The sequence below is a fragment of the Chamaea fasciata genome, unplaced genomic scaffold (genome assembly GCF_029207755.1).
Source record: "Chamaea fasciata isolate MVZ Bird 193981 ecotype frontalis unplaced genomic scaffold, bChaFas1.0.hap1 SCAF_54, whole genome shotgun sequence".
Lineage (NCBI taxonomy): Eukaryota > Metazoa > Chordata > Aves > Passeriformes > Sylviidae > Chamaea > Chamaea fasciata.
This window is the reverse complement of record NW_027094139.1, coordinates 813182-884404: the sequence shown is the minus strand read 5'-3', so window position 1 is coordinate 884404 and position 71223 is coordinate 813182. Positions and strand designations below refer to the sequence as shown.

At 49.3% G+C, this 71223-nt stretch overlaps 1 pseudogene; it reads right to left on the bottom strand.

The window, feature by feature from the left end:
• Positions 1–30979: 30979 nt before the first annotated feature.
• On the bottom strand, positions 30980–46386 carry LOC136304159 (inhibitor of nuclear factor kappa-B kinase subunit beta-like; annotated as a pseudogene).
• Positions 46387–71223: the final 24837 nt, after the last annotated feature.

Below are 71223 nucleotides of genomic sequence, written 5' to 3'. Positions count from 1 at the left end.
CCAGTGACAGCTGGAAAATGGGCTTTGAGCTGCCGTGTTTAGGCCCCAGCATGCTGGGGTTCTGATAGGGGCCAGCCTGGAGCAGGAAGGTTCCCTGTCTGCAGAGGAGGGAGCATGTCAAAGGCACTGTGCTCAGCCTTGGTGGATACGTAGGGGACGCTGTGGTCTGGGGACACCTGTCCCTCTCCACAGACGTGCCAAGTACCCACAGGCACCAAAAGTCTTGATCTGAGAACACAAGCTCTTTGGGGTGGTTTGTCCCCGTGAGCTTCTTGGCTGTGCTTACCCGGGAGCATTTCAGAGACACACTGGGGACGTGGAGTTGCTGTTTGAAGACAGGGATTTTGGTGCCTTTGTTGCCAGGTTGTTCTTTTGCCTCTTCAGGCAGAGCAGTCAGTAGCAGAGCTGGCAGGCACTCGGAGTCCACCTGTCTTTTGGCTTTTAATAAGCTGCTAAGAGATGATGTGTTGTCCGTGAATCTTTGGGGGGCCACTCTTCTCTTGTGTGGCAAAAGACACGTTCCCTGTCAGCTTCCAAAGAGGCTGTTGGAGCTTCAGCCCCAGATGGAGGCTGATTGTACTGCTAGTGTCACAGTGGGACAGAGTGAAGGGCAGGGAGAGGGGAATTCAATGGAGCTCTTGGGACTGAGGAGGCCAGGAGTCCCCCAGGCACTGAAAGCACAGAGCCTTGTCATCTGCAGAGATCAGCACTGGGACAGGAGGGTTACAATGGAAGCAGAGGTGGGCAGGGAAGCAGAAAGAAGTGGCTGAATGAATATGATTTGTACGCTGAAAAAGGAAAAAGCTGAGCCTGATGGCATCTCCCAGTCACTTGCTCTGCATTTGTGTGTACAGAACGTGGAGGCAGAGGCACAAGCAGAGCCGCCCAAACCTCCGAGTGACACGATGGCAGCGAGGAGGAAGAGCAGGGAAGACATCAGAAGAACTGAGGATCAATGGAAACTCCATCAGGAGAGGGGCAATCAACAAAACCATGTAAGCGGAGGAGTAGTAGCCACTCCCCTGCTGGAAGGTTCTGTCTCCTGTTCTTTACGGAACTTTGGAGACAAGCTGGAGGCAGAGCTGCAGAAAACTCGGGCTAGGATCAAGGCACGGGAGAAGAGGCTGGAGGAAGAAATGGAGATTCTAGCAGAAGACCGAGCGAAAATTTGTCTCCTCCTTGAGAAGCGAGAGGCTCTACAGAAACAAGTGAGTGAATGAGCAATAGCCACTGCAGTCACCAACCTGGTGCTTTCTGCCCTTCTTGCCTTTCCCCTGCAGAGCAGCAGGGGGGTGGGGTGATGCCTCTGAGTGCCATCCTGCTCCAGTGTGTGTCACAGGCACTCTGAAGGACACTCCCTGCTCTGCTGAATCTCAGCTGCTGCCTTGCACAGTGGCACTAGTGCTTTGGCCTTTTGGCCAGCAGTCATCTGAATGCATTCCTGCTGGCCTCTTCCTGCTCTCCTTGTTTCTTGAGGTGTTCTTGCAGGTGAACACGGTGACCCAGATGGATCTGGAAAGAAGCTGTCTGTATCCCTTGTGAATCTGGTCCTCTCCCTTTCCTCACAGTCGATGACTCTTGGCTTACAAGGACAAGCTGGACTCTCTGACTGCTTTGTTCTCTTTGACTTGAGGTGGAAGTGTTGACATCTCGCCTGGCAGCCTGCAAAGATTTCCATCAAGTGACTGGCAGCAAGGAGCCCCAAGATTCCTGTGAGGCACAGAAACTGTCCCAAGCAGCAGCGCTGCCGGTTGGGCATGTTCAGAAGATGCCGGAAGAAAAGAGGACTCCATGGGAGAAGGTAGAACATTTGAACAAAGAGCTGCAAGTGTGTCTGCAGCCCTTGGAGGGGGAAAAGCGTCCTTGGGAGAAAGTGGAATGGTCATTTTGGCAGTCACCCTTCAGAAAACCCACGCAAATGCATTTTGGAGAAAATGGACAGTGAATCTGGCCTTGCACTCCAGTCAAACCAGCCTTTGGCTTTGAGCCATCCAGTTTGAGGAGTGGACATCAGAACAAACCCATGGCAGAGCCCTGCATGTGGCTGACAGCATCTTGCTAAGGGCTTGCATTTGAAACGGGATCTGGGGCTAATCTCTGCCAGCCACTTTTCTTTCTGACACAAACTCCTTTGTTGTCTCAGATCTCCACAGGCTCTTCTGTTGAACCTGCAGGAGCAGCAGTGTCACCTGAAGGCACTAGTGCTGGCCAGGTTGTGCAGTGGAAGCCGGGCAGTTCGTTCATCTCCAGCACTGACACGGCTTCTGCTCAGCAACAGGAGATGGAGGATGATGAGGATGAGTCCCTGGAGCTCCTGAGTATGTCTTGTGTCTTTCTTCTCTGAGGGACAGTGTATTGTGTGCACGTGCCAGCACAGCTGGACCCAATGATCCTCCTCACTTTGGTGTCCCAGGAGCATTTAGGGCTCCCCACAGGAGAGGCTGTGCTCCAAGGCAGCAAGAGAGTGCTCTGGGTGTTCCCGCTGCCTCTGAGGGCAGCTTGGACGTGCCTGGGGTTTGCCTGAGCTTCCCCATCTGCTAAAGGCAGAAGCAGGGGTTGTCCTTGCATCAGCAGAAGGCTGTGAGCTAGCAAATGATCTGGGCAAGTCCTGTGTGCTAGTGGCCAAACTGGATAGAATAGTCAGCTTCCTAAATTCTCCTTAGACTCCTGACTTCTCATCTGCCATCCGAGCAAAAAAAACCTTCACGGAGATTGATTGGTTTTGGCATTTTGTCTTTTGGTTGTGGTTTTAGTTTGGGGTTTTTTCCGGATTTTTTTTGGGTAGAGATTTTTTCTCCATCTTGAAGGAGCTCTTCTGCCCCATGTGTCTTAGTGGCGTCATTTTGATGACTGTTCTTATTTACCACTACTACATCTGCAGGGTTTTTTAATGAGAATATTATGTATTTGTCAGTGAGGACTCTTTGGAAAGAACATCAGGTGACAGCAGAAACAGAGAGCAAGAGCTGGTGTTTCTGGGCCCCCAGTGAAAAAAACCAGATCTTTTTATTACAATCTGTATTTAATAACCTAGTTTTGTTCCTAGAAACATACATCCAAGAGACATAGGCCTGGGGCATGATCAGATAAAAGTGCACTGTAGGCATTTCTCAGGAGTGAGCCTTCAGCCCCTCTGCTGTATATTCCTCAGATCCATGACACTTTTTCCTATCTGATTCCCAGTCATTTCCATGACTGTTAGAATGCTACCCACTGGCCCAAGCCCTGCTCAGATCAATCTCTAGGAAAACAAATCAAGCCCTTTGTGATTCTACAGCACAAGTCATTGAAGCTGCTTCTTGCCCAGAGCAGCTGCCGGTCCTGTGCCCTCAGATGAGACCTGGTGGGGCTGAGAAGAGAGCCCAGCTGACTCTCTGTCTCCCGTCACCTGTTGGCACAAAAGGGCACTGACGTGCACCTGGGTGTGTCTGCTCTCCAAGCCAATCCTGCCGTGTCCTCAGTGGGGGCAGCAGCTTGGAAGGGGCTGGGTGTGGCCGTGCCTTCTTGCCATTGCTTGTCAGTGCTGGTGCCTGGGCTTTGGCAGCTTTGTGGCGGTGGCTGCCCTGGCCCTGAGGGCTGGTGTGAGTGCCGAGGCTGGAGCCTTCCTTAGCTGGGAGAGTCCCGCTGCCGGCCGGCCGCTGCAGCGCGGAGCTGCCCCGAGGCAGCAGCCCCTGCTCTGGGCCGGCTCCTGCATGGCCTGGGCTGGGCTCACAGAGGGTCAGCATCTCCTCTGGGCAGCTGTCCGTGTCCCGCCGGCACCTGAGGAGCACTGCTGTCCCTGCTGCCCTTGCCCGCTGCGGGAAGGTGGGCACGTGTGCGGGGCTGAGAGGGCGAGTGCAATGGCAGGGACTGATCCCTGCTGTCAGGGGGAGGAGAAGCAGTGTGGTTCTTCACGTGGGCCACGGGCAAGGGCGTCTTCCAGCTCAGCCTGCTCATCAAGGGTGAGGGTCCTGCTGCTGAAGGCCCCTTGGGATTGGTTAGAGCATGAGCTGCTTGGGTTTACAAAGGGAAAGGCATTCTTTTGGCAAACTGCTGCAAGGTGGGGAAGATGCCCTCCTCTCCTGGGAATGCATCTCCCTGTGCTTTGTTTTCTGCCAAGGCATCTCTTCAAAGGACTGTAGAAATCAGTGCTGGCCTGCTTGTACTGCAGAGCTGCCTGTCTTGTTGCAATTCTTGAAGTTGTTGTTGTTACCCAGCTGGCCACAAAGGACTCAGAAGCCCAGACTGTAGAGCCCCAGCAGGGCTGCCTTTTGTATCTCTTGGATAGTGGGATCTCTGCTTTCAAGTGAGCTTCTTGCATTTTGTTTCCCTCAGGGCAAATGGCGAGCATGGAAAATCCCCGAAGGAAATACATTGAAGAGGAAATTGTTGGCAGAGGGTGAGTCCAACCACAGTTGCTTCTACACAATCATGGGGCAACGATTTGCTGCTGGAATATCTGTCAAGGGTGAAGTCAGGCAAGATGCAAACATATTCAGACACTGGGGTTAGTCTGCCCCATCTCTCAGTACCAGCCAGAATTTGGAAGTGTGGTCAGAAGGAATTGTCAAAGACACTTGGATTTCATTGCCAGAAACAGCAAGCACCCCTTTTTGTAGCAGGGAGATAACTGTTTGAAGGAACATTTCTTCCCAAGAGTTTGCTGAAGGAAATAGTGTGATCAGGATAAAAACTGCCAAGTTTAGAAACTGAAATCCAAGATGAAAGAATCACCTGGCATTTTGAGCTGAGGCACTAAACCCCAATGCTTCAGAAACAGGCCCAGTGCCCATGCACTGAAGAGGAACATGCATCATCTGCCTTCTGGCAGAGCCCTCCTGAATGCTGCGGGTTGGAGGCATTTCCAGCTGACATCTCCTGTCTGAGCTGGCTTTCACTCCAACGTCTAAATGGCTTCTCCTTTCTTTGCTGCTGTTTTGTTTCTAGGGCTTTTGGAGAGGTTTGCAGAGCCATCAACACTGCCACAGGAAGACAGGTAAATGTCAAGAGCCCCCGCAGATTCTGCTGCTCTCCAGGGCTTTCCTCTCTCGTGTCAGCTGTGGCTGCAGCTGTGGCTAGAGCTGTGCTGCAAAGGCACGAGAAGCACAGACTGGTGCCAGCCAGCCAGCTGCACTTGGGACAGTCTTTGTCCTGCTCAGCTGCCAGAAGGAAGGCAAGGAGGGCAGCGGTTCCTTTCAGAGAAGGACGCTCTCCCTGGCTCTCAATTGCTCCAACAAAGGTGGTGCCTTGGAGCATCTCACTGCTCTCTGGGGCTACGGCTTCAGAGTCCTGAATTCCCATTTCTGGCTGCCAGCAAATACATCTGAATGTTCCTGGCAGTTCCTTAGCCACCTGCAGTTCTGCACTTGGGAACTGCACGTAGGGAGAGATCTGCAAGGCGTCCCTAAAAGCCCTAAGCCTTGCCTATAGCCCAAGATGTATCCACAGAGTACCAAGGCACGCATTTCTTCCTCTGAAGTACGGACAGAGAAACAGAGAGTGTGCTCAGAGCTTTGGGGGGTGAGAGTAGACACACCATTTTTAACAAGTGGACAAGGCAAATTGTGGTCAGTGGCCACGTGTCCTGGAACTGGCCCCCAAAGGAGCAGAGAAATGAGCTGTAGGAATGTCAGTTCCTAATTACTCCTTTGTCTAATTGCAAGGCACTTTGGCAGAGCTTACCTGTGTCATTGCAAAATCACTCGCTCCATGTGTGTTTTGGTCTCATTCCACCAGCTTCTAAAGTTACTGATTTTCTGTGTCATTCTAGGTGGCCATTAAGAAAATCAATCTTCAAGGAATGAATAGGAATCAACAAGCGCTTAATGAAATCATGGTCATGAAGAAGAATAAGAGTCCCCACGTTGTGGATTATTTAGACAGGTGAGTGGTCATGGTCTCTTCCCATGAAGGTTTGTTTACATAGTAAAAGCATGTGAGGTTAAAACCCCACTTTGGACACTGGGAGAAAATAGAGCTGTTAATAATCAGTTAATTATTATTTCTCTACTCATCTCCAATGGATGGGAAGAGAGTGTATTTTGCCTGCATGTGTCTTCCTTGGCTTTCAAACACTGAGTTGGAACATTGGCCAAAAACCTGAATCAACCCTCCCATACTAAGTCAATACCCTGTAAGCTCACTGCCTCCATATTGTCTCAGGATTGATTTTTTGAAGTTTCTTCAATGCTGATGAAGCATGCTAGAGAGGATTTCCCTTGGATTGTTGCCCCTCTTTTCCAGGGCTGGCCATGCCAGGAACACTAGGTGTTCCTTTCCAGAAATACCATGCGGGACAGGCTTTTCATCTTGGCTGATACTAAACTGTACTTTTTGCTTGCTGGCCATCTAAAATATCTCCTTTTTCACAGATGTGCTGTTCTCCTTGAGACTGCACAGACTGCAAACAATGCACAGCCTGGAGGGCATGTCTATTCCTTGAATTCTGTCCTTGTCACAAAGGGACCCGGAAACAAGAATCAAGCAAAGAAACCAATGTATGCATGTTCATCTGCATGGCCTTGTTCCCTTCTTTCAGCTACCTTGTGCTCGACGAACTCTGGCTGGTGATGGAGTACATGGATGGAGGCTCTCTGGATGATGTCATCGCTGAGGCTCGCATATGTGAACACCACGTTGCAACCATCAGTCGAGAGGTGAGGGATCCCATCTGTGCTTTCCGAGGGCTTGGGCAGTATTCTCTGGGAAAGGGGCTCAGGACAGGAGTGATTCCGTGAGCCAGGCTTTGTTTCTGTGTGGCTGATATGCTCTGGGCAAGCAAGAGCATCTCAAGCAAACTGCCTGCCAGTGCCCCTGCACTCACTGGACTCTGTTCTTGTCCTCTTCTCTCCCGCTGTTGCATTCTCACTCTGGCTCTTGTATTTGCTCTTCTCCATCTTGCCTCTCTAAACTTTGGCCTGTCTGCACTGCATTCCTTGCCTGCAAAAGCAAAGGTGGGGGTGGCACTGTTTGAAAGGAGCAGCAAAGAAGAAAGACTCATTTCTCTGAGTCCTCAGCTGGAAAGGTTAGCAGTGCAGCCAGAATGCTCTGTACTTCTGAGCACATCCACTGCAGCAGCAGTCGTCCTGGCTGGTTTGCAGGGCAGAGTCTACACCAGCAGTTGCTGTTGCTCTTTGACAAGCTGACATGCCTTTCTTTAGAAAGGTGCTGCCCTGCCTGTGTTGGAGCAGCGAGCTCTTGCCCTCAATGGCACTGTCTTCTGCTATGACTCCTCATTCCCCTGGAGAGGGAATCTTGGAGAGCTCTTTCCTTTGTTGTGTGATGAAATCACATCACTGATTTTTGCCCTCCTGTTTCTGGTTTCTCTCTCAGTGCCTGCAAGGACTGGATTTTCTCCATTCCAACCACGTGATACACCGAGATGTGAAGAGCCTCAACATTCTCCTCAAAACGGATGGCTCTGTCAAGCTGGGTCAGTATATTCTTGGGCAGGTGCAGCGTTCCAGGGATATGTGGGCTGTGGGGCTGCTTTTGAGTGAGTGCCAGCCCCCCCAAAATGGTGCTGGTGGCAGTGCAGGGAGCCTGTTGTGAGCTGACCACGCGGTGGCAACGTGCACAGACCTATGGCAAGGATCGAGCAGTCCACAGTGGCATTGCTCTGTGCGTGTCCCTTCCAGAGGGAGGGGGCTACAAGTCTAAAGCTTCAGGGGAAGAAAAGACACTGCTGGAGGCCGTGTAAAAAATGTGGGGATTTTTGAAGCAGCCAATGCCATATTTTCTTGGCTAAAGTCCTGAGGAAACAGAGCAGGGACAGTTGTCCAGGAGATTCAGCAGCACATTCTCCAACTTCAACTGGGCAATTCTTTTCCTTGCTTTCCTAATTGCACAGGATTCAAATAAAAACGGTCTTTTGCTCTCTCCCCAGCTGATTTTGGCCTCTCTGCTCAACTCACCCCTGAGCAGAGTAGACGGAGAACGGTGACCGGGACTGCTTGGTGGATGGCGCCTGAAATTGCGAAAGCTGAGTCCTATGGCCCCAAAGCAGACATATGGTCTTTTGGAATTGTGGGCATTGAAATGGTGGAAGGAGAACCTCCTTATGGGAATAAAGGTCCTCTCGTGGTAAGGTGTACTCTCTGATCCCGCTGTCTTTCTCCCCCATCCCACGTTCTGTGTGCCATTGGACAAAATGCCATTGCCATCTGCTGGAACTACTTCCACCACGGTCCCTTTCTGAAAATGTCCCTGCAGCACATCAGCATCTGCTGGGGTTTTGGTTGCATCCGTGGGGGAACTCAAGCCTTAGCCCAGGCAGACAATCTCCCTTCTCAGGCAACATTTGGCTTTGGCTTAGAAGTCGTTCCAGCTCTTTTGGCCGTGTAGATGGCCCTACTAACAGGAAACAAGCATCTTAGAGCTGCTGTTATCTTTCCTGAAATGAAGGAAAGAAACCCAAACCCAACAAAGTTTCTAAAGCAGTGGTTTGGAGAGAAGTGTACCCCCATTCTTCTCACAGGGAAACTTGCCTTAACTGAGGGATTTCCTGTCTTTGCTTGCAATTCCCATTGTTTTCAAGAACCAAGGAAAAAGCTTGATGACTTTTATAGCAGCTGTGCTTAAGGGACCAACAAGTGCTGCAGAGATGCTTTTCATGTCATACTCCTTGGAAATACTAGAGTGAGTTAGTAGAGCAAAGTCCCTCTTCCAACTAGTCTGTCAAGCTGGTCAGGTGAATCCTCAGAGAAGCAAAGGTGCTTTTGCTGATGTAGTTTCCACTAAGGAGGTCAGTCAATGAAATCAGCTGCCAGGGCAAGATCTGCTGGATGCTGGAAAAGCTGTGACTGCATCAGGCTTTGGGTTTTTTGTTGGTCCAGGAAAGTCATCTCTGCCTCTGTGCCACGGCAGAAACAGCCCCTGCAGAGTGCAGCTGAAACAATGGGATCTGGGAGAGCAGTTCCAGATGTGAAAGAAGCAGCTGAGAGACTCGTCTTTCCTTTTTCTCCAGGCTCGATTCCTGATAGCCACCAAAGGGATCCCAGAGCTGCGGCAGCCCAAGCTCCTCTCCCCTTTGCTGCGTGACTTCCTGAGCTGCTGCCTGCAGAGAGACGAGGAGCGGCGCTGGTCTGCCAAGGAGCTGCTGCAGGTAAAATGCCAAGGGGCTGCAGGGGAAACAGTGTCCCAGGGACGGGCTCCTCCTGCACTGAAGTGCCAGGCATCAGATGAGCCTCGTCCTCCTCGCCTCCACTCTTGGTGCTGTTCAAATGAGAACAGCCAGGAATCCTAGACTGGGCTGGGCTGGCAGGGACCTGTAAGGGTCATCTGGTCCAAGTGCCCTGCAATGAGCAGGGGCGTCTTTCAAGAGATCAGGATGCTCAGACCTGAAATATTTCCAGGCCTGGGACATTTAGCAGCTCTTGCAGTAAGCTGTGCCACTGTTGTCCCACTGTTGCTCCTTAGACCTACTCTGACTCAATCCCCTTTTCATTGAAAAAAAGATTACCCTGCCTTTGGGGCTCTTAGCTTGGAAAGTAATGGTTCATTCTTGGCTTTTTTGTTTTCCTTTGTGCAGCATCCATTTGTAACATCGGCCAAGCCTACATCCAGCCTGGTGCCACTCATCCTTACCTTTAAGAGGTGGAAGGAGTTGACAGGAATGGACCAGTCACTTAAAAACTTTTTCTTCCATCACCAGCATGGTAGTGGTTTGTAGAGTAGGATTGTAGCTAGGATTGTAGAGTAGGATTTTAGCCTAGGATTGTAGGGTAGTATTTTGGCCTAGGATTGTAAATAAAGTTTCTGAAACCTCAAGTCATTTTGAAGATTGTCCTCCTTCTGAGCCTGTGAGAATGCTCAACATTTCCTTCTGAACTGTCCATTTTTGCTTAGAGGTGGAAAGTGACATTGATGCCTTCTTTGGTACGGTTTGAAGGGGGAGTAGGCTCTTCTTTCGTCATGCTCTCCGGACCGCAGTGCCTTTGGAATATGGCCCAGGGGCTGGGTTTTACCCAGCTGTGGCACTTGTGTTTGAGGCAGAAAGGGCAGTGGCATTTGCAGGCAGAACCAAAGGACGAGTGGGGCAGCCCAAATACCCTGTGCAGATGCAGGCCTTGAGCTCTGACTCGAGAGCATTTGGGTTGCTGCCACTTGCATTTGTATCCCTAAGTGCAATCTCTTTGTCTGGGGGAGAGTTTTGCCCAAGTGAGACAGCAGAAATATCAGGGAGGCTCCTGGGAAAGGCGCAGAGCTGGTGCAGAGCTGTCAGCGGCTGCAGGGTGAGCCCAGGCCCCGCCTTGCCCAGGCTGGAGCCCCAGCAGAGCCCTGGCAGAGCCCGGAGCAGCCTGAGCCTGGGCAGAGGCAGCTGCAAGGAGGCCCTTGGAGCTGCAAGAGGCAGCAGCCCGGCCCTGGGTGCCTCTTGGTGGCCCCGGGCGAATCCTGCGCTCTCAGGGCCCAGCTGGCAGCCGGCTGCTCCCGAGGGGAAGCGTGGCCGTGCTGGGCACAGCACAGCCCGGTGGCAACGGCCGTCCGGAGCGTGCACAGGAGCAGAGAAAGGCAAACCACAGCCGAGGGCTGCAGGCCTGGCTGAGGATTGCCACCCTTGTGCCGGCTGCCCTCTAACTCCTGGCCAAGGTGAGCAGTGTGTGCAGCGCTCTGGGCACAGGGGAGGGAGCCGGGCTGCTCCGCAGGCTCCGGCACAGGGCAGCCTCCTTCAGGCACGGCGCTTCTGCCGGGGGAACCGAGGCCAGCGGCAGGCAGGGACAGCTTGTCAGGTCACATCTGCAGGAGCCGGGGCCTCACACGGCTCTGGGAGGAAGCGCCTGCAGTGCTGGAGTTGTGCACTGAGCCAGAGCAAAGGGGTGAAATGCAGAGTGTTCTGCAGAAATATTCCGGGGCACCAGGCCAGCCTGCTTTGAGCTCTCTGGCACACAGCAAGCACTGTGCAATGCAGCCCTGAGCTGCTGGGAGAGGGGTGTTAGAAAGGAGCCAACTCTTAGATGAAATTAAATGGGGAAAAAGTCATCAAAGCCAAGGAGAACTTTTTCTTAGGAAGGATTCACCTGAGCTGGTGTTGGGGGTTAGGTTTGTTCCTTTTTTCTCTTAAGAATTTTTTCCCCACAAGTTGCCAAGGATACCAAGTGTTGGATACTTGAGAGTACTTAACCAAAACAGTGGTGGGCAAAGGTGGAAGGGGGAGATAACGCAGGTAAAAAACAAACCTTGAGGCAGCTGCGGGCTTTTCTTTTTCCACACCCTGTGTGCCCCATAGGGAAAGTGCTTTCCCTGCAAAGCTGAAGGGATTTTCAGGGAGTCCCACCCAGCAGAAAATGCCTGAGAGGGGCTGTGGATGGTGTCCAGCAGCTCCTCGTGGCCCAGCAACCTTCCCCAAACACCGAGTGCTTCCAGGAAACGGGAAAGAAACACACATCCCATGGGCCTGGGAAGAGGGCCTGGCTGAATCTCTGCTCCTCACACACATCTTCAGGGGAAGGAGGAAAAATAAACGGGCTCCAAACAGGATAAATGGCTCCCTGCGGGGCTTGGCTGGGGGTTTATCCTACAGCCACAGCATCCCAGTCCCAATGGATGCAGGGCCTGGCTCAATCCCAGTTTGGGGCTGGAAGAAAAGCACCAACAATCATCTTTGCTGAGGCAGAAGCCTGTGGTGGAGCTGTGAGAAAACCTTGGTGCTGTTGCAATGTTTTCCTCGTTGCTTTTGTGCGCTCTGCAAACAGATTTGGCAAGCAGGCATTGTTACCCCGGGATCCTCCTCCAGGATTTATTGGGGGTGTTTAATACCTGCCACAGCCACCCTGCATTTCCCTGAGCTGGCACTAAATGCTGGCCCTGAAGTGACAATTTATGGTTGGGTCTGTTGTCTCAGGATAAACCACAAAGCCAATAGTGGTTGTAAAAGTGCCACTCCCAAAGCATCCCACTCCCAAAGAGTCCCGTTCCCAAACTGTCCCAAAATGTCCCATTCCCAGTGTCCCATTCCCAAAGTGTCCCATTCCCAAAGAGTCCCATTCCCAAAGTGTCCCCACTCCCAAAATGTCCCAATGTGTCCCATTCCCACAGTGTCCCATTCCCAAAAAGTGCCCACTCCCAAAATGTCCCAAAGTATCCCATTCCCAGTGTTTCCTTCCCAGTGTCCCATTCCCAGTGTCCCACTCCCAGTGTCCCACTCCCAAAATATCCCATTCCCAAAGTGTCCCCCTCCCAGTGTCCCCTTTCCAGTGTCCCACTCCCAGGGCCTGGGGAAGCTCCTGCTGGTCGTTCCCATCACCTCCCAGCTGAGGGGCAAGGAAGAAAACCCAGGGATAAAATGTCTGCAACTCCTGTTCTGATAACAGCTGGGAAGGTGCTTTAGCCCCCAGGCACTGCTGCCTCCAATCCAGGTTATCTTTGGGTTGGAATCATGGAATTTGGGATGGAAGGACCTTCAAGCCCCACCCTGCCACGGGCAGGGACACCTCCCACTGTCCCAGGGGCTCCAACCTGGCCTTGGACACTCCCAGGGATCCAGGGGCAGCCACAGCTGCTCTGGGAATTCCAGCCCAGCCCTCCCCACCCTCCCAGGGAGGAATTCCTTCCCAAGATCCCATCTAAATCTCTCCTCCTGTAGTTTAAAGCCATTCCCCCTTGTCCTGGCCCTCCAGGTCCTTGTCCAAGGTCCCTCTGCAGCTCTTTCAGGCTCCCTTGTGGTCTTGGAAGGCCCCAATGAAATCTCCCCAGATCTTTCTCTTCCCCAGGCTGGACAGTCCCAACCCCCGGTCTGAGCAAAGTCTCCTGCAGCCAGCTGCAGAAAAACGCAAAAATATCCAACAACTTCTCCAATTCTGCATTTTTAGTTAATGAAACAGATTGATGAAGGAAAACCCAAACTGCTTTATCAGCAAGGCTGAGCTGAACCAGCCTCTCCTAAATTCCTGCCCCTTCCTTGCTTTGGAAACACAGCAAATGGAAAGATGGAAACAGATGGAAACACAGCAAAAACAAAAGAAGGAAGGATTAATTTGGTTTGATTTTTGGTATTGACCTTCTACCCCCTCACATTTCTTTTAGCACACATCCCATTTCTGTTGCCTTCTCCAGCTCTCTGAAACCTTCTGTGACTGCAGTGATGGCCCCTCCTGAGCCGGGCTTCTCTTGCCCTGGGGCAGAATTGTTTTCTGTTCCCTTCATGATGAGCAATGAGATCTTTCCTGCCAAAAAAACCTGGTGAGTTCAGCCCAGGTGCTGTGACTCTTCCCCTGGCACTGCCAGGCATTTTCTCTCCCAGCCACATGAAATATTAACATCCCTCCCCTCCCTTTTCAGAGTCCTGTGAAGAATTGGCAATTTATCCCTAAATCAAATTTACTCTGCTGCCCCTCAAACCCTGCAACCACCACAACAAACATGGAAAGCTGATCATGAGACTTAAGAAGGCTGGGAAAAAGAATTGATTACAAAGAAATCTCTGACCTTTGGAGCTGTTCAGATCAGTGTAACTCCCCCAGCAGCACCTTCTGAATGCACCAGGGAGGTGGATCTCGGATGTCTCCTTGTGCCACTGGAATACAGGAGTTTTCCAGGTTGGTAACAATTCCCTCAGGGAAGAGGCTCGTGGATGCCGAGGCTGGAGCAGAGCCAGAGGATTTGCCAGGGGAAGGAAAAGGGCTCAGTGGTGAGGGGAGCGTTTCCCATGATTGTGCTGTAAATACCCTCAGCACTCACTCCCCTCCCATTGTTCTCCTCTGGAATCAAGGGCAGGCAGGATCAGGGGAAGAAAGGAAAGTAAAATGTCAATACAGGTTTGAGCTTTCTGCAGGGAAACTCTGCAATGGCTAACACACACAAAAAGGGGAAAATTCTCCCTGAAATACTCAAATTAAAAATCCTTCCAGAGGGAAAGGTGGGTGATATCAGGGATTCAGGCACAACATCACTTCAATCATGGGTTACACTATATATATATATAGACGTATTTATTTATAATTTATGTAGATGTGGCACTGTGATGTTGGTAAACACATCACCAATCTAAAGAGATCTATGCTTAATAAATAATTACAGCAGCAGGCTCTTAACTGGCAGCAAATTATTTCATCTGGGGTAATTTCATTCATTTCATCCATACAAATAGTTCAGCACATTCTAGAACCTGGAAGAATAAAATTCCACAATTCTGAAGGGATTTTTGTTTTGGAAAAAAACCCAAATTACCTAAGCCATCCTGGACATGCTTTTATATCCTAAGCCAAACCCAAATATTATAACCCAAATCCCTCCCTGGGAGGGTGGTGAGGGCTGGGATGGAATTCCCAGAGAAGCTGGGGGTGCCCCTGGATTCCTGGAAGTGTCCCAGGCCAGGCTGGAGCAGCCTGGGACAGTGGGAGGTGTCCCTGCCCATGGCAGGGCTTGGGAATGAGAGATTTAAGGTCCCTTCCAACCCATCCAGCGGGGAATTCCATGGTTCTGTGAACATCTGAAGGTACCGAATCCTCATTTGCCTCCACCCACCATGCCACCGACACCGCATAGAGCAAATAGACTGCCCTCATCACACAGCGCATCCATATTAAAAACCCAAATCGCCCATAAATTTTAAAAATAATTACAAACTGACCAGAAAAAAGAAACAACTTTAGTCTCACAGACAAAGAAAAGCAAGAACAAGTGACACAAGCAAAAAAAGCTCCTCCGTACAACCAACTGCCAGCAAAAAAACCACGCTATGCCCGTTTTACTGACGGTTCCTGTCGCATCGTAAAAATGAACCGTAAGTAGAAAGCAGCCGTATAAAACCCCACACGACAAGTTGCAAAAGCCACTGAAAGGAAAAAAAAAAAATCAAGTCAGCTTGCTAAACTCAAAGCTGTCCAATTAACCCTTGACATTGCTAAAAACAAAGAGTAGCCAAAGCTCTACCTCTACACTAATTTGTAAGTAGTAGCCAATGCTCCGTAGAATTGGCTAAAAAAGTAGAAAAAGGCCAACTAGCAACATAAAAAAAAACCAATCTAGGCTGCTGATGAATAAAAAAACATTGCCACTCACGTAAAAAAACTACCTGTAAAAATCCGCCACGTAAATCCCCATGTTCCCAAGAATCAGGCTAATAAAAAACACCAAAATAATAAGCAAGTCAATCAAGCTGCCAAAATAAAAGTATCAAAATTTCAATTAGCAAGACAGAAAAAAGTTGTTCCTAGCTCAATAAGCCCATAATGCCTCGAATCATCCAAGCAAAAATGCCACCTCTAAGTGAGCCCAAAACGAAGAAGTAAATTTAACCATAGACAGTATTTCTCAAGTTATCCATAACTATAAAACATGTGCTGCAATCAAGCAAGCCAAGCAAGTAAAGCCCTTATAGTATAGTAAGCAGTAGTCCAAATATAAATATTAAAAACCTAACAAATTAACTGCATCACCCTTCCCCAAACCCGCCAGGGCAGGCGCTATGTACTAACCATAGTAAAAGCCATCACTAAATAGTTAAAAATCTACCCTGTGCCTCATTCTACTGTCCAAAACACCATCCTGAGCCTAAAAAAACAAGTCCTGTGAAAACACAGCACCCCTGAAAAAATCAAATCAAACAATAAAACCCATTTCAAAAATTGTCTTATAAGCACCTAAGCTAAAAAACATAGCATTAAGTAAGTATGCCATATTCCGTATCATGCACCAGCGGTCGAAAAAATTAAACAGTGCAATAACCTGCTTAAAGCTACCTTAAAAGCACTAAGTAAAAAAACTTTCAAAAACTAAAGTCTTAATTTAGCAAAAGCCACATAGCTAGTAAACACTCGAAGTTCCACCAACCGGGCAAATCCTGCCCAATCTAAGCCCGTGCAAACAACAACAAAAAATAAAGTTCCAATAGTACACATGAAAAGTATACTGAGAAAAACTGTTTAAATTAATCCTGCCTCCAGCAAAAACAATCCCATCCGTGAAATTGTCTTCGCTCAGAAACCAAGTTGCACCTGGCAAATAATGCAAAAAAATAAAAAAAACACCAATGCATACCTCAAAAAAACCTTGTCTTAAAGTAAACTACCCATGACAATGTGACTGTATCCATACTTGCATGTATATATATATATAAATATATATATATATTTTACAGTTTAAACTCAATATAATATGTTAGTATGAAAAAAAATTCAAAGTAGATAATGTTGAGAGTTAGGTTTGTTCCTTCTTTCTCTAAAGAATTTTTTCCCCATAAGTTACCAAAGAGACCAAATGTTAAATACTTCAAAATACTTAGCCAAAACAAAAACAGAAACAAAGTAACAAAAAAACCCCCAGGCAAGTAAAAAACAAAGCTTAAAGCAGCTAGAAGCTGTCCGGTTTTTTTCCCATGATCAAAAAAAAAAAAAAAAAAAAAAAAAAAAAACCCAGACAAAAAAAGGATAAACTGTTGCTAACTGAAAAAGTTTCACTGTAGCCAAAAAAAATCCAGTCCTCAAAAATCTACTCTGGCCAGTTCAGCCGGAATCCGGAGCCTTCTCTGCCACCCGCAGGAGTTAAGCCAGCCCTGCCCCGCCTTCGGCTTCTTCAGCTCTGCTCCTCTTGCTGCAGAGTGACCCTGCAGCCCCGCGCTGCCGGGACACCCTGCCATCCCAGCTACCAGCCCGAAACGTTCCACTATTTCAGCTTGCTGCTCTAAAAATCCTGCAAGAACACCAAAACCAAACTTCCCTAAGTTTTGTAAAACAAAGCCCTCAAAGTTCTTAATACTGTTTTTGTTATTAATACTGTAGTTATTTGAAGGGGGCTTGTTTGTTTACTTTGTAATACATACTAATAAAAAACTGCTATTCCCATTTCCCAAATCTTTGCCTAAAAACCTCTAATTGTAAATTTATATTTAAAAAAACAAGTTGACACTCTTCATTCCAAAAAAACCTCCAACTTTTACCTAGCAAATACCTTTCTTCCCAAACGAAAACAAGTTGCTATGCTCATCCATAAGGATAAAGTGGCGAATCCAGCCTTTGCCAACTCAGCTGAGTGGAAGGGGGAAGAGGAGGAGAGGATCAGCAGTGACCCAAAAAGAGAAATTAAAGAAGAATTGGTCATTTTGGATCGAGCAGCCTTTTGGAGATCTTAGCTGCCCAAGGGTTTGCCTGCACTGAGCTGGGTTTGAAGTGAAAGCCTGACTTTGGTTGAAGACAATTGTCAGCTGAGAGGAGGGAGGCCGTGCCAGCTTCTGCGGCAGGCCCCGTGCCCTTCCCGCTGCGGCTGCGTCGGCAGCCCTGGGGGCTCCTTCTGCCGCCCTGAGCCCGCAGAGCAGGGCAGCGGTTGCCGATGGCTCGAGCCATCAAATCATTCAAGGTCCTGTTGGGCTCTCTTAGACACTTGGGCCGAGGGATTCCTTCGGACCTTGGCCACTCTGGGTGGAGCGGGGGCAGGGCCGGGGCAGGTGGCAGGGTGTGCATGGGCCCTTTGTGACACGGTGCAGCAGCGTGGTCACCGTGGCAGGGAAAGGCACAGGGTGTCCGAGGAGCCTTTGTGACACGCGGTGACATAGGTGCTGGCAACAACGCAGCCACGCCACAGTGCTCGGAGCACGCCACGGGACAGGACGCGCCAGAGAGGTGCTGTGAGGAGTTCCCACACAGCCCGCTCGTTTGTGCCCGACCCGGAGCCTTTCCGAAGCGCTGCTCCTGCAGCTGACCTCGCGGCCAGACTGCGGGACTTGGTGACTCGGAGCTTTCCCGAGGCATCTCCCAACCCTGCGGTCGGTGCCCTCACGGCCAGACCACAGGATTTGGTGACCTGAAGCACCACGAGGAGTCTCCTGTCGTTGTGGCAGGAGCCCTCAAGACCAGTGTGCAGGACTTGCTGTCCTGCAGCCTTCCTGAGGCTTCTTTGTCGCAGGTGCCTTCAAGGCACAACTGCACGACTTGTTGCCTCAGAGCTTTCCCTCGGTTCCTCAGCGACATCTGTCTGAAGGTGCCCTGAAGACCAGACGCTGACATGGCGGGCAGATTTCGCGACCTCTTCACAGTTTGCTGGGGGAGAAGAAATACAAGCCCTGGAGATGCTCCAGCACAACACCCTCAAGAGCTGGAGCAGTTCCAGCCACAGCAGGATGGTGAGTGGCAGAGCCGGGCCACAGGGCTGATGGCTGCGGACAGCTTGGCCCCATCCCATCCCATCCCCATTCCCATTCCGCCCACTGACAGGATGGAAGAGGGGCCGAGGCTGCCCCTGCAGCAGCTGTGCTCCATCCCCTGGGGCATCCCGGGGCTGTCACTGCCTGGGGAGAGCAGGGCTGCCTTCTCTGGCCTCTCCTGCAACCCCTCAGCTCTGGCTGCGCTCGCTCTTTGCCAGATGCAACCATGGAGCAGACAAAGGAGAAGAAACCCACCCGTGGCCGCTTCCGCAGATCACTGAAGGTACGTGCAGCCATCCCCGCCTGGGCTGGGCCTGCTGTCACTGCTCGGCCGAGCTCCGCGCTCGGAGCACTCCATGGAACGTGTCTCCCTTCCCTGTTCTTTGCTCTCCTGCAGATGTTCCGGAGGCTCGTGCCCATTCGGCGTAGGACGACCAGAACCCGTGCAACAGCTGAGCCTGACCGCAGGCTGACTGAGCTCCAGGCAGAGCCCAATGTCAGCCCAGATTTGGCTCAGCGCTCAGAAGACGCGGATGCTGCAATCAATGACGCAGCAAATACAGACGTGGCAGTGGCTGAGGCCGTGGGCTCCAGAGACACCAACACGGGAGAGACTCAGGGCATGGCAAATACTGATGCCGTGCCCACTCGGACTGAGAGTAATGCTCCCACTATGGAGCTTATCAAAGAGACTGCTACTCCTCTGCAGCAGCAGGTAAGCAGCTTGGGGCCAGGGCTGATGGCCTCCCAGGATCAGGAGCCCCCCTCAGGCCACGGCCAGGAGCCCCCGATGGTGAGAAGGGGGCAGCGGCTGAAGCTGCGCTGGGGAAAGCAGCCCCTTGGGCTGGCTGGGCTTCAGGAGCTGAGGCAGCTGCTCCCAGCTCTCCTGCCTCCTGCTCCAGCTGCTCGAGTGCTTCGGGACAGGCCTTTGGCCTCTGGGCCCAGCAGCGGCAGGGTGGGCTAGCAGAGCCAGGGCGGTGTTGGCGCTGCAGCTGTTGGTGGCTTCCCAGCACAGCCTTGTGTTCCATACAGGCCGGAGGTGTACGCAGCCTGCTTCCAAGCCTCCTGGAGCGGCTTGGTGATGCCGACGGAGAGGTGGTCGCCATGTCCCTCTCTGCGCTCACCAATGTGTTCCAGCGGAAAGACACCGGGATAGGCAGGACCACTGCCCTGAAGCTAGCCGACCTCCTCCTGTCGCTCTTTGGAAACGTAAGGCTCTGTGTGCCACGGGCATTAGCTGCTGCCCAGAAACTTTGTGCCCTGGGGATTTTTAGGCTTTTGCCCGACTGGGCTGGAGAACTTGGTGCTGAGGTCTTTTCCGCTTCCTTTCCTTCAGGACAACAGCCACGTGCAGCTGCTCTCCATTCAGCTTTTCCAAAAGGTGATGGGCTTGGTAGTGGATGAGGACAAAGAGCCACTGAACACAGTTGTGAGCCAGAGCCTGCTCCCACTCTACTTGCACTGCCACGAGGTGAACGGGCGCGTGGCCAAGGTGAGGCGTTGTGTGATGCCGGTGCATCCCTGACAGGGGGCTCGGCTGCCTCCTGCCCGGGCACCTCTCCCGGCTCGCAGCCTCCTGCTGGCCCTGGCGCAGGGACGCAGGGCCCGTGCCCTGGGCTGGGCTGCGCTGCCAGCTCCCGTCTCTGCTGCTCTCCAGGCCTCTCGGGAAACGCTGCATTGTGCCGCCAGCTTCCTGAAGAGGAGCGACCTCGAGCACGTGCTGGTGACGGAGCAGCTGTTCCAGTTCCCCGAGTGCGTGGTAAGGACGGCCTCTGGAGAAGCCCCCTGACGGCGGGGCTCGGTGTGCGGGGCTGGCAGCCGTGGCCCCTGCCCAGCGCCGCACGCAGGGGCTCCGGCCTGCGCCCCACACGCCGCTCCCTTCCGTGGGGCCGCGCGGGCTCTTCTCCAGGCTCCTGTGCCCCGAGTCGGGCGCCGACGGAGCGCCGGCCCAGCGGGGCCGCGGGGCGGGGCGGCACCGCGGCTCCCCGGGCAGCGCCCGGCCCTCCGCCCCCTCCGGAGCCCGGCGCCCGCTGGCCGGGCCTCGGGGCTGTGCGGGCAGCGCAGGCCGGGGCTGGGCGCGGCCAGAGCCCGGCCGAGGGGCTGAGCCCGCGCCAACCCTTCCCTCCCTCCTGCCGTTCTCTCCAGCTGGCAGACGACAGGAGCCGAGCGGCCCACGACCTGCGCCGGGCCCTGCCCTACCTGCAGCAAATATAAATATAAATATAAATATAAAGAAGCCTGGCAAATTGACTACATCACCCTTCCCCAAACCTGCCAGGGCAAGCGCTATGTGCTAACCATAGTGAAAGCCACCACTAGATAGTTAAAGACCTACCCTGTGCCTCATGCTACTGCCCAGAACACCATCCTGGGCCTGGAAAAACAAGTCCTGTAGAGACATGGCACCCCTGAGAGAATTGAGTCGGACAATGAGACCCATTTCAAGAATAGTCTTACAAGCACCTGGGCTAGAAAACATAGCATCAAGTAAGTGTACCATATTCCTTATCGTGTACCAGCGGCCAGGAAAGTTGAACGGTGCAATGGCCTGCTTAAAACTACCTTGAAGGCACTGGGTAGGAGAGCCTTCAAGAATTGAGATATTAATTTAGCAAAAGCCACCTGGTTGGTGAACACTCGAGGTTCCACCAACCGAGCAGGTCCTGCCCAATCTGAGCCCTTGCAAACGACAAAAAAAAATAAAGTTCCAGTAGTACACATGAGAAGTATGCTGAGAAAAACTGTTTGGATTAATCCTGCCTCCAGCAAAGACAATCCCATCCGTGAGGTTGTCTTCGCTCAGGGACCAGGTTGCACCTAGTGAGTGATGCAAAAAGATAGAGAGACCCAATGTATACCTCAAATGGACCTTGTTTTGAAGTGAACTACCCATGACAATGTAACTGTATCCATATTTGCATACATATTTATATATATGTATTTTAACAGTTAAAACTCAATGTAATATGTTCGTATGGAAAAAAAATTCGGGATGGATAATGTTGGGGGTTAGGTTTGTTCCTTCTTTCTCTAAAGAATTTTTTCCCCATAAGTTACCAAAGAAACCAAGCATTGGATACTTAAGAGTACTTAACCAAAACAAAGAGGTGGACAAAGGTGGAAGAAGGAGAAAATGCAAGTAAAAGACAAAGCTTGAGACAGCTGCCAGCTCTTCTTTTTCCGGCGTTCAGGGAGGGAGAGAACGGCTGTTGCTGGCTGGAGGAGTTTCACTGTGGCCAAAGGGATCCAGTCCTGGGAAATCTACTATCACCGGTTCGGCCTGAATCCTGAGTTTTCCCTGCCACCTGCGGGAGCTGGTCCAGACACGGCCTCGCCTTCGGCTTCTTCGGCGCTGCTCCTCTTGCTGCAGCGTGACCCTGCACCCCCTGCGCTGCCGGGACATCCTGCCCCTGCCTGCCGGGACACCCTGCCATCCCAGCTACCAGCCCGGGACTTTTCCACTGTTTCAGCTTGGTGCTCTGAGGATCCTGCAGGGACACCGAAACCAAACTGCCCTGGGTTTTGTGAAACAAAGCCCTCAAAGTTCTTGGTACTGTTTTCGTTTGTCATTAATGCTGTAGTTGTTTGGTGGGGTTTTTTTTGTGTTTGCTTGCTTTCTAATACATACTAGTAAAGAACTGCTATTCCTATTTCCCAAATCTTTGCCTAAGAGCCTCTGATTTTAAATTTATAATTGAAAAAGAAAAAAAAGGGGTGAAGGGGGGGTTTACACTCTCCATCCCAAAGGAAACTGCAGTTGTTGGTTTTTTTTATTACCTAGCAAATACCTGTCTTCCCAAACCAAGACAGACTGTGAGATTTTTTTTTCCCGAGTTCATTTCCTGCTTTGGGAAGCACTGCCTTTTTAACAATATTTGCAAAAGAGGTTCAGGGATACACTGAAACACACTCTAAAATACTACAGAGATAAGCAGGGATCCACCATCCCTGTGCCCTGGATTCCTGTCCCTCATTCCCACTCCTGGAAATGCTTTTGATAACAATAAAACATGTTGAACTCTTTTTTGTACTCGCTGACACCACTGCTAAATCCCAATAAGAAATAAAAGATTTGCAGCTTGCTTGGATTTACATCCAAAAGAAACAAAAGGCACAAGACTGGGAAAGGGTGAAAAGTCCTCCACAAAAGCAGTCATGCTTTGCAATGTCCAAATGAAGGAAGACACACAAATATTTTCGAGAAGACCGAATGTAGAATGGAAACACTTGGAGATGGGCAAAAATAACAGAAAAGTGAGCAACCTGAAACTCCTGGCATGCCCAGAGACCTCCTGACACCACGCCAGCTTTAAAACAGAGCTACTGCTGCTCACAGAATAACCATTCGAGGGAGGCTATTTGGAATTATTTCACATAATTTCAGTTCCCAAAGGGGCTATAAAGCACTATTGGTAGTCATCTGTACTACAGTCATTGACCTTAACTTTAATTATCATTAATGCAAAAATATTTATGAACCAAAGCTACTCCCTTCCATTTCTCTTTCCCTTTCAAAGCTGCTAAGAGCTGGATAACTAAGCGAAGGAGTGCCCTCTGGGAAGTCAGCGGTGATTGCCTCATCCTCAAACGGGAAATTGGAAATTCAGAGTAGGGCAAGAAGTTTAACTCCAGCTATTGAACAGCTGCCATAAAAGAAAGAGTTACGTAGACAAGGGCACTTGTGTGGAGAAGAGGCAGCTGAAGAAAAGGTAAAAACCAGACAGCTGTGAATGCAGGCACTGGACAGAAAGCAATGATTCTTTTTTAGAAGAATATGGAAACATCAAACTAAACCAGCAGAATGAAGACCAGGATTCCTCGCAATGTGCAATGGGGACACTTTTGGACAATCCTATGTCCCAGGTGCACAGTTAGGGACTCTTCCAGAGCCAAAAGACTAGACTGGAAATCTCCTTAACTGGATTTAGCACACGCCTGCAGCTTCATTGTGTTCAGAGGAACACTCACCGTAAAGGTAAAATCCCCAGGAAGCCACACACAGCACACTGTGGAACAAGCAATTTCCTCTTAACCCATTTTAGTTCCTTCGCCAAGACCCAAAATCAGAAGAATGCCAGCAACGTGGATTTTTCCCCTGATATACCTAATCTTTCTATCAATTAAATGTATTCCCAAATCTTTTCATGGACGGGTTTTAATTATTACTTCTACCACTTAAAAAAATAGTCTCAAAAATTTGCTTAAAAATCGCTGAAGCAAGGCACCGTTCAAATGAAGGATACAATTAAATGGGGCTATTGATAAAAATTTTCTCCATATTCAGAATTTTCTCTGTGGTTTACATGCATTAGCAAAAGCAGTATCAACTGTTCCCTGCCAGAGTAGTTGAGCATCTTCCTGCTACTAATTCAGCACACATATTTCAGCCATTACCCAGGAAATGCAGTGATTAGGCAGCTTTCCAGTAAACAGTCCTTAAAACAGTTCATAAAAATTCCATTTAGAAAAAGGTTGGTTTCCTGCTCGAGAATTTGAAAAGATATTGCAATTACTGCTTAGGGATATATTTCAAGTCCGCCAAGTGAGTTAAATTCCATTTCCACACACGCTATCATAGCGTTTTCAGGTTAAAATGCCATAAAGTAGTTCTTACGTACTGATAAGATGCAATTAATTTGGGTGCTGCTTTTTTATAAACACACACTTAGAAAATCCTAAAAACTTGCAATGAAAAAAGTGAAAATACCCATAAAACAGGCCACAAAAGGCAGATTCTCAAGTAGAAATCTAGCGGCATTGTCTGAATCACAACTTGCCCGGATCAAAAACTGCTCCTAGTAATGGAGAGAAAACAGCATCACAATCTATATATTCTTTTGACATCCCACCTGAGGTAAGACCCCTAGTTCAAAGGTCCCAGAATACCCAGAAACAGTCAGTTTTATGGGTTACAAGGAAATCAAAGAAATACTCAAATTTTGGCACAGTAATTCCTAAACTTAGAGCATCAGTTTGTTATCCATAAATGGAAAGCATTTAGCTTGTTTTAACAACTTCCTAAAAAAAACAAGATTCAATTGCAACATTTATTATCTAAAAGTGTTCTGGTCAAAATAAAAATGAAACTCAAAATTATGAACCTTTTTGATGATAATAGCTGATACTTATTAAGCAATAAACTCTTGCTCTCTCCTGTTTTTATTTCCTCAAAAAAGCAACATAAACTAAAACAATGTAATCTCATGTGTTCAGGCTCCATATTTGTTGTTTTGAGAAAAGGCTTTATAACAGCTTCATTGAAGGCTCTTTAAGAAACTAAATCTTTCTAGTTTAATAGAGTGACAAGGTGTATATGAGGGCATCAAATGAAAAGGAAAATGAGCTGTCACAATAAAGTACTACTGAAAGCCTTAGCACAAACTGCATGACAAGCTAAAAGAAAAAGAATTATTTTGTTCCTTTTGCTTTAACCAAAGTCCTAACACTTTGGACCTGCAAACCACTGCCATTTTAGAGCCAATCTGTATTTTAAGTGGATGTAACTAGCCCTCGCAAACGTAGCAAAAACTGAAATGTTCTCAAATTGGTCTTTGCATGTGCACTAATCCATCCACACCACATCAGATCTATCTTGTAGTTGATAATATTTTACATGCTTACAATAATTACTGTAATTCAGAACCTTGACACCCATTTTCCTAAGATAAATCAACGTAACAAAAATTATTCAACCTCCCTTTTCTTCTAAGGGTAAATGCAAAGCAGTTTGAAGCTCATTGTAGGTTGAAATTTTAATCCAAGGGCTGATGGTCTGCAACATGATTACAGTCTTTCCAATGTCAAAAGTTAACAGAGAAGTGGAGTCTATTTCAAATGACTGGCTCTAAACATCTCAGAATTACATTAGATAAATTACACTTCACACATATTTACAACAAGGTTTTGCATTATTAGGCACCGGTCTGAAATACTTGGCAGTTTCACAGTGAGACACTATTCCTGTTGATGCATTTGGATGAGGTCCTTACCCTTCTACCATCACAGTCAGGGATCTGCCACTGGCATAAAATTCCAGATGGAAAATGCCAGCAATCCTAACTACTTCACAAAACAACAGGTAAGGAGGCAAATTGATTAATATGCTGTTCTTATCCCCTTTCAACTGACAGAAGTTTTGCATGCTTAAAAAAAACAAATCGGTTTTCCCATGACATCATTCGGCTTGAATACTAACGCTTTTCCTTAATGCAGCTACATGTACATGGATGTACAACTTGTCTTTTCACAGAAGCAACGCCCAACTTTATATGTTTTTCATTACTCTGTTTCCCCTGATTCTAAGATCCCTTCTGATTTTTATGCCATTTCCCTGTCTTAATTCTTCAGTGTTGTTAAATGAAGTGCCCCTCTCCATTCTGTGAAGATAGAGTGATTTACAGCAGCTGAAAATCAGGGGATTGTCCAGTAATTACAGCTTTTTTCAGTAAAGTAGTAGTATTGGATTCATTAACAGTGTTTGGATTCATTAAGAATTAAAGTTTATTTCACTCAACAACAAGTACAAAGTTGGGTCAAGCTCCCTTGTTAGGCTTTGACACTTCCTTCAGGAAGACTACAATTCAACCCAGGGTTTCATTTTCTGTTTGGCTGCTTGTAAAATAGAAGGCATCTTGGAAATGATACTTCTATTTAGGGCTCTTACTATGGACCTTACAGGCACTGTAAATGTGGAGTGGCTTTGTCTTAAACAGCCTAATCCTGCCCATTCCACAGAACAGACATTTGGAGTACAACGACGATGGGAGCATGAAAACGCAGCATTAACAACTTCTTCATTGCAAAGAGTAAGCACAATCCAAGTCTGGCTATTTCCTTGGTAAGACCATTAGAAATGAGGCAGGGAAAGTGAATGTTTTGGGCTTGCAACCCATTTTCCTTGAGCTGGGACATCTGCTGACTGCAAGGGGTTTCAGTTTGGAACTGAAGGCATGCTTTTTACACCACTGCCATTAGACAGATTCTATCTGACACCCTACTTCAAAATTAAAACAGCAGGCAAGTGGGTAAATAGGAGCAAAAATGGAAATTTTCAGTACTTGCTCACACCTTATTTTCAGATATTCTCCAAAATAGGGAGCAGCACCAGTGAAAAGCACGTTTGCATCAACAGGGCCTGGATGGACTATCCCAGTTGACACAACCACTAACCCACAGATGATGTGAGAGGTTTCACAGCACAGTGTTTAAAATTCAAGCAGCAGAAGCCCTTCCACCAGAATTTCACCCTGCTTTGGGAACAGATCTTCTGTCTGTATCATTAATTTCTTTGTTTTCCAATTGAGTTGCCGTGCAGCAAGTATTGCAGCATCACTAAAGAAACAGAGCTGGAGCACAGAGCAGCTCAACTGAGTGAACTTGCAGCTCAAACCATCAGAAACACCAAGAACAAAAAAGGCTGGGCCAGCTTTCTCAGCAGCCTGCTTGTGGCACTCAGACCTGAAATTACTCACTGCAAGTGTTCTCTCTAGGGTCTGACAGGACTGACATATATTGGAATATATATAACAAAATGATGAGGCAGCTTCAAAGAGTGACTCACAGAAAACCGCTGCTGGAGCACTCAGAATTCATAAGGGACTTTAACCACAGTCACAACCCTCAGTTGTTTGGTTTGCCTCCTTTATTCCTTTACTCTTGGGCTTTTCGTCCAGCTTTCTACCAACTGTGATATAAAACCATACTAATTAATCCAAATAAACACATGTGCTATGTATTTCTTTCAAGATGGGATAACTACATACTCATCATTCCTGAAAACAAGCCCACAGTAACCAAAACCGGTCAAAGCAGCACTGTTGTTATAAATTACAGCCCACAGCCACGGGTGTTCCTTGATGGAAGAAGAAGAAATATCAACCCAACCTCCTGGTCTGCTATGAGAACACTTGTTATAAATCATGTTTTTCCAGTGTTCTATTTCAACTGCATAGATCAGTATCCAATAGAGAGCTCCTTAAGTCACAGACAAACCCACAAAAACTGCTTAAGACCAACATTCCACAAAAACATGACAAAAAACTTCAAAGCAACCCTACAGTAGAGAAAATGCGGATTTAATAGGAGCTTAACATTAAGAATCCCATCCTCAAAATAATGCAAATTGATTTTAAAGTGGATTCAGGTTTTTAAATATTAAGAGCATAAAATTGAAGAATTAATTGAATTTACTGTCGGTTCAACATTGCTAATGTAAATGATAGATAACTGTATCGGGTCATTCTTGACTAAATGAAGCGCTATCTACCATTATTACACGACTAAAGGCTTTAAAAAATTCTGTTGTTAAATGCAATCAACTTTAAATTAAACTATGTGCATTCAGTCAGTGTCTTAAGCAATGATGAGGCAGAGATACCTTAAGGTGGTAGTAGGGATTTAGACCTCCACAACTTCTGATGTAAAATTTAAATAAGTTAGAATTTGAAAAAGCAAATTAACCTGTACTGCATTTTGCCCACAAAGCTCTTCCTTCCATTTTGATTTACCACTGGTCTCCACTCATTAGATCAAAGCTCACAAAGTATTTTTGAGACCAACCAGCACTTTCAGCCCAATTGAAAAGTCACTGAAGGCAATGAAAATTACTTCTGTCAGCTTCAGTAAGGCCTTCTACAATCTCAGTACTCAGAAGCTACAAGGAGTAGGACTGAGAGGGTCTGACCAACTTTGCTGAGGATATCACTTGGCAATCAAACATCATTGGAAAATATCAGAGATTACTATTTATATTGCTTCAGCACAGCCACTGCTGTTCTGAGATTACCTGCTGCACAATGGAAAAAGCAAAAAAAAGGATGTGAAAATACATATACCGACACCTGACTTATACACATCAGTATTCATAAATTAAAAGAGCCTGTGATGACTTCTCCAAACTGTCACTGGGGAATGACAAGCAACAGTCATTTCAGCCAAACTGGTACTCACATATCCTCTTGGCTGTGGGAATTCTGGGTCACACCCATTTCTTTTACCATTTTTTCCTGCAATGTAACTGAAAGTGACATTGACAGTTGTCCCTTGGAAAAGTTACTGTTATCCTCCTTGTTGACAGGATTATTCTACTGCCTGATGTTTTGTTTATTTTCTAAGCAATTGCCAAGAATACTGTCTGTGCCTGTCATCAGTCTACATGTTGACTGGTATCTACGCATCACACTGGAAGATCAGAATCCTTAAAAGACACTTTCCTTCTCAACTCTTGAAAAGATATTCCCAACACCGCCAGTAGAATCTGAAGATGCCAGCTATTAGGAGACAGAATTGACCACAATTTAGTCAAAGTGCACCATCACACCTCCTACTAAGAAGATTTTAAGAACTGGAAAGTCTGTTCTTGTGGGAAATCCGCGGCGGGAGAAATGTTCACTCAGTATGAGTGATGGGCAAATCTCGTTTATTGATAATTCATACAATGCTTTTATAATAACACTAATAAGCTCATGCATATTTCAAAAGTTAAGCTCAGGATTGGTGCTCAGACTAAAAGTCAGCTACGCCTCTTTCTACATTTCTTTGTGGTTACACAGTTTGAGTAAGTTTTTGTTTTACCGTGCTTCTCCCTCATATCTTTCAGCTACAAGGTCTTGTTATCGTATCCCAGCTGTGCTCAAGGACATGCGAAGCTTGCTGCCTTGCTGGTTCTCATGAGAGTGCCTGTGTGCTCAGCAAAGCTCTCTCATGTCTACGTGACCTTTTGCAGCTAGCCAGTTATCAATCACACTCTCCACACAGAAACTTTCTCCCTCAGAAATGCCCAAGATGAAGGAGAAAGGCATGCGTGGCATTGTGTTTGTTTCCAGCTGTCATCGCTGCGTAGCCCTAATCTTGGCATTCAGGTGGCCTGAGACGCTTTGAAGATGGTGTATTTAAACGATTATAACTCAACAACATTGTTTTCAGTCTTATTCTCATAACTGAAGTCTCCTTTATGTGTTACTGCACACTGGCTTACTTGAGACAAGCAACCAGGTTATCTGGGTGGGTTGGTTTTGGTTTTGGTTTGCTTGGTTTGGTTTTTTTTGTCAGAACCTTAAACTGTAGGTCTCTGGCAAGTCTTGTTCCGTTCTGCAAGCAAAACATGTTTTGTGCAAAAAAAAATAGGAGCAGGAGTCTGCCAGCTCCAGCTAGGAAGTAGTGAGCCTGGGTTCAGGGAAGTATTGGATCTCTTGGTTCATTTTAGGAGATAATGTCAAATCATTGTGGGGAAGGGTTAATCTAAAGAGTTACTAAACAAAGCAAGGCCTGACACACTTGCATCTATTACAAACAGGAATGACGGCACTGAGTTTGGTGGGTCTGTTTATCAGAAGGTTACTAATAAGGTTGAGACATCAGTCAATCTTGCATGGACTGCTGGCAGTAACAACACACGTTTTGGTATTGCTGGAAAGTACCAAATGGATGAGAAGACTTCCGTTGTGGTAAGAATTTTGTTACAGAAATGAGTATTTCAAGCTCCCCTAAATACTGAAAATTTGTAATGAAGCAGTTGCCTGAACTAGTTACTGAGGAAGGATGGTAGATTGCGAACTGTGGCTTCTGTTGTGGTTCAAATTTAAATTGGGACCTCACACATCGTACTTGTGAACTTATGGAGGAAAAGAAATCTTAAATATAATTTTGTCCATAGTGAAATAGTCTGACTAGTGTGCTTGGAATAGCATGCTACTGTGCTGAAAAATGTCTTTTAAAAGACAATGAAAGTGTCCTTTGAATTCTTAAATCCATAATGTAAAACCATATTATAATTACAATGGTGGAAGTTTACCTGAGCTTACAGCCTTCTCCTAACAGTAAGTTAACCGTTGAAAGTTAGCTGACGTGTGTGTTTTAAGACCAAGAACTGAAGTAGCAAGCATTTATGTTTCAAAACAACAATTAGTTCCAGGACCACTGAACCAAAATTGAAAATGAGAAATACTGTTGTTAAGAGCTCAAAACTTAGTAATGCAAAAAGGGGATTGCATATTCATGTATTTCTTGCTCATTAGAAGAAAAAAGAAAATCACTCCTGAGTGATGTGAACAAGACAGGCTCTGAGGGACTGCAGTAAGTAGCTCTTTAAAAGATATAAAGACATAATAGAGGAGGCAGTGAAAAACAGCATGGCATTCTCTGAAGGCAGAATTCGCACCATTTGCTTAAGCTGAAAACTCCTGAGAAAAGGAAAAGATTGGAACATGCTTCTAAGAGAGGTTGGTCTCCAAGTAGCTCAAGAGTGTTAAGGCATAGGCCACCTTCTCAGGGGACTGGGATACTTCTGTATGAATACTTACACAGTTTATAAATACTGTGATTTTTTTTTTCCTATAGGCTAAAGTGAACAATGCCAGCCTCACTGGAATTGGTTACACTCATGCCCTTCGATCTGGTACGCAGTTCTCACTGGTAACAGCAAATGGTGTTAAGTACTACACTACGGTTTAATTCACTGTCATCTTAAGAACAGACTAGATGAACAAAGGAGCTAGAAGTCTACGCAGACTCAGAGAACTAAAGGATGTCTATGGATGCAAGTTCCTGTGGCAACTAAGCCACATTAGTGAGGTCAAGGACCTGAGGAAGAGCACTGTACTGGGATGTCAGTGCATGATGGTTCTCGTGACTTGCTTTTGTAGGTGTAAAGCTGACCCTCTCAGGCTTGATTGATGGCAAGAATTTCAGTGCTGGAGGTCACAAAATTGAGCTGGGATTTGAGCTGGAAGCCTAACACAGCTTTAAGTAAAACAACTGGTGGTGCTCTGGAAGATGAAGGAAAAGTGTACCCGGTGCATTTCAGCCTTAATATTACTCGGAAATTTGAAGAAGTGTGAACTTTCTACTCTGCCCAAGAATGACTTTAACCCAATGCTGAAGTCCAGAGTGTGCCAGCACAACAAAGGAAGACACTTGAAGGCATGCATGGAAGTTGTGATGTTTGTGCCACATTTCAGTTTCCTGTATTTTAAATCTGTTCCAAAAAAACCAAAAGAAAATCCAACCTCTCCCCATTATTGTATTGCATTTTGCATGTCCTATACTTCACAGCCTTTTATAAAAGGAGGTCTCTGTGTTGTAGTGGAAATTTGGGGTTAGAACAGAATGAAATAAATTGGTCACAGTCAGAACACAAGGTTGGTGTGTGTTGACTCTCACCAAGGTTCCATCCAGCTGGGGTTTTTGGTCTTTTTTTCATCTTTTCATGCAACTTTAAGCATGGTTAATAGATAATCTGCAAATGCTTTGTTACACGATACCTGTACACTGAAGATTTCCTTCTTTGGTTTCTAGGCTAACATTCTTACACCTCTCATGTTTTAGAGACCTGCACAGTGAAAGCAGCTTTTTCCATTACAGTGTTATTGAGCGCATCAACAAGAGCAAACCAAAAGTTTACATGTTTTAGATAATTTTGTTCCCAGACAGGAAACAAGTATTAGGTAAGTACAACCATTACACTTAAAGAAAAAAAGTGCAAATCAGCAAAGTTAAGCAATTAAGTTCACAGTTCATTAGGAAGGTGACATCTACCAGTGACTGGGTATACCTTGTCCATTGTTCATTAGAAAGCCCAAAATGCAGCAAAACAGCCACAGGCGATGCCCAAGGGAAGACGTATCAGGACAGAGATCTGCTGTCTTAAGGCACAATTAAGAACATTCTCCAAGCAGTTAGAACAGGCATTCCCTAGTGTATCTTTGTGAAAAAGTGTCTGAGAAGTGGATACTAAAAGCTAAGCCATATGATTCACATAAGCAGCTGGTGACAGTAGAAGGCAGTTGATATTCCCTTCTCAGAGGCAGCAGCTTTTCACAGTTGGCTTCCCAAAGCAGCATGGCTTCAGAGGCAACCAGAGTGATTCTACATCTGGGTTTGTTCTGGATTGTTTGTTTCTTCTACCTGAAGCTGCAGCCAGCTCCAGTCTAGAGCCGAAAGAATAAATGAAATTCAACACCAGGCTACAGTTGAGCTTTTTCTAAAATAAAGGTAAAGTGTGCTAAGAGTTATAAAAAATTTACTGGGAACAAGTTGGTCAATTTCATGATGAGCCACGTGACTGCTGTTAAGGAAACAACCTATTTGCACTCTCCAGTATTTTACTCTCTCTTCAATATTCTGCATTGTTAAATTAAGGATCCCTGACACCCGCTCATCCCAAATTTGTGTGCAGTTTTGCAGTAGTTTTGTACAACAGCCAAGTGCTTTGCCCCATCCTTTACTGTTTAGAGCAGCAAGTTCCCAGCATGTGGCTCCCAGTTTTGGCAAGCAGAGTAAGTCAGGCGGCAGATTATGAGGGAACCGGTGCTTCCTATCTCTGTGCATCTCCTACTCTCCCCCTTGGCCATGAGTAAAATGCAGATTTCATTTAGCTGTGTTAGTGGTGGCAAAGTTGCACATTCAGAACTTCGAAGCCAGGCACTTCCTTAGTCCATTTACAGAAGAGTGAATACATTACCAAGAAACTCTGCTCTTGATCCTTCATTGTGTCACGCATCACATTTTCTAGTTGGCTACAAAGTTTCCGAGATTCCAGCAGCAGCTCCTCACTGAAAGGGGCAATTATTACACTATTAATTTCTGTGGCAGTTTAAAGAGATGCTGCCTCTGTCATCAAGAAATACTTCTGGCAGATACGCTGCAGAACACTGAAGTTAGTCAGGTCATAGGCTTGTAATTCATACTGCAACTTGAAAAGTTGGTGGCAGCCCCTGATTTACTAAATGGGGGAAAGGAAATGTATTCCAAGATGGATCTGGGTTCTTATTAGGTGGAACCACTGTTGCTAGAGGAAAAGCTGAGTAGCCTATAAACTTAAGGATGGGGCAACAGGCAAAGAAACAAACCAAGGTCTTTCATTCCAAGTGGTAACCCAGTTCATTTAAGCAAGCCGGAACTACGCATGCAGCAGTCTCAATGACACAGCTCAGCTACTGTGACCTTACATGACAATACTTCAACAGTTCTTGCTGGCAGTGTACTTCCAAGTGAGCCCAACCATCTCAGATTAAAGGAAGAAAACCAAAAAACCACTTTTGTTACTGAGGCTGGGGGAAGTGAAGCCATACATGATACCCAGTTTTCATATGGAAGATCTGAAAGCCCCAGGAAGTCTTAACTACCAAGTAAACTAAGGCTGCTGACAATGCAAGCTGAACACAAAGTGTAAAATATGAGAAACCCTGTGGGCCATTATTTCACAAAGCAGGAAGCCTAGCTTTGTAGTGGTGGCATTAGCAGCCGAAGAACTCCAGACTTTGCCTCACCTTTTTCTTACAGATTCTGATAAATTGAATGTTCCAGAAGGGACTTGCAGCAGCAGTTGACCTGAGCTACCAAGACGGGATGTGTTCACGCTCTCTGGACTGCCAGTAACAGGACCACGCACTTTACTCTGAAGAAAACACAGAATATTCAGAGTGCAATTGTTCCCACTAGTTTTCAGCAGCCGGGAATATGAGACAACCCGGAACTTGGCTTTCATACTGATTCAAAAGAAAGAAAAGAACCATAGGATACACTCAATTTACTATTGTTTCAGTAGCCTGTGCTACAAACCATATTCTCAGGTTAAAGGGGAGTTCTTAATTTACTTACACAAGCAATTTTCAGCAAGTTCCACAGTTCTTTCTGTCGTTTCTCCTGAAGCCTAACAACTGTTTCCTCATCTTCACTCATCAGATTCATCACTTTCTCCACTCTGGGGAACAATTCCAATGCCTTCTGTTTGCAAACTACAGTTTTACTATTAAAAAAATAAAAACTAATCAGATCACACATGGGCCACTGCAGTAGGAGAACAGTTCTGAAGTTAATGATTTTCTGTTAACACTGCAAGATCTCAAGAGCCATATGCAATGAGTTTTAAACCTTCTCTTGCTGGAAGAGAAAATACCTTCTCTCAACTCTGAATAAAATGTGCAAAGCTCACCTGAGCTGAGCATAAATGACTCAAACTTCTTTTTCAAAGGTCTGGATTGCCTGTAGAAGCAGTCGTACTATTTCCTGGCTGTCACCGCCTGTCCTCTGATCTGGAATGAGAGCCAATATTACACAGAAAGGTCGGTTTATAGGACAGAGTGAGAAGATTCTTAGCGGCTCATTTCCACTACTGCTTTAATCCTGAAACAGCCAAAGTTCAGGATATGCAAGTTTGAGTGGGATGAATTACACTGAATTTTAGCCACCTTCTTCAAAATTTAAAGAACTTGAAAAGGAGAGTTGGGACTGGATCAAAGGAACAGTTGTGTCTTTCATCCTTTCTACCCAGAAAGGTTGGTTGTTGCTTGTGGCAACAGCCTGCTCTGAGAAGAGCTCCAGAGGAGTTTCGAGAACAGCTCACAAAGCACCAAGAAAGGAAGGCTGGCCTAGTGTGAAACTGACTCCCTGACTTCCCTCTCGAGAAAAGGCAATCCAGGAGAGCCCATGTGCTGCTAGTGTCTGGGCAGGCCTAGAAGTCAGCTAGTTTTCTCAATGATCGTTACTACACCTCCAAAGTTACACACAAAGCAAGCTGACCTCGAGCTAAAGCATCTTTTACCTCTTGGCTTCTCTCTGAGTCTTCGGTACAGCTCTCTGGCATGTTCTTCTCTAGAAGAAAAAAGCAGGAAAGAAAAGGATTTCCAAAGAACCAAAACATGGAACAAATAGTTTGAGAACTCAAATCTTTTCTATACCTGTCTGCCATTTCAGAACAATGACAGATGAGTCAAAAAACATCTTTAGTGTTAAAGTGCTCCCAGTCCCCCACAATTTGGGTGGAAGAAACAGCCCTTTCACTGTCCTCTAGTGAGTAAGCTTAGCCAGAAACACTCCTGCATCTGAAGCTCAAGGCAGTTCAACTCACAAATCCTCCAGTGTTCCTCCTTGTTTACGACCTAGCGGGCTTCTCTGCAGGTCCACGATGTCTGTCTGCAGGGCCATCATCCTCTTCACTACCTGCTCCACATCATCTTCCTGAAAGCAGGGTAGAACATAAGCAACACAACAGTCTCATACCTAGAGACACTACCACTCACACTCACACTGGTTCTTCCTTTCTCATTCTTAATTCTAAACAAACCAACAAGATGCAAACAGCAGCCTTGGCCAAAGACAAATGAGTCGTTTCAATTCAAGGAAATTCCAAGACGTTTCTGGGGCTTCGCCAAGATCTCCCGTTTCCCCCTAAGCCTTACAACAGAACGAGCTTCATGTAGTACTAATAATGGACAAAAATTGTGCCACACAAACCGAGGCAATGTGAAATCTGACATCAGTGCAGATACAAGGGGCTTCTATTTAAGGCAGGGACAATGAAGCTAAAGGGGGAGGAGGGGAGAGATAACAAAAACAAACCTCTTTATGACTAGCAGTTAGATTTAGAAACATACCCTCCCACAAAGTTCCACAGCTTGCTCCATCCCTTTCCAGACAAACAGCAGCTTCTCAGAAGCTACAGGAATCAAAGAAGAGTGACTGGCTTTCTCAGGTTCACAGAGAAGGAGGCAGGTGTTTTTGTGAGGAGAAGAGTCATGAAAAGACCCGTTTTCCAGATGCTATACTCACTAATTCCAAACTCAATCTGCTCTTTATACTTTTCCAGGTCAATTTGGATGCTTGTTTTAAAGAAGTCCAGCTTTGCTTTCAGCTGCTGAGAAAGGGAGGCCATAGAATTCTTCATCTTCCAGAGGGTACTATTGTAACGCAACAGATTCATCCTGCAAGGACAAGAAGGTCCTATTAGCCTCTGAAAGTAGAAATCCACCAGGCTTTCATTTACATCCAAAACAGATACTTGAGACAGCGGTGAGGACAAATGCAGTTGTGCCAAAGGGCTAACTCTCCACATTTCATGAATTGCATACAGCTCCAATCACGGGCTTCCCCATTCCAACAGGGTCCCATTTCTGTCTTCCCTTCCACCAGCGCACAAAGACAGAGATAAGTATTGTGGAGAAACGGCCACCGTACATGGCTGCTCGCTGCCCCTGCTGAAGCCGATTACAGTCCTCTTTCAGCATCCGCATTGTCTGCCAGATCTGACCCCACACTTTGCGCAACTGGAAAAAGTGGAGATTCTTCTTTGGATCCTGAACTGAAAACAAAGGAGGTGGGAGAAAGGGAAATGGACATATCAGCGTGAAGCAGGAATACTGTGTTATCACAAAACAGACCAAAACATTGCTCCTTTGAGGGGCATGTTACTGCCTGCAAAGCCTAGAGCTGGATAACCCCTGTGCAGCTCCCCTAGCATGTCATAATCAAACACCTCCCTTTTTTAGTTATTCTGATAAACTGAATGAATGACAGTCCATTTTACCGCTTCTTCAGTCCCAATACGCAAAAGCTCCCTCTACTCTTTGTGCATGATACAGACCACAAAACACAGACGCCCCTCTCAACACTGACCCCGCCCCGCCCTTCATATTCATGCCAGAGGAGTCTTTACGGATGCAGCCAACACTTTCTGGATGAGGACGCAAGGCCACCTGAGCCTCAGGAAACTTTCTTGTTATCAAAGAGGAAGAGAAGGTCTGTGTCTGCTGCTGCAGTATCATTCACCTGCAGAAGACAAAAGACCCAACCAGGTTTTCTTGGGAAGAGCAAGCCTTGGCAACACCACAAACAGAAGAGTCCTCCTCAACCAAACACAGAGCACCAAAGGCAACAGGCTGCCTACGCTACAGTGGCTGTTAGGTCTGTGAGGTTACCATGACAAAAGCATGCCACAACAGCAGGGAGTGCTGTGATCCCAAAGCGAGTGCAGTGACTTCTGATTCACTCAAACTCAAGAAAGGAAATACCGAGACTCACCTTGCCATCAGCTGTATGTTTAGTGACCAACTTCTGAGAAAACAATTCAAGTCCTGCTTCCTGCAGTAGTTCCTGGTCCTGTTCTGGAATTCCTGTATCTGACTGAATCCTGGCCTTCACACTCTGCAGAGTCTCTTCCTCTGTCACAGGGTAGGTGTGCACAGTTCCCGTAACCATGTTCAAAACGTGAAGCAACTACAAGAAGAGTAGCATGGCATGAGAAAGGCTGAAGATACATTGGTCATCTTAGAGCAGAGATTGAGGGACCGAAAAAATGACCACCAAGAAACTGTTCAAAGCACTTGGCAGAATCAAGAAGTCACTTTACAGCTACTTCCTAACATTATGGCAAAGTTCTTGTCCTCCATCAAGTGGAAGAGAGTTAAATATGGCAGTTAAACATGGCAGTTAAATACCTGTAGAATCCTCTCTCAGAATATGGAACCAAGCATGCACAGAAGCTCTTCACTACTCCCAACAAGCTCAGGGAGTATTTGTCCTCAAAGAAGCAAGAGGAAAGCACCTGTCACTAACGGTCAGGAGACAGTTCTATGAGTTTCTGCCTCACTCTTCCTCCTAAGTCTAGGATTCAGAGGCTCAGGAAACTGCTCTCTGGAAAACTTTTTAGGCTAATACAGACATATTGCTTACCTTCAAGTTCAAAATGCCATCCAATGCTTTGAAACACCCATTGGGTCCATAGGTAGGATCTGTACCTCTCTGACGTGGGTGCCACATTAACATGAGTTGCGGCCATTTCTCCAGCCTCCCAGACAAAACACTGAGCAACAAAAACCAGGAGATCAGAAAAGGTAAAAGTGCAGTGGCAGTAACGATACGGCTTGTTCTGTGTGGGAGGACTGACAGAACTGCCCCCCTCCTTCTCCCTCCAGCACTCCACCTCTCCCCATCACAAACGCAGTGTTTAGAAGGCAGAAACCAAGACTACACAAGTCTGACAAGCGACAGTAGTACTGCCTGTGTCACGCACTCAATGTATTCACAGATTAACACAGTAAGGCATACAACACAAACTTGGTCCTTTTGCAGAAGAATCAGTTTATCTCAGCACAGCAATTTCTAGTACTCACCTGTTTAGATTGTTGGGGCAGGGCAAACTGCTAGAAAACTTGACTTCTCCGGATAAGTCTTCTGAAACAACAATATCCAGCTCACTCTTCTGACGCACTTTTGCATGCCTAATGTGAGCGAGTACAATGGTGAAAAAATTGCCCGCCTTTCCCAGCCTGCATGCTAGTAGGCTCTTAAAAGCTACTCTTGACATATAATACAGATGCCACTTTGGTTTCTGTTACCTGCCCTGCGGGAGTCAGCCCTTATCCCATAGAGCAAGTCTCAGGAATGCTGAACTTGCTCAGGTGAGTCAAGCCCCTGTGAAAGGGGTCACTTTCCAAAACGGCAAGAAACATAGGGATATTATCCTCAGAATCAAGGGACCACACTTCTGCTTCCTGTAAACAGGAAAGTCACATCATGCCCACTTACCACCCAGCCACGGTTCACTCACCATTGCACTGGCTGCCAGTTGGGTAGGAATGGTCGGAAGCCTGTAATGCACTCAAAGGCAAGCGTGCCAAAGCTCCAGGAATCCACTGTCACCCTATACTTCTGCTGTTCCAGTAGTTCTGGAGCCTGATACAGTTTACACGCGTGAGACAAAGCCAGATGGCTTTGGCCAGAAAGCTCTCAGCTTTCTCTGTCCCTTAACATCTCATTAACATTTGTACAAATAATTAAAGACATTACTGAACGCTGCCTCTCACGGGCTTTAAGACCCTCCTGGAGTGAGTAGCATAGGTTACTGGCACTCCTGCTTATTTATAACAGATGCAGGTAGCACAAAACCCAGTCTCAGCAAAACCCAGTGTCAGCAAAAAAGCAGTCACCTTTGCTAGCTTCAGCACCACAAACGCACCCCATACCGTGCAAGTACCTAATCCCAGCCCAAAGCTTGGTAACAGTTAATTCTATCCCACTAGAAAGCAGTAGCTGCTCTTCTAGCTGAATTCCTTTCTTACCAAGTACTGCAGAGTCCCAACAAAGGATGTGCACAGGCTCCCCTGATCCAACTCCTTAGCATAACCAAGGTCAATGATTTTGTGTATTAACTGAAACACACAACAGAGAATAAGAATGCCAGACTGAAGTCCTGTTAAAAGCACATCATACAGCAGAAAGAAAAGGTCTGGCTCTTCAAAGCTATGCAGGAAAGGTGCCAGTGAAGAGATAGAAGCAGAAATGGGAGGCTACTGTAGATTTCTAAAACCACAATGAATTTGAAGGTGTTGGAGCACACTTAGCAGTTACGCCTCTAGCTCCTTCCGATCTTTGGTCAATCAGGACAGTCTGCTTCTTTCCTTAATAGTTGAAAGTCAAAATGTCAGGTGTTAACAGACGTCTAATACAACGTCTCACCTCAGCTGCACACAGAATACTATGTGACAGTGACCTGAGACAGGTGTTATCCTGGGCTGAGTGCTCTTGCAGAGGGACCATGTAACTGCATGAAGCACATGCAGGTTCCTTGTAAGTTTACTTGTCTGTGCAGGTAGAGACGACGGCTTCCTGCTTACCCTTTGCTCTCCTTGCTGCAGCACAATGTTCTCTGGCTTCAAGTCTCTATGGATGATCCTGTTCTCATGAAGGTATCTGAGAGCAGAAGCTGAGACAGAAAAAGCCAGCTGTTAGAGCTAAGTAACAGTACCTAGCATGAGCTCAGTAAGGATTCATCTACTCTATCTAGTAATAAGCATGGCTTTCACATCAGACCTTGTACAATCAAACATACAATGAAACACTGAGTGTAAGGGGTAAAGTCAGCACCATAGAACTCTGGACACAAATTGAGTTCTCTCTCTGGATGTTCCCTCACATCCTTCCTGTAAACTGTAGTAATGCTGGCTAGCTTCCAGTAGGCAAGAACCTCCCCAGTCTCCCAACACTTTTGGGAGATGATCAAGATCATAAAAGGTCAATCTGAAATGGAGTCACTAAGGTCACTACTGTATATTTGGAGAGTGGACTCAGGACTAAAAGGGTTTCCATAGTTCAGACAACTGAAGGTACTGCCACCACTTACCAATGTCAGATAACAAGATAAGAATAGCTTCTTCCCGCAAGCCACAGCAATTCTCCAGCTGGTTCAGGTACTGCAAGTAAGGAACACAGAATGTAGTCTTTCCCTTCTCTATCCCAAGTGAACTCCAGAGTTCCACAAATTCTCAGGGATGCAAGAAGTTTCAGCAACAGCAATTAAATTCTCCAGAAGCACAAAACTCTATGGACTGTGACCTGCGGTAGCAGCAATTACAGCTTTGTGCCTTGGTTTAATTGCATGGGAAAGAAGATGAAAGAAGTCACTGTCATCCCGTTTTCATCCTCCTATTTGTTCCATCCCTCTTTGCCTGACACTATCAACTCCAATCTGAGGCCTAAGGTCTGTGTTTTAGCTATGGGCAGATTATAGACAAGGTCAGAAAAGCCTTAGGATTAGAACTACCATGTGTTATCTCTTCCTATGACAGACAAGAGTTCATCACTTTCAGGAAGGGTACAGCCTACAGATGCACCTACCCTACAATGGTCTTGGCCATACTCAAATACTGTTGCACGTCCCCTACACTTGCCCTCATTCTCTGTGTGCAAACTCCTCACAGTGTCACTTGCACCTAAAAAAATACAAAGCACTTAAGTCTTCAAAAGCTGAACATAATACCAAGGACCAAGCCACCAACACTTGTTGATGCCATGACTAGAAATATGAAACATCAGGGTATGAAAGCAAAGGTTTGAAGGGAAAACTTCAGTAGAAAACCTAGGATCAGATCAGAAGGTGATCCATTCCTAGGTTACCATCCTAGGGACCCCACCTTGCGGAGGTCTCCACCTTGGCAGTACTCCATGGCCAACAATGGCAAGTCATTTGGTGCGAGCTTCTGCATCCCTTCAGGGACATCGCGGGCAGCCACCACATTGGGATGGTTCAGTCTGTAGAACAAAAATTAGGCAAGTATACATGATGTTCTGAAACTGCTATACACTTTCATGTGCTCGTGGTCACCACGCAAAGCCCAACATGGTCACAAATGCTTTGAGAAACTGAGTTAGTGAATTCTAAAGGTTTCCATCTTTCACGGACTCATTTTAACTCCTGGCACTTCATACGGAAGACAGTGTGTTTCTTCAACATGTATGCATTACAGATCTGTCTAGAAGGTACAGCAACGAGCCCTGCACAGGAGTGCAAGGGAGTCTGTTGCTACCGTCCAGAAAAGACCCAAACTGCAATGAGACTGCTGCAGCCGAAAATGTTAATCCAACACCCCAAGGGACTGCCGCAGCACAGACGTTAAGTCAGGCAAAGCGGCGGCTGTAGGTAGCAGCGTTGTTGTAGCGCTGAGGGCACGGCAGACGAGCCGAAGACGGCAGTGTGAGACCCAAGAGGAATAGGAATAGAAAATAGAAACTTTTAGAGCCCCAAAATCCCCCACAATTCACCCAAAATGCCCCAAAAATGACCCCAAAAAATTCCCACTAAAAATTGAGATTTCAGAGCCCCAAAATCCCAAAAAATGACCCCAAAATCCCGACTGAAAACTGAGATTTTTTTAAGCCCCAAAATCCCTCAAAATCACCCCAAAATTCCCACCCAAAATTCCCACTAAAATTGAGATTTTTTAGAGCCCAAAAATCCCCAAAATTCACCCCAAAATTTCCTGCTGAAAGTGGAAATTTTTAAAGCCCCAAAATCCCCAAAATTCCCCCCAAAATTCCCACCTAAAATCCCTCAAAAAACCCCAAAATTCCCACTAAAAATTGGGATTTTTAGAGCCCCCAAAATCCAAAAAATTCACCCAAAAATTGGAATTTTTAAAGTCCCAAAATCCCCTAAATTCACCCCAAAATTTCCACCCAAAATCCCCTAAATTCACCCCAAAATTCCCACTAAAAATTGGAACTTTTAGAGCCCCAAAATCCCCCAAAATTCACCCAAAATGCCCCAAAAATGACCCCAAAAAATCCCATTAAAAATCGGGATTTCAGAGCCCCAAAATCCCAAAAATTGACCTAAAAATTCGCCCCAAAAATCAGGATTTCAGAGCCCCAAAATCCCAAAAAATGACCCCAAAATTCTGATTGAAAAATGGGATTTTTGAAGCCCCAAAATTACCCAAATTCACCCCAAAATTCCCACCCAAAATCCCCCAAAATTCTCACTAAAATTGAGATTTTTGGAGGCCCCAAATCCCCAAAAATGACCCCAAAATTCCCACTAAAAATTGGAATTTTTAGGAGCCCCAAAATCCCCAAAATTCACCCAAAAATTGGAATTTTTGAAGTCCCAAAACCCCCAAAATTCACCCCAAAATTCCCACTAAAAATTTGGATTTTTAAAGCCCCCAAATCCCCCAAATTCACCCAAAATTCCGACTGAAAATTGGGATTTTTGATGCCCCAAAATCCCCAAAATTCTCCCCAAAAATCCCAAAAAACCCCCAAACCCCCTCCCAGTACAAACCAGTAAAGAAAAACCCCAAACCAGTATAAACCAGTACAAACCAGTCACCTCAAATCCCTTCCCAGTTCATCCCACTTCATCCCAGTGACCCCTAAACCCTGTCCCAGTACAAACCAGTAAGGAAAACCCCCAAACCAGTACAAACCAGTATAACCCAGTACAAACCAGTAGAAACCAGTATAAACCAGTAACTCCCAGTATCCCCCAGCGCCGGGCCCTGGCCCTGAGCCGCTCCCTGGAGGCCACCGAGCATCGAGAGATCCCAGTTCAAACCAGTACGGACAGGTGAGGGCACTGGGACGGGGACTGGGGGTCACTGGTTTATACTGGGATGGACTGGGACTGGGTTTGGGGTCACTGGTTTATACTGGGATGGACTGGGAGTGGGTTTGGGGTCACTGGTTTATACTGGGATGGACTGGGAGTGGGTTTGGGGTCACTGGTTTATACTGGGATGGACTGGGAGTGGGTTTGGGGGTTACTGGTTTATTCTGGTTTAAACTGGTTTTGGGGTTTCTGGGCGTGGTGTAACCTTTGCCCCTCCCCCCACAGGTGAACAGACCACGCCCTTTGTCAGGCCACGCCCCCTTCCCTTATATGGAGCGACAAGGGTGGGACAAACTGGGCGGGGCCTGGGGGTTACTGGGTTGTACTGGGAGGGAGTGGGAGGGGCCAACGCGGCTCTGACCCCGCCCACCGCGCCGATATGCAAATTTATGTAAATGAGAGCACAAATAAACGCGAATGACATCACTTACCACAGGGACTGGGAGTTGCTGGTTTGTACTGGGAGGGGCCTGGGCGTGGCTCTGACCCCACCCACCTCACTGATGCGCCAGCCTTATGTAAATTTATGCAAATGAGAGGCGAAATAAATGCGGGTGATGTCAATTGTACACCGAGGCGCAAAGCGGCGCCGGGGGAATGATGGGATAAACCGAGGCACAGAGCGGCGCAGGGCATGACGGGATACACCGAGGCGCAAAGTGGCACTGCAGGGAATGACGGGATACACCGAGGCACAGAGTGCCGCAGGGCATGACGGGATACACCGAGGCGCAAAGCGGCGCGGGGCATGACGGGATACACCGAGGCGCAAAGCGGCGCCGCAGGGCATGACGGGATACACCGAGGCGCAAAGCGGCACCGCGGGGCATGACGGGATACACCGAGGCGCAAAGCGGCGCGGGGCATGACGGGATACACCGAGGCGCAAAGCGGCACCGTGGGGCACGATGGGATACACCGAGGCGCAACGCAGCACGGGGCACGACGGGATACACCGAGGCGCAAAGGGGCACCACGGGGAATGACGGGATACACCGAGGCGCAAAGCGGCGTGGGGCATGACGGGATACACCGAGGCCCCAAATGACCCCAAAATTGTCCCGAATTTCCACCCCAAAAAATCCGCCCCAAATTTCCCCAAAAATCCCCAAAATTCCCCTCAAATTTCCCCAAAATGTAAAAAAATTCCCAAAATTTCCTCAAAAGTCACAAAATATTCCCAAAATTTCTTCAAAAATCCCCCAAAATTCTTCAAAATTCCACAAATATCTCCCCCAAAATTGTCCCCAAATCCCCCCAAAATCGACCAAAATTCTCACGAAATTCCCCCCAAAAACAGCCCACAAAAATTCCCAAAATTTCCTCAAAAATTCCCCAAATTTTACCAAAATCCAAAAAAATTTCCCAAAATTTTGTCAAAAATCCCCCCAAATTCCCCAAAATTCTCAAAATTTTTTTCAAAAATTCTCCAAATTCTCCCAAATTTCACCAAAATCTAAAAAAATTCCCAAAATTTCTGCAAAAATCCCCCCAAATTCCCAAAATTTCCCTCCCAAATCACCCAAAATTTCCCCCGATATGACCCAAAATGGTCCAAAAATTCCCAGGATTTCACCATTCCTTCTTTGAATTCCTCCGAATCCCCCGGATTTCCCCCTAAAATTCCCAAATTTTCCCAAAATTCCCCCAAATAACCCCGAAATTTCCAGAAAAAAACCCCAAATTTCCCCCCAAAAGTCCCAAATTTTTTCCCAAATTCCTCCCAAAATCCCCCAAAATTTCCCACCAAATCCCCTGAATTTTCCCAAAATCCCCAAAATTCCCCCAATTTTTTCCAAATTACCCAAATTTTCCCCCAAATTCTCCCAAATTTCCCAAAAAATTCCCCCAAATTTGCCCCAAAATGACCCCAAATCATCAAAATTCTCCCAAAATTCCTTCAAAACTCTCCAAAATTTCCCCAAATTTTCCCAAAATCTGCCAAATTCTCTCCCTGCAGAGTGCCCACTGGTGGCCCTCGAGGTTGGAAAGTTTTGGGGGAAAAAACCCGAAATTTGGGGTGAAAATTCGAGAATTTGGGGGAAATTTGGGATTTTTGGGGTCGTTTTTAGGGGAATTCTGAGGGGAAAATGGAGGATTTGGAAAATCTGGGAGAATTTTGGGGAAATTTTGGGAGATTTGGAGTGAAAATTGGGAATTTGGGGATTTTGGGGGGAATTTTTAGGTGATTTTGGGGGAAAATCGGGAAAATTTTGGGATTTTTTGATGGTTTGGGGTCGTTTTTAATGGGATTTTTGGGGAAAATTTGGGGGAAAGCCCCCAAAATTTGGGAAAATTGGGAAAAAAAATGGGAACATTTGGGGGGATTTGAAAGATTTGGGAATTTTTGTGGAAAATTTTGGGGAATTTTGGGGGAATTTTTTGAGGATTCTGTGGGAAACTTTCGGAATATTATAAAAAATTGGGAAAAATTGAGAAAAATGGGGAAAAATTGGGAAAAAATTGGGAAAAATGGGGGAAAATTTTGGGAATTTTTTCGAGGAAAAAAATTGGAATTTTTTGGGGGGGAAATTTGGAGTTTTTGGGAAATTTGGGGATTTTTGTGGGAATTTTGAGGGATCCCCGCTCTGCCCCATAGATCCCGAATCCCAAACCCCGCCCCACAGATCCCATCCCCGCCCCACAGATGGCTCCTGCCCCACAGATTGTCCCGCCCCCGTCTCTGCCCCACAGGAGCCGCTGGAGCCGCCCCACAGGATCCGGCGCCCCCCGAGTGACCTCCTGAGCAACCCCTGCGACGGTGAGCCCCACGGCTGAGCCCTGACCCACGGATCTGTGACCCACGGCTGAGCCCTGACCCACAGAGCCCTGACCCACAGAGCCCTGACCCACGGATCTGTGACCCACGGCTGAGCCCGGACCCACAGAGCCCTGACCCACAGATCCCTGCCCCACAGATCCCTGCCCCACAGATCCCTGCCTTGCCAGGGGCCGGGGCTCAGGCCTTGGCCTTTTGGATTCATGGAACACATCCAGGTTTGCTCAGCACCAGAGACACCTTTGCCTTGTCTGTCCCCACCTGTCATCAGTGCCTGCAGTGATGGAACCTGGGGACACTTTCTCCATTGGGTCTCTCTGTGTGTCCCATTAAAACTGCAAAAAACTTCAGTGTTTTAATTTACCTTTGAGTTCTAGAGAAGTTTTTGGAACACTCTTTCAGGGACAGAGTTGAATGGAAACACCAAATCCACGGGAGGGTCATTCAAGTCCTTGGGCTGTTTCTGTGCTGCTGAGCTGGGCCGGGCTCCTGGCACAGAGGCAGCTCCTTGCAACAAAGGAAACTTTTAGAAAGACATTTCCCCTGAGGAGAAATCCTCCTTCAGATGGGTCACCTGTATTATTTGAAATGTAGACTCAGAGTGAAAGTTTACAGTGGCATAACAACCTTTTCTGTTCCTTTCTCATTAATTGTTAACTCTCTCCTTTTTGTTTGCTTTGGTTAATTTTGCTTTTAACAGTAGAGAACATCATTCTTACATGGAATATTAGGTTTTGCACTTAGGCTAATTGATATCTATGCCTATAGAACCCATACCTATGGAATATTAAGTTTTAAATACAATACGTACGTTTCATGAGTAAATAAACACGTTGAAGTGAACAAGTGTCCCCCAGCTCCTCCAGGATCCCTAACTGTTCCCTCAGCGCCCATACGCCCGCCCCCAAAGCGTCCCCGGATCCCTTGAACGCTCCGACCCCACAGATTCCCCTTAGAGCGACTTCAGGGAATTCATCTCCAATCATCCCCCCTGGCCTCGGAGCCCCTCGGAACACGGTTCTGCGCCTAAAAACTCCTGCCCCGCCCCGCGCCCTAGAGAGCTCGGTTACAGCTCCCCAAGCTCCCCGCAAGTGCTCCCGAGCCGTACACGTTCCCCCCGAGGACCTCAAATCGCGGCTCGGACACAAAAGTGTCCCCAAAGCGCCTTCCCGGAGCCCCAGACGCCGCGTTCGAGCCACTTCCGGGACTACAGCTCCCAGCATGCTCCGCGGCGCACTCGGAGCGCTACTCCAGCCGTGACTCCATCTCCCATCATGCCCCGCGCCCCGCCGACAGCCGTTGGAGCTGCGCCTCCACCTCCCGTGATGCTCCGCGGCGCCGTTCAACCCTGTTCTACCCGCGCCTACAACTCCCATCATCCCCCGCGCCCCAGAGAGTCCCCTCAGAGCCCCCCAGGTGCCCGCCCGGACCCCGAAGGGCCCCGGATTCCCCTCCCTGACCTCCAAGTGCCCCCCTGGACCCCGAATTGTCCGACAGAATCCCTAAGTGCCCCTCCAAGTGTCCACCCGCTTCCCAAATGTGTCCTCCAGACCCTCAAGTTCTCTCCAAATTCCCTGCCCCAAATGTGCCCCAGAAATGGCTCCATGAACCCCAAAGTTGCCCCTTTTACCCTGTCTGAGAAAATGCTAAAGAAGATGACAAAAGGACTAAAAATAGAGCAAATCAGCATGAAGAAGAAGAATTCAATAGCCAGTAGTGGTCAAGCAATTCATGAAGGGAAGTGTGTTACTTAGAACCAATGACCAATAGCTTTTTTTGTTCCTAAAAATATATTGATTTTTTAATGTCAATATAAAAATTAGGTAATAAAATATAGAAAAATGTTATTATAAAACTGAAAAATAAATTTCTAATTTTATTATTTACATAAGTTTGTTTTTATAAAAAAATGCTGAATTTTCTTTTATGTTTTGGGAGCGCAGTCCAAGGTGGGTGATGTCACACGTGGTGAGGTTGGGTGAGAAGCAGGTTGTCCAAACAGGGTCAGCCTGCAAGGGGCTCATTCTTCGCTGTGCTCAGAACTCCTAAGGAGACATTCAGCACCAAGATCACCTAAAGAACGCTTCAGTCAACTCTTCAATGAAATGAAAAATAAAAAAAATACTCCTGCAATTAAAAAACCAAAAATCACGAGGTGCGCTTTGATATCTTCCTCCTTAAGAGAATTCCGAACTGATTCCAAGCAGCTGCACAAGCCATGGAGACTTGAAGACAACTGAAGGAAGACAAAGAGCTCCGCAGGGATTTCGGTGGATTTTTATCAGGTGGATTTGGGGCTGAGTCCAGGAGCCCCGAGGAACAGACCCCTGAGGAACACCACTGGTGACCGGCTGCCAGCTGCATGCAGCGCCATTCCCCACCACCCTCTGCCTTTGCCTCCCCAGCAAAGAGTGCTCCTGTCCAAGCCGTGGGCCGCCAGCTTTTCCAGGAGTGTGCTGTGGGAGACAGTGTCAAAGGCCTTGCTGAAGTCCAAACAGACAACATCCAAAGCCTCTCCCACATCCACCACGGAGGTCACCTGTTCATAGAAGAGGCAGGTTGGTCAAACAACACCTGCCCCTCCTAAACCCGTGCTGGCTGGCTCTGATCCCCGGGCCGTCCTGTAGGTGCTGCATGATGACACTCAATATAAACTGCTCCGTGACCTTACCGGGTACTGAGGTCAGGCTAACTGGCCTCTAATTACCAGTTCCTCCTTCCCACCCTTTGTGTGAATGGCTGTCACATTGGCCAGTTTCCGGTCCTCCGGAACCTCACCAGTGAGCCAGGACTGTTGGTAAATGATGGAGAGCGGCTTCACAAGCTCATCTGCCAGCTCCCTCATCACCCTGTGGTGGATCCCACTTGGGCCCACAGATCTGTGAACATCCATTTGGCTCAGCAGTTCTCTGGCTGCCTCCTCCTGGATAACAGGGGCACCATTCTATTCCCTGACACCATCTACCAGCCCAGGAGGGCAGCTGTCCTGAGGACAAGCCATATTCCCACTAAAGACTGAGGCAAAGAAGGCGTTAAGCACTTCTGCCATCTCCTCATCTGCAGTTCCTAAGTTCCCTCCCACATCCAGCAGAGAACAAAGGTCGGTTTTTAGCCTTCCTTTTGCCGTTAATATATTTGTAAAACCATTTTTTATTTTCCTTCACAAACTTGCTGCCATTGGTAGGACATTTAGTGACAGAAGCTGCAGCTTGTTCTCCAGGAAGGGTTCTTGGAAAGAGCAGACAGGACTGTGGAGAAGATTCTGGGAAAGCTGAAACAGCTTTTAAAAAATGAAACAAAAATGGAAAGAACCAATCCAAGATGGTTTTCTCTATTTATTTCTATGCTCCCCTTTTCCATTTTGCACTACTTCTCCATCTCATTAACTACAAATGGATCTCACCTCTAAGATCCATGACTTGGCAAGTTTTAGACGCTGTAAAATACCATGAGCTACACACAATTTGCCTACCCCCGTTTTTCTTGGAAAGCAATACTGGAGACGCAAGTGCAGTGCTTGGGCCAGGTACGAATTCTGCATTCAAGGAATGTTCTCTGACAGTGTGTGACCCTCAGCAGGGACAATGCATAGCAGCAGCCAAGGGGATTGCTCTGCCACAGTGCAGGAGTCAAGGCTCTGGGTCTTGGCTCAACGGGGCAAAGTTCCCGCGTTTGGAAGGCTCAGGGGATACCCCCGGGGTGCGCGGGGCTCGGCGTGGCGCTGAGCGGGCGACGGACAAACGGCCCCGGGGAGAAACGGCCCCGGGGCTTCAGTTGCAGCGGCAGCAGCGGCAGCAGCGGCAGCAGTGGCAGCAGCAGCAGCAGCAGCAGCAGCAGCAGCAGCAGCAAAAAAAAAAAAAAAAAAGCTCCTCTTGCGACTCCCTCCTGCTTCTCCTCTCCCTCTCCTGCAGTCCCACACCCGCTCCCAGTCTCCCTGTCCCGGTGTCCCCCTCCTCTCCCAGTGTCCCTCTCCCCTGCAGGGCCGGGCCATGCCCCCGGCCCGCCCCCGGCCCCGGGCGGGGCTGCCCCGTCCCCGCCCCCGGGCCTCCCACCGCGCTCTCGCCTCCGCCCGCCTCTGGCTGTCCTGGCGATGGCGGTGCTGGGCGGGGATCGGTGCCTGGGCCAGGGACAGTATCGCCGCGCTTTGCCTCCGCCTGTTCCGAGCCCGGCCCCGGCCCCTCCCGGGCCCCGCGGACACACGCGGCGCGGCCGCTCCCGCCGCCTGCGCTGCGCCTTCCCCGGCCCGAGCTCCGCCGCTGGCCAGCGCGGCCGCCGGCCCCGAGCCGCCAGTGTCGCCTTCCCAGGAGCGAACGCCTGGGGATGCCCGGCCTGGGGTGGTTGAGGGGCGCTCAGGGGCCGTTCCTGGCCCCAGGCCGAGCGCTGACAGCCGCGTCTCTCCGGCAGGGAAGGCGCAGCGGGGCCTCCAGGAGCACTACCGGCTGGGTTCGCTGCTGGGGCGCGGCGGCTTCGGAACTGTCTTCGCGGCGACGCGGCTTTCGGATGGCGCCCCGGTGAGCGGCGGGCGCAGGAGGAGGGGGTGCAGGAGGAGGAGGAGAAGGGCAGAGGAGGAGGAAGAGGATGGGGCTGGGCAGGGCGGGCGGTGAGCTCAGCCCGCTGCTCCCCTTGCCTTGCAGGTGGCCATCAAAAGGGTGCCACGGAACCGCGTCCAGCACTGGGGAGAGCTGGTGAGTGAGCGGGGGCCAGCGGGAGAAGCCGGGGCGTGCCGGGCGGGGACGAGCCGAGGCCCGGCAGGGTGGAATCCGCCAGGACGCCTCGAGGGAGAGCGGGCGTGCGGCCACTGGAGGGTGCAGAACATCCCGGGCAGGGTGAGCGCTTCCCCACCCCTGGCAGGGCCTCAGCCCCACTGACGGCATCGTGGTCCTCCCACAGCCCAACGGCACCAGCGCACCGCTGGAGATCGTGCTGCTGGACAGGGTCTCCACTGGCTTCCCTGGTGTGGTCCAGCTGCTGGAGTGGGTGGAGTTCTCCAACAACATCGTGATGGTGCTGGAGCGCCCGGAGCGGTGTCAGGACCTCCAGCATTTCATTCGGGCACGGAGGTTCCTGTCCGAGGAGGTGGCGCGGGAGCTGTTCCGCCAGGTCCTGGAAGCCGTGCGGCACTGCACCAGCTGCGGGGTCCTGCACAGGGACATCAAACCCCAGAACATCTTGGTTGACCTGGCTACCGGGCAGGCCAAATTGATTGACTTTGGCTGTGGCACCTACCTGCAAGAGAGAGCATACAATCAATTTGCAGGTGAGCCCACGCAGGGGTGTGCTCCCGGTCCCAGCATCTCATGGCCCAGCCTGGGTGTGGCAGCAGGGACTCTCCCTTTTGCTGCCAGACACGGCACTGAGTCTTCAGCCAAGTGGCTTTTGAGCAGGGGTGTGTGGGGGGCCAGCTTCCAGCCCTGCTGGCAGCCTTTGCCAGGCACTCTGTCCAGGACTGGCGCTGGGGTTGGGGCAGGCAGCTCGACAAAAACACCTGTGGGTGAGAGTAGCAGAGAAGCGGGGGCTAGAAGCAGTGCAGCAGCCAGTTTGGTGTGCAGGCAAGAATGGGCTTGGGCTGCTCTGCCTGCCTTATTTGCCCTGGCTTCATAATGTTTTTTGGGGCAATGCAGGCAGGGAGGATGAGGGCATGGTTTTTCCCCGGCGCTGAGTGGGTTTTTCCTTTGGATGTCATGGTCAGGCCTTGCCACGGCTTCCGCTGCCCCCTTCCGACACTAGTAGCTTTTTTTCCAACCCTGAGTTTGTAAACAAGTCACTGGTGCTGGTGAGAGAGCAGCAGGTCACCCCACGTGCCACTGGTGCAGCCCCCGCATGCCCAGGGATGCTGGGGCCAGGCTCTGGGAGCAGCAGCATCCCCCTGATGAACTCCATCTGTATTCCATAGGAACACCATCCTACAGCCCCCCGGAATGGACCCACTGTGGCTGGTACTATGGCGAGCCAGCTACCATCTGGTCCCTGGGCATCCTGCTGCACCAGATGGTCTGTGGAAGACACCCTTTCAGGAGGGGTCAGAAGATCAGCTGGGACCATCAGCTCTCCCTGCCACAACGGCTCTCTCAAGGTGGATGCTCATCTCTGGGCACGGGGGGAATACCAGTGCTGGGAGACAGCAGTTGGCTTGTGAGCATCCTGCTCTGGCAGCTGCTGAGGAGGTGGCACATGTCCTGCTCTCCTGATCTCCTCCAAAACAGGGAATTGGTGGGAAGGTTTGGGCCCAGCTCTGAGCACATGCAGCATGGCCTGGGCATGGGAATAGTGGGACAGGAGCTTTCTCCAGCTGACTGGTGGCTTCTGGTTTCTCTCCCCAGATTGCCAAGATCTGATCAGGTGGTGTTTATCAGTGCACTCCTTGGACAGGCCCTCATTAGAAGACCTGTTCTGTGATCCTTGGATGCAGGATACTCATCTGCCCTAGAAGAAGGGAGAGAGCCACAGGCACACTTTGATGCAGTGCCCTGGTAAGTTCCAGCTGCACTCATGCCTTGGTGATCAGAAGCAGAGCAAGCCAGACTTTTTGTCCTGCCTGTGTCACTGCGCAGGGCTCATGGGATGGGCACAGGCAGCCCTCGTGCTGGAGCCGAGCTGCTCTGCCCAGCACTGGTGGCTGCCATCCAGGCTGGTTTTGCTTGTCCTGGTTCACTGACAGCTGGGGCCCTGGGCAGAGCCCTGAGAGCCTGGTCTCACCCCCAGGGAACGAGAAGGAGCCCCTGGAGAAGCTGGACAAGGTGGGGCTGCTGCTGCTGGAGACAGCGAGGACAACATCAAGGATGAAAACCTCTTCTGGGACCTGGCCACCACAAAGGTGAAGATGACTGACTTCGATTCTGGCACCTTCTTCAAAGCCAGGCTCCACAGCCAATTTGCAGATGAGTCCACGCACAGGGGGATGCTCCCAGATTTGGGCATTGCACGGCCTGTCCAGGAACCACAGGTTCCTCCCTTTGCTGGGGCAGGTCCAACTGATTGTTCAGTGGGCTGCCAAGCTGCTTTTTGGCAGGGCTGGGGGCACAGGCTGGGGTGGTTACGAAATGGGAGTTGGCTCCTGGCCCTGCCAACAGCCCCCACCACCCACCGTGCCCTGGGCTGGGGCTGGGGCAGCCAGCCCGACACAAACAAACCCCCAAGGTGGGAGCAGAGGTGGGACTCCAGAGCCTGTCCATGGGCTGCTTTGCTTTGCAGGCAAGGAAGGGCTTGGGCTGCTCCACTGCCCTTGTTTGCTTTGGGATCACCATTATTTTGGGGGGCAGTGCAGGGGGGAAGAGTGAAAGCATGGGCTTCCCTCACTGGTGGGTGGGTTTTTCCCAAGCATGTCGGAATTGGCCCTTCCTCAAGCCCCTGACAGAGATCACATCTTTTACCTTTTCCCTTGTTTCCCCTTTTTGTCTGTTAATTTGTTGTTTGTTTTTCTGAAGGAAGTGTTCTAGGTGGTGTCCAGTTTGGATTGGGAAGTGCTTGGGACCAGCTGTGGCGTGGATGGGCCGCGCCCTTGGAGAAGGCTGAGGACGTGGTTTGGGAGCAGCTTTTCTTCCCGCGGCAGATGGCGTGAGGTGGGTCCCCGTCTTCTTGGCACGGGTGGGGTAAGAGCTTTTGGGAGATGGCAGCCAGCACAGGAGCATCTTGCTCTGGGCAGCTGCTGAGGGCTGGATGCGCCGTGGCTGGCTGCAGGCTGGGCACACGTCCTGCCAGCAATGATGGGCGGCTTTGGGCCCAGCCCTGAGCACGGCCAGCGTGGCCTGGGCACCGCGGGCGGCTGGGACAAGGGCACAGGAGCCTTCAGCTGACGGGCGGTTTCTGGTTTCTGTCCTTGCAGCCGGGCTCTGCGGGTGCTGAGGCTGCTCTGGGCTCTGCCAGGGCTCTGCTGGGCTCAGCACCGGGCCGGGATCAGCCAAAGAAGAAACGGTGTGCCCTGCAGCAGAGACTTGCCTTGAGCATTTTGGCAATGCGGCTCAAGTTTGCAGAGTGTACATCTCCAAGAGAAAACATGATACCGCCCAAAAAATAAACTTCTTCAATACCTTCTGAAATGAAATCAATCCGGGATGGGCCCAAATGACATTTTTAAGCTTGCTCAAGCTGTAGCTCAGCTCTTCTCTGAACAGTTCTGTCCTCCACCTGCCTTTTCCTTCACAATGCTCTCTATTTGTCCCCAGTGAGTTCCCAGCCCATGCCAGTCTCCATCACACTGTTGCCTTCCTTGGTGCCCCTCAGCATGAGGAAGACTGAGTCCCAGGCTTAGGGACTGGCACTGGCTGAAGAGTAGCAATGTCTCAGAGGCCCAGAGACATTTTAGTGTCATTCAGAGCTGCTCTCCAGCCCTCAGCTCTCCTCACTGCTGAGTTCCCACTCCCTTTTTGTCGTCCTTCCAGCAGGATGACCAAGGGGCTCTTGGATGTCTCTGTATCCATTCACAGAAGGCTCTGTCTGCGCCAGGGTTTCCATAATGTCTTTGTACCCATGGGTATGGAATGAACACAGAGAGGGAAAGTGTCGGGCACGGTGCTTGTGCACTCCTTCCTTTCTATACAAGACACATCCATGCACACCTCACATACAGATGTATTAAAAGGATAGGGATGGATAGAGATTTTCCACAGAGCTCTAACTTTGGCTCACTTGTAAGCCGGAAGCCAGGGGATTTTTTCCCAGCTTTGTGTGAGTAGGTGTCTAAGAGCTGAGGAGAGCAGCATTTAGAAGCAGTTTCAGGATTTCTAGGCAGGAAATGGAGCTGACAACCATCAGTGTAACTTGCTGTATTCATCGGGATGGGCTGCTGGTTCTTTAGGAATATGGCACAATGGAGAGACAAGACTTGGAACAATCCCAGCTCTCTGTGGATTTGTGCAAAGGGAGAGCAGCAGGAAAACTTTGTGTCTGCTTTGGGGGACACAAGGTCCACGGAGCTGGGGTGGCAGAGGGAAACGTGGGCTGGTGGCAGGTGAAGTCCTGTTTCATGAGATCCCAGAGTGGCACAGGACAAAGCTAAAAGCACCCACCACCCCACTGATTAAATCCTTGGGCTGCTACACATAGTATAGGAAAAACTGCTGTCACACAATCCATTGGGATTTAAAACTTTCATTTGCAACACTTTTGCTCCACGTTGTCCTGGGTTGAAGTATATTCTATCACCATCTTCATGAACTGTTGAAACCAGGTGAGGCAGTGCTCCCTGCCTCCTCCACTCTGGCTTATCTTCTGTTAATGGCCCATCAGCACCTTTGCTACACAGCTCACAGATAACCCCCTCCTGGACTACCTCCTGTTAATGGGCCCATCAGGCCTTATCACATGACTCACCATCCCATTGTGAGATGCTCCGCCCAGAGGGAGGAACCAAGCATTCCAGCCTGGATATAAGCTGAGACTCTGAACACCAGAGGGGTGCTTACCCACTGGATTCCCAGAGGACCCGAGCTACCAGACCTTTCTACAGGATCACTACTTCAGGAAGACCACCTCATCTGGACTGCTTCCATCACTCCGCTCAGGTTGTATTCTGACTCTGTCAGTGGTCTTTTGTATTATTGCATCTATTTTATTTTACTTTCTTTCCTTTTTTTCTATTAAATTGTATCTCTGACTTGGAGCCTCTCATTTGTTTTGCTTCCAAACCACTACATACTGTTTTCGTTTGTTATTAATTCTGTAGTTGTTTGGTGAGGGGGTTTTTTTGTGTTTGTTTGCTTTGCATTACATACTAGTAAAGAATTGCTATTCCTATTTCCCAAGTCTTTTCCAAGGAGCCTCTGATTGTAATTTTACCTGGCAGATACCTGTCTTCCCAAACCAAGACAGTACTTCACTGGTCCATATTTTCTACTGCAACTTATGAACTCCTCTGCTACCTCACTCCATGTCCAAAGTTTATAACTGCTGTTAGATTGTGAGCTAAGAGCTGTACAAGGTGAGGAGTCAGTGGAGTCAGTGGAACCAGTTTGATCTCTTGTGTGTACGAGAAATCTTTCAAGTCTATCTACCGAGGAGATAGATGCTATTGTTTTTGGAAGAAGAATTGCTGTTGGTTTAAGAGACTCTGGCAGACCTCGAATTAAAGGGGTCATAGTCTCAGGTTTGACAGGCTGTTGCATTGGTGACTCACAGCCAGAGATTAATTTTCTTTCATGTATCATTTGCAAGCATGCAGCTTTGTGTATGTTTTCTAGGAGTTGGTCCGAGGTGCCGACTATTGCCAGAGGGTCGCCCGTCTCTAGGGGGTTTAACCCCCCTGCCCAGTGAGCTGCACGCTGTGTCAGGGAGCATGGAGCATGTGTGTTTCCTGTTGTTAAGAAAACTCCATGTCCCCAGTAGCCACTTGCTTCTTGTTCACTTCATTTAATTTGGTCGCCCCCTGTGAGGGAAACTGAAAACATACTCCGTCTCTGATTCACTAGGGAGGCGGGAGTATTGTGTCTTTAATTTAGCTAATTCAGTGGCTGTGTATGGTATTTCTTTGGTGGTTATGTGGGGATCACCATCTTCTTCATTTATATAATTATATTCTGTTTGGATGAGAGGTCTCAAGTTGGAGCAACAGTGTTCCCCACAATTTTGCATGTGTACTAATTCTTTCTGAGGGTATATTTGTTTCATGTTGTATGTCTCCTTTCCTTCTATTTTTCCTTTTGTGGGTGAATCTGCAGATTTTAAATTTTTACTTCACCCTTCTGCAAGGGAAATCTGCAGCAAATAATTCTGATTTCTTTCCTGTTCTAATTGTTTTTGCAAAGCTTCTACCAAATTCTGCAGGGATTCTATGACTGCTTTTTCTTCACTCACCCGTTCAAAACGGGTTTCTATGGCTGCCGAAAGACAGGCCCCCAAAACTGAACAAAGAATGGTTTTATTTCTGCCCAGTTTGTATCTAGCATCATGTTGCAAAGAATATATTCTATCTACAATGTTTTCAAAGTTAAACCAATTATTCTGTGCCCACCTTTCTCCGTCTGGAGAAGGTCTAGCACTATGTTTTGCTAGCAAAGCATAAAATGAATTCTTATCTTTTTCACTCATTTTGTGCAGGGACCAAAACCACTCTCAGGGAGGTACGCTTCAAGTTACACCAAAGGCACAGCTAAAACTGTGTTTCCCTTTGCTTCCCTGGAATGGGCGAGGAGACCAAAACTGCCTGGGAGGTTCACCTTAGTTCCAAAGAGTTGTCTCCTCAACGACACCAAGCAGCCCAAAACACACAAAAACTAACTACAGTCTCATCTTTTGCACAATGAGACCTTTTTGTGAAATCCTGATGACAGGGAGTGCTATACGCCTGGGTGTATACAGTTTGCGGGAATTTTCCCTGACCCCCCTTGCTTTCTAACAGCGCTCACCGAAGTGGCGTGCTAGGTGCGGCTGAGACGAGGGTCCTTCCCCCGTTACAAGCTATACAAAACCCGCAACCCCTCTGTCCATCAAGATCCTGTCCGTGACGCCAATTTAATGTCATGATCTGCTCACACAAGCGGCGTTCGTGATGGTTCGTTTTAGGGATCTCAGAGCACAAAAGACACAGCGGGGGACAAACTCAGTTTACTCAATCACAAATGCACCTTTATTTAGTGCCAACAAATGCGATAGTGGGGAGAGAAATAAAAAATAGTAAGAAAGAGAGAGAAAGAGGGGAAGGGGATTATAACTATGAACGTGGAGGGTCGAGTCTTCGACGCCTAACGATGCCTATAGACGCGATCTTCTCCAGTGGGGTGATCACAAAAGTGAGCGGGGGTCTCCAGAGGTTTTATAGGTTGGTCAAGGCGGGAAGCAAAGCAAGGGGCACAGAGCCAAAGCAGGAACCAGCTGTGTAAAGGCTGAGTGCTCAGGAACAAGCTGAACAAGCTGCAAACCATACCTCCAGTACGGACAGCCCAGTTTGGACAGGCAGCCTTGGCTCAGTCCACTGTGACCAGTTCCATTGTTCTTGCACTCCGCTCTCATGGAGATGCATACCAGTCCTCCGAGACTTGGCAAGCGTTCCACCTCAGCCAGGCCAGGGGCTGCTTTCAGAGCCTGGGGTCTCAGTCCTCAATCATTGGAGACAGTCGTGAGGCATATCACATCCTTGGACAGACTCTGACAGCTTCCTGTCATGGGCAGAGTGGGAGCTTCAGGCAAAAGCTTCATTTCTTCACTGGAGAAACTCCTGCTGAGTCATGAGGTGGAGAAATGACACCCAACAGACACCATGGATCCTCAAACCCGTCCAGGATGCCTGACTTTTCAAATTCCATCTAAGAGAGGAGACTGGGAGTGGCTGGATCCAATCCTAGTCCCAGACTTTGTCAAAGGTTTACGTGTAAAAGACTGGACAGGTGGAATTGAACTGCAATGCAATTTGTCCCCCAGGATTACCGATTCAATACCAGATATATTTCCGTAAATACAGCTATGACTGATTCTGATCAGGATTAGACAGAAAGATTTATTTACACAACAGAGCAAATAGAAAAAAGAGAGTTATTTACTCCACAGTATAGGAGCTGTAACAATTATATAGAATATAGTGCTCTAGGAAGCAATTTTGAAGTAAACAGGGCCTTGTTGGACTTGTTTGAGCCCATTCCAGGCAGAGCCTCCTGCTCCATGAGGAACTGCCTTTCCTGTGCCATGACCAGGGCAGGTCCCGCTGCAGGAAAAGCCCCAGGCCAAGCCAACACAACGAAGGGCTCGGGCACAAGTGCAGAGTGCCGTGCTGGGAGCTGTGCCAGGGAGAGCCTGAGGCACCAAAGGCACCTTGGCAGCAGCAGCTGCTTCCAGGCCATGGCCAGAAGCCTCCCCTGGCAGCCCGGCCTGCTGGCCCCCACTGCACAGCTGCTGCTTCAGGGCTCATTTCTGCCTGGGCTCTGCCCCAGCCCGCAGAGTGACACCTCAGCCCTGACTCTGGCACAGCCGCTGTGCCTGAGCCCTGCAAAGCCTCAAGGTCGCCTGCGCCTCCCTGGCTCTGGCAGCCCCTGGGGCAGGGGGGGAAAGGCCAGAGAAGGGGCTGGCTTTGGCTGCTGGATGTGGGCTCCAGCAGAGACAAGGAGGAGTCAAGGGAGTGGATGGAGTCCAGCCAGCAGCCCCTTCTCCCCATGCAATCCTGGAATGGTTGGGATGGGAAGAGCTCTGCAGTGCTCATCTCATCCAAACGCCTGCGATGAGCAGGGACATCTTTCACCAGATCAGGTTGTTCAGAGCCCTGTCCCAGCTGGACTTGAATGTTTCCAGGGAGGGGGCATTGACCAGCTCTCTGGGAAAGCCTGTCCTGGTGGATCACCAGCCCCATGCTCAGAAATTTCTTCCTTATCTCTCCGCATCTGAACCTCCCTTCCTTCAGTTTAAAACCAGCACCCTTTGTCCTGTTGGGACAGGCCCTCCTAAAACCTTTGTCCACCATTGCATTCCCAATGAGCCAGGTTTCCGTGGCAATTGCCAGGACAGGTGACCCAGGTGTGGTCTCCCAGTGAGGGTTGCCATGGAACCAGTGCCCAGCACTGCCCCTTTCTGCCTGGCTGAGCTGCCTTTGGCCCTGGCAGCGGCGTTTGCTGCTGGTTCCGCGGCGCCTGAGCAGCCAGCGCGGCACAGGGCAGGTGGCCATGGCACAGCCCCCAGCAAGGGATCCCCTCTGGCTCTGGCCACTGACACCAGCCCTGGGCAAGGGGCCCAGGCACTGGGCTCAGGCCAGTGTCCATGGCCACAGCCCCTTGCCATGGCCCCGGGCAGCTTGGGATGATGATCCAGCCTCACTCCTGGCCCAGGCCTGGGCTGCAGCACCCTTCCCCACAGCCTGTGTGCACAGAAGCACTTCCAGGGCTCTCTGCATTTCCCTTGCCCTCACTCTTGCCTCACTCACACACCTCCCAACAACCCACCTGGAGCTTTGACTTGCAAGGAGTTCAAAGCTTGTCTGTCCTTGAGGAGTTGGTCTAATTCTGCCTCCAGCCGACTCTAAATTTTTGTTTATCGTACATCTTGGTTGGTGTCTAAAACATTCCTTGCATGGTTCTGCCTTGGGGAAGGGGAACCTCCTTGGTGACACCTTGGGCTTGCCACAAATTGAGGAGATTGTTTGGAACTTAGGAGGTTTTGATTGCTAAGAAAGGAAGAAAACCTCTCTTTGTCTGAGTGAACCCAGTTCTCTGAGCAAAGCAGGTCCCAGGTGAGTGAGGAGAGGCAGGATGGGGTTAGGGAATGTGGAGCATGGTTGTCCAAAGTGGATCAGAGCTCAAGGCACAGCTCCTCTGACCAGGCCAGACTTCCTTAGGAGAGACCCTGGATCAGTATCAGTCACTTGAATGCTGCAATGACCTCTGCTCTCAAGAGAAAAATACCCCCTTTGAAAAGAAGAGTGTTGATTCCTTCGACGCTCTTTAAAATATTTCTCCATAACTCTAGGAAAAAAGACTTCCTAAGGAACTGCACCAGGCCAGAAGGAAATCAAGGCACAGCCGTGGTTTGTCAGGACTTGCTTTCTCCTAATGAGCCCAGTGATGCATTTGGTGCTGAGCCCTGGAACCTCAGGGCCTGAGAAGAGATTGCACAAACCTTTCCAGGAGTCAAAGTCAGAGGAAAAACCCAAAGTGTCTGGAAGCATTAAAGGGTCACCCTGAGGTCCATCCCCAACACAGGTTCCTCATGGAGTCCTTGGAGGAGAGAATTGGAGGCCAGGATTGCACCAAAACCTCTCAGAGACTCAGTGTGGGAAGGAAAAACCCAAAGTACCTTAAACACCCTGAGTATCTCAAAGCATTGATGAGCCCCACTGAGTGTCAATGCACAGCTCTCAAGGGACTCCTTAAAGCAGATAATTGGGGCCATGATTGCACAAACCTCTCAGAGACTCAGTGGCAAAAAGAAGTGCTTAAATGACCCGGATTACCTTGAAGCGTGAATGAGCTCCACCGAGTGTTGTTACTGAGTAAAAATCTCAAGGGACTGATTAGAGCAAATAATTGGAGGCCACGAGTGCACAAACCTCTCAGACTCAGTGCCAAAAAAAAGTCCTTGAATAAACCTTGAGTAGCCGGAATTACTGACGGGCCCCACTGAGTGCTTTTACTGATTGAGAATCACAAAGGACTTGTTACAGTAGATAATTTGGGCAACAATGGCACAAACCTTTCACAAAGTCAGTTTTAAAAGGGAAGCATCAAGTACCTTTAAAAACCTGAAGTGCTTTGAAGCATTAATGAGTGCACTGAGTGTCATTACTGACAAAGCCTCTCAAGGGACTAATTAAAGCAGATAGCTGGAGGCCGTGATTGCACAAACCTCTCTGAGACTCCAAGGCAAAAGCAAAGCCCTAAGTCCTTTGAAAAGCCTGCAGTCCCTGGGAGCATTAAGGAGCCCCCAGGGCCATTCCTGACCAAGGCTCCCCAGGGACTCCTTCCAGCACATCCTTGAGGCCACTGGGATGGGAGGGGGATGCTGAGGGCAGGACAAGGGGCTGACAGTGCCCAGCCTTGCCGGGGCTGTGCCAGGAGGCCCCAGGGCCTCAGGACAAGGTGACTCCTCACGGCCCTTGGTGGCACAGAGGCTGCTGTGGCCCAGGGCACCAAGACTTGGCTTCTCTTTGTCCCCACGTGTCATCACTGCCTGCACTTCTCTGCTCTGCCTGGGGCCTGGGGACACTTTCTGTGTCGTGTCCCTCAGCGGGACCCAGTAAAACTTCAAGAAACTTTGGAGCTGGATTCTGACTTTGAATTCTTGAGAGGTTTCTCCAGCTCCCTCTCAGGGACTGATGTTCAGGGCCTCAGCACAAGCCTGGAGAGGGTCACTCAAGCCCTTGTGCCGTGTCTGCGCTGCTGAGCTGGGCCGGGCTCCTGGCACAGAGGCAGCTCCTGGCAAGGGCAGCACTGCAGAGAGACAGCTCTGCCCAGGAGCAGCTCCTGTGCCCAGCCCAGCAGGGCTGGGGCACTGCCTGCAGCCACCCCGGGCACAGCACACAGGCACAGAGGGCTTCAACTCAGCCGGGGCTGGCAGCACAGAGCAGAGCTCACTGAGGGCTCACTGGGGGAGAAATCCTCGCAGCGTTAGGAAGAGTCACTCCCAGGCTGGGGGAAGAGAAGCTGCAGCTCCTGCAGGGATCTCCTGAAGCTGGCACATCCCACAGCTGTGGGGGGAAGGAGCCACCCTGAGCAGGGCAGGTGCTGCTGCTGAGAGGGGCTGTGTGGGGCAGGGCTGCTCCCAGCTCCAGACCAGCCTGGGCACAGCTCCGGAGGACACTTGCCAAAGGAAGCTAAGCCTGGTATTGCTGCAAAGACCAGGAGCTTTCCTGAGAGTGTTTTCAATTTCCTGCTTGGAGAAGGATGGGAAAGTTGGGGTGATGACAAAAACATTTTTGCTTTTTATGCATTTTTCATTTATTCGTAGCTCTGTTGACTACTATTATGTAGTTATAAAACTATCATCTTTAATCAACTCTATTCAACTACTATGACTCTATTCAACTACTTTTATATACTTGTATTACTATAATCTTTAATTAACTCTACAACATTTCCTACCCTTTGTCTTAGATTTTAGAACAATAAGCTTCAAAATATATTCCTGAAATACTGCCCAGTCTTATTGTCAGGAAGTGGACCTACAAGATGAACATTTTGTTTTTAAACCAGAGTGTGAGCAGTCAGAAAAAAAAGTGGCACAAAGAAGCCCTTGGACCTACTCCAATGGGTTGACCCAGGGGTTTGTAGCTGTGGATACTGAATTTCCTATTCGATGTTTCTGTTAAATATCCTAATTAATCAACCTCTAATCAATTGTTGAAATCAGGGGCTGGGTGTTCCTCATTCCCACTGAGACACCTGGAAGTTTCCACTAAAGGTCTGGTTTTTACTTTACTGTTGTAACGCTGTTGCAAGGGGTTTTTTTCTCTTCTGATTATAGGCAAAAGAGGATGAGTGAAGCAGAACAGGAATTGTAATCACAGAACCACAGAACATTCTGAGTTGAAAGGGACACCTAGGATCATCAGAGTCATGTTTAATCATTTACAGAGACTCCTGATTTGTAACTTTGGGTGGTCAGTCTCTCTGCTGGGAGCCTCCTAAAGGGCCTTCAGCCACTCCTCAGCCCTCAGCAGCAGCAGCAGCATCCCCTTTGCAGGGCCCAGCAGGGCTCTCCTGAGCTGCCCTTGCCCAGCTGCAGACAGACCCTGCCCCAGGCCGGGCCCTGCAGACAGGCAGGTTTCTGTAGGGCTGGGCCCAGGGCGCAGAGGGTGGGATGGGCTCTGTGAGCACTGGCAGGGACAAGGCTCCTCTCAGGAGGGAAATGTCCAGGCCCAGGGAGAGGCTCAGGGAAGGAGAGGGGGCTGAACAGAGCAGTGCTGGGGGCAGGAGGGCACTGTGGGTGTGTGGGAGGTGCTGTGCACAGCTGGGCACGGGAACACTGTCCTGAGTGCCTGGCTGTGTCTGCCCTGCCCTCCCAGGCACAGCCCCACAACATCTTCTCTTGGTTCTGCCCTCCCCTGATACTGTCACTGTCATCTGGTGCTCTCAGGGAGGCTCTGGCATTTGCAGCAGCTGAGCCAGGCACTGCCCTTGGGATTCTTGCCAGGCAGCTGTGTCCATGGGAATGGGGTGTCCGAGCTTCCCTGTGAGCTGTGTGGCTGTGGGCAAAGCAGTCCATGGGAAAGGGGAATGAGCTGAGCCCCCTCCCTGAGACCCCATCATGGGCACACCCGGGGATCTCCTTGCTGCGTCCTTCCAAGCTCTGAGCTGCCCTCCTGCCTGCAGATCTGTGCCAGAGCCTCTGGCAGTTCCCTGAATGTGCCACGGGGAAGTGCAGAGATGCCACAGCTGAGGAAATGCTGTTGGGTTTGCCAAGGGAGCTGTGAGTGTCCTTGGCAGAAGGGGGTGCTGAGGACCTTGCCCAGAGACCTTTGGAGAGGGTGAGACATTCAGGGATCCCTCTGCTCTGGGCAAGGTCTGGTGCAGCAGAAATGCTGGGGATTTCTGACCTCAGTATACCAGGAATGATGTGTGGGCAGGAAAATAATGCCTATAATTCCTTCCTGTTCTCCATGCCCTTTAGAAGTGGGAGTGAAGATGGCAACAAGCCTTTCTGCATTAGGAGTGATTCCACTGACAAATCCTGAATATCCAGGCTTGTCCCTCTGCCACATGGCCAAAAACCCAGGGCAGCGGGGCAGGGACGGCTCCTGGAGAGCCCCCATGCACAGGCCTGGCTGCTCCTGGCACACTCAGGCAGCACAACTGGAGCTCAGGCAGGGACCTGGGTGAAGGTTTTCCCAGAGCAGGAACAAGGGGGGGTGAATCACAGTGGGACAGTCCACAGGGAATGACCCATGTTTGGCTCAAAGCAGCCTGTCCTGACTTGTCACTGTCCTTTATCCGTGAACATGTCCCCATGTGCGGCCACAGCAAATGTCCAACAGCAGCTCCATCAGCCGCTTCCCTCCTGCTGGCGTTGGCAGACACACGGCAGCTGCAGCTCCTGCACTTCTGCCTCTTCCTGGGCATCTCCCTGGCTGCCCTCCTGGGCAACGGCCTCGTCATCAGTGCCATAGCTTGCGGCCACCACCTGCACAGCCCCATGTTCTTCTTCCTGCTCAACCTGGCCCTCAGCGGCCTGCACCACTGTCCCCAAAGCCATGCACAATTCCCTCTGGGACACCAGGACCATCTCCTACACGGGAGGTGCTGCACGGCTCTTCTTCTTTCTGTTCTTCATGTCAGCAGAGTATTTGCTCCTGACCATCATGTGCTATGACCGCTCTGTGTCCATCTGCAGACCCCTGCACTACGGGACCCTCCTGGGCAGCAGAGCTTGTGCCCACATGGCAGCAGCTGCCGGGGCCAGTGCCTTTCTCAATGCTCTCATGCACACGGCCAATACATTTTCCCTGCCCCTGTGCCATGGCAATGCGCTGGGCCAGTTCTTCCACGAGGTTCACCAGATCCTCGAGCTCTCCTAGTCCAACTACTGCTTCAGGGAGTTTGGGTTCATTGGTTTTTCCATCTCTTTAGGATTACGTTGTTTTGTGTTCATTGTTTTCTCCTATGTGCAGATCATCAGGGCTGTGCTGAGGATCCCCTCTGAGCAGGGATGGCACAAAGCCTTCTCCACCTGCCTCCCTCACCTGGCCGTGCTCTCCCTGTTCCTCAGCACTGCCATGTTTGCCTATCTGAAGCCCCCCCAATCTCCTCCCCATCCCCGGATCTGGCCCTGTCAGTTCTGTTCTCGCTGGTGCCTCCAGCCGTGAACCCCCTCATCTGCAGCCTGAGGAAGCAGGAGCTCGAGGCTGCAGTGTGGAAGACTGATGGCTGGATGGTTTCACAAACATTAAACTGCTGGCCAGTTTCTCAAAATCACTTGTCATAAAAGTCATTTTTGATACCTCTTGTTGCTTTACTTTGGAGGTTCTTTTCCTTTGTTTTACTTTTGTAATATTGTCCACAAAGCAGTGTCACTGTTTGTGCCATTTCTCATTTTGTTTCTCTCCACCTTCCCTGTGGCCACAGACTGTGTCAATGAGGGGCTGCACTCCTGGTGGCTTTAAAGGAACCCAAGGATCTGGCAGGCAAGTTTTCTGCAGAGATCCCCCTTTGGTTCTCTTCTCTGGATGAGAGCTGGGGGCAGATCAGTGCTGGCACAGCAGCTGTGCCCAGGAGCAGCAGCCCTTGGTGTTGGCAGCGCTGCTCCCGTGGCCCTGCCCCGCTGCCCTCCTGGCCCTGCTGTTGCTGTAGGGCCGGAGTGCTCTCGGCGCCGGGCACAGGGCTGGGGCTGGCAGTGCCGGGGCTGCAGCAGGGACAGGCCATGGGCTCCGCTGGGGCAGCGCTGATGCCTCAGGGCAGGGCCTCGCTGCTCCAGGCTCCTTGCCCAGGCTCTCTCCAGAACACGCCCAGGCCCAATGCTGTGCACAGAAAAGCCCCGTGAGCAGCCCCAGGGTGGCCGTGGGCAGGCTGGGGGCAAACAGCACGGCTGGGGCTCTGCAGGGTCCCTGGGGGAGACGGGAAGGAGCAGCAGAGCAGGGGCTGATCCATCCCCACTGTGCTGGACACCCCCGGGCAGCGTCCCAGAGCGTCCTCATGCACCTGCCAACAGCATCCCCCCTCTGCAGCCCTGGCCTCTCTCCCAGCTCACACGGGGGCCGCATCCTTGCAGGCACAGACACGGCAGCTCTGGCTCAGGAGCCCCTGTTTGCAGTGCCCAGAGCAGGCCTGAGCACCCCCATGGTGTTGGTGTGGGGAGATGAACCTGAGGGAGCACAAATGCCATCAGCCCCTGGGGCCAGGAAGGGCTGGGGGACAGGAGGGAAACCACTCAGTTCTGTCTTGGCCTCTGAAGTCAGCCAGAAATTTTTTTCCCATGGGAGTTTCCATGTGGGAATTGAAATACAAACCAAAACTGAAGGAGGAAATCCACTGCAGTTTAGGTTGTTCTTCACGAGATTGTTCAAGTTGAGCACAGCCATTCTGTTCAGCAGACACATGGGCAGGGGCTTCCTGGAGCGCTGCTTTGGCACCCATTCTTTGGAGTAGGGGATTGCAGGAAAAAAGAAGGGAAGCCCATCAGCTACTGAAGAGGAAGAGTCACTGACAGGAAGCAGTGGGTTAAGAAATGTGAGGGGAAAAAAGGCAGAAAACATGAGGTGACAAATGTGAGAAATGGGAGTGAAAAAAAGGAGGGAAGTGTGAGGGAAGAAAAGGCTAGGAAACCTGTGTGGGAAAGAGTGAGAAAACGGAGGGGAAAAAGGTGAAAATGTGAGTGAAAATAGAAGAGGAAAGTGAGAGGAGTAAAAGGCAGGACATATGATGGGAAAATTCTAAGAAACGTGAGTGGAGAAGGGTGAGAAACATAGGGGGAAAAATGGAGGGAAATGTGCGGGGGAAGAGAGTGAGAAAGTTTGCTGGCAAAGAGAGAGAAACAGGCTGCAAATGTGAGGGGAACCTGGTGAGAATCCTGAGGGGAACATTGTGAGAAACCAGAGGGCAGAAAAAGGCAGAAAACATGAGGGGGGGAAAAGGGTGGGAAGTTTGATGGGAAAAGTGGCAGGAAACAAGAGTGAAAAAAGGGCACAAAATGTGCCAGAAAAGTATAAGGAACATGAGGGGGAAAGAATGATAAATGTGAGGGGAAAAGTGGGAGGAATGGGAGAGGGAAACGCGGGGAAACACGAGGGCAAAAGTGAGAAACATGAGGAGACAACCTGGAGAAAAATGACTGAGGAAAGGAGAAAAGCATGAGGGGAGAAAAAAGTAGGATTAATGAGGGAAAAACTGTGAGAATCATGAGAGAACAAAAAAGCAGGAAAAAGTGGGAAGCTAGGGAAATGTGAGAGGTAAAGTGTGAGGAAAGGGAGCTGAAAAGGGTGGGGAAAAGAAGTAAAACTTGGGAGGCAAACATGACAGGAAAACTGTGAGACTCGAGAGGGGGAAGGAGTGGAAATGTGAGAGGGAAAAGAACAGGAAACGTGAAGGGAGAAGAGGAGAGAAGGCAGGATTGGCATGACAGCTGAAATGATTCCTAACACATTCCCCCATGCATTTGCCCATTTATTGCACTAGCCCAGGGCTTCTCTGTATGTCCGTCTCCCCCTGTGCCTTGATTCCTGTTCGGAAGCAGCAGAAGTGCAGGATGTGCCCACCAGCAGGAGCTGCTCCAGGCTGGGAAGGGGCCAGGTGGTGCTGATTTCCAGAGGCTTCTGTGTCCCAGGTGAGGCCAGGGCAGGAGTGGGTTGAAAGGTGCTGCTGCTGCTCCTCTGTGCCAGAGAGCCCTGGCTGGGCAGGGCACGGCGCCCACTGCACTGCGGGTTCTTTCTCCTGCCACAGCTGGGCACACCTGGCAACAAATCATGACGACTTGTGGGGAAACCAAGGGCTTTGTGGAGGCTGCATTGCTCTGCACACACCCGGGCCACCTGCAGCACAGAGCTTTGGCCCCCAGAAATGTAAACCCGAGGGGAACAGCTGGAAAAGGTTTCATTTTCACCTTTCAATAGAAGCAACTAAAATCAAAGTTACCAAGAAGGGCTCCGATCCCTGGTGCCAGCTCGGTGTGAGAAAGGAGGCATGACTTTATTTCAGTGCTGGGTGCGTGGGGAATCACTTTCCTAACACGTGCTCAGCCAGAAATCCCACCTACTCATTTGTAACCATGGAAACAAGACCTACTCATTACTGTGCTGAAACTCACAGGTTAAACATTCCCTCAAATTAGTTGACATATTTAAATCACTTCTCAGAAGTTACTGACAGGAGAGTAGGGCTCTCTTGAGAGTCTCTGGTGGTCATTTGGGGAACATCCCATTCCTGCAATTCTCCTCTGATGCCCAAGAGCCTCCTACAACCACTCTTTTCCCCCTGAATGCATTCCAGCTACCTTCTTAGGAAGACGACTCTTAGGAAGTCTTCTTAGGAAGACTACTCTCAAGGCTAAGGTAGCCACTTGCACACATCAATCACTGCACTGGGGGAATAGAGGGTTCAACACTGTTAATGGGAAGGGAATCCATGATTTGTTGCACTTCAACATTTTCTCAACACTTTCTTTCTCTGGGAATTGCTCACAAGCATGTCCTCAATGCACCTTGAAAAAGTTTTTGCTGACTGAAGCCACATTGTATCTTTCCTTCAGCAATTCAGAAGAAAAACACAAATTGCTGACTGAAACCTTTCTACTCCCAAATCTGTTCACTGCTCAAGCACAAGCCTCAGGCTCATGCCCGATTCCCTCAGTTAGATAGGGGGTAATATTTTGCTTCAGCTGAAGGGTTATTAGAAGAAAGAAGGAAAGTTGTTGGTTCTAGGTGTTGTTATTTAGGGTTTGGATTTGTTCTAGTTAATTCGTTGGGTGTTGCTGTGAGCTGGGAGAGGGGCCAGCTTGAAGACCAAACCAAAAGGGAAGTAGGAGAAGAGGGGAGGGGACAGAAAAGGAGGCGGTGGGGACAGAATACAAGTTTCCTATTTCCCGGCCAAAGGGAAAGGGGACACGGTTCGCCCTGGACTGGGAAAGGCAGTAAAAAGCAGCATTTTCTGTGTGTGTGTTGTGTGTGTGTTTGGCTCTTGGGAGAGGGAGATACACACCCAGCTCAGGTGAATCCTTCCTCAGAAACAGTTCTCTTTGACTTTGATGACTTTGTCTCCCCATTTAATTTCATCTAAGAGTTGGCTCCTTTCTAACACCCCTCTCCCAGCAGCTCAGGGCTGCATTGCACAGTGCTTGCTGTGTGCCAGAGAGCTCAAAGCAGGCTGGCCTGGTGCCCCGGAATATTTCTGCAGAACACTCCGCATTTCACCCCTTTGCTCTGGCTCAGTGCACAACTCCAGCACTGCAGGCGCTTCCTCCCAGAGCCGTGTGAGGCCCCGGCTCCTGCAGATGTGACCTGACAAGCTGTCCCTGCCTGCCGCTGGCCTCGCTTCCCCCGGCAGAAGCGCCGTGCCTGAAGGAGGCTGCCCTGTGCCGGAGCCTGCGGAGCAGCCCGGCTCCCTCCCCTGTGCCCAGAGCGCTGCACACACTGCTCGCCTTGGCCAGGAGTTAGAGGGCAGCCGGCACAAGGGTGGCAATCCTCAGCCAGGCCTGCAGCCCTCGTCTGTGGTTTGCCTTTCTCTGCTCCTGTGCACGCTCCGGACGGCCGTTGCCACCGGTCTGTGCTGTGCCCAGCACGGCCACGCTTCCCCTCGGGAGCAGCCGGCTGCCAGCTGGGCCCTGAGAGCGCAGGATTCGCCCGGGGCCACCAAGAGGCACCCAGGGCCGGGCTGCTGCCTCTTGCAGCTCCAAGGGCCTCCTTGCAGCTGCCTCTGCCCCGGCTCAGGCTGCTCCGGGCTCTGCCAGGGCTCTGCTGGGACTCCAGCCTGGGCAAGGCGGGGCCTGGGCTCACCCTGCAGCCGCTGACAGCTCTGCACCAGCTCTGCGCCTTTCCCAGGAGCCTCCCTGATCTTTCTGCTGTCTCACTTGGGCAAAACTCTCCCCCAGACAAAGAGATTGCACTTAGGGATACAAATGCAAGTGGCAGCAACCCAAATGCTCTCGAGTCAGAGCTCAAGGCCTGCATCTGCACAGGGTATTTGGGCTGCCCCACTCGTCCTTTGGTTCTGCCTGCAAATGCCACTGCCCTTTCTGCCTCAAACACAAGTGCCACAGCTGGGTAAAACCCAGCCCCTGGGCCATATTCCAAAGGCACTGCGGTCCGGAGAGCATGACGAAAGAAGAGCCTACTCCCCCTTCAAACCGTACCAAAGAAGGCATCAATGTCACTTTCCACCTCTAAGCAAAAATGGACAGTTCAGAAGGAAATGTTGAGCATTCTCACAGGCTCAGAAAGAGGACAATCTTCAAAATGACTTGAGGTTTCAGAAACTTTATTTACAATCTTAGGCCAAAATACTACCCTACAATCCTAGGCTAAAATCCTACTCTACAATCCTAGCTACAATCCTACTCTACAAACCACTACCATGCTGGTGATGGAAGAAAAAGTTTTTAAGTGACTGGTCCATTCCTGTCAACTCCTTCCACCTCTTAAAGGTAAGGATGAGTGGCACCAGGCTGGATGTAGGCTTGGCCGATGTTACAAATGGATGCTGCACAAAGGAAAACAAAAAAGCCAAGAATGAACCATTACTTTCCAAGCTAAGAGCCCCAAAGGCAGGGTAATCTTTTTTTCAATGAAAAGGGGATTGAGTCAGAGTAGGTCTAAGGAGCAACAGTGGGACAACAGTGGCACAGCTTACTGCAAGAGCTGCTAAATGTCCCAGGCCTGGAAATATTTCAGGTCTGAGCATCCTGATCTCTTTAAAGACGCTCCTGCTCATTGCAGGGCACTTGGACCAGATGACCCTTACAGGTCCCTGCCAGCCCAGCCCAGTCTAGGATTCCTGGCTGTTCTCATTTGAACAGCACCAAGAGTGGAGGTGAGGAGGACGAGGCTCATCTGATGCCTGGCACTTCAGTGCAGGAGGAGCCCGTCCCTGGGACACTGTTTCCCCTGCAGCCCCTTGGTATTTTACCTGCAGCAGCTCCTTGGCAGACCAGCGCCGCTCCTCGTCTCTCTGCAGGCAGCAGCTCAGGAAGTCACGCAGCAAAGGGGAGAGGAGCTTGGGCTGCCGCAGCTCTGGGATCCCTTTGGTGGCTATCAGGAATCGAGCCTGGAGAAAAAGGAAAGACGAGTCTCTCAGCTGCTTCTTTCACATCTGGAACTGCTCTCCCAGATCCCATTGTTTCAGCTGCACTCTGCAGGGGCTGTTTCTGCCGTGGCACAGAGGCAGAGATGACTTTCCTGGACCAACAAAAAACCCAAAGCCTGATGCAGTCACAGCTTTTCCAGCATCCAGCAGATCTTGCCCTGGCAGCTGATTTCATTGACTGACCTCCTTAGTGGAAACTACATCAGCAAAAGCACCTTTGCTTCTCCGAGGATTCACCTGACCAGCTTGACAGGCTAGTTGGAAGAGGGACTTTGCTCTACTAACTCACTCTAGTATTTCCAAGGAGTATGACATGAAAAGCATCTCTGCAGCACTTGTTGGTCCCTTAAGCACAGCTGCTAAAAAAGTCATCAAGCTTTTTCCTTGGTTCTTGAAAAAAATGGGAATTGCAAGCAAAGACAGGAAATCCCTCAGTTAAGGCAAGTTTCCCTGTGAGAAGAATGGGGGTATACTTCTCTCCAAACCACTGCTTTAGAAACTTTGTTGGGTTTGGGTTTCTTTCCTTCATTTCAGGAAAGATAACAGCAGCTCTAAGATGCTTGCTTCCTGTTAGTAGGGCCATCTACACGGCCAAAAG